Below are 64,170 nucleotides of genomic sequence, written 5' to 3'. Positions count from 1 at the left end.
TTCCATGTACGAATATTCGCTCCAACAGTTGTCTCCTTCTCACCAAGCTTCTTGCTGATGGTCTTGTAGCCCATTCCAGCCTTGTGCAGGTCTACAGTCTTGTCCCTGATGTCCTCTGACAGATCTTTAGTCTTGCATATGGTGGTAGTGGTGAGGTTTGGATGGAAAGCCCCATTCTGAGGTCAGGCGTCTTATATACACAGAACGAGTTGTCGTTAGGAGCACCTTCTTCTATTGACAGGACTGATCTGTGTACCACATGAGCATACAGCCAGTCTGTGGGAGCCAGAATCATTGTTGGTTGGTAGGGGATCAAATACTTATTGTACTCCCTGAATTGCAACTCCATTTATAACATTTGTATCGTGTTGTTTCTGGATTTTGGTTGATATTCTGTCTCTATCATCTCTATACACCTATGATACAAAATATAGACCGGGGGGGGGGGGGGTACTGGAACCACAGAGGTGACAGATGTCGGTGTTGATTTTACACCAAGCTCCACCCACCTCAAATGTTTACCCGGACCTAGGAGCGTACACTCTAAGCAGCATGTATACCCTATGAAGAGTAGGGGTCTGAGTTTCCCAAGAAGTCCTGGGACAGTACATATACGTGACATCTCTCTACCCTCGGATGGCACACAGTAAATTCTCTGGCAATAAATGCGGTTTATGGCGGTGCTGGCCCAGCTGTGTTCAGAATTAATGATTTCTACTTGATGATGGATTACATGGGCCACCTGGTGGGCGGAGCTCCTTTCATGGTGGCTTATCAGGAGATTCCGATCTATATGGCTCATAAAACTCTGCTTGTTTCAGCAGCATATGGGAGATAAAAGGGGATAAAGGAGAACTCCGCTCCTATCCTCTGCCTTCTCTGGGCCTTCTAAGATCACAACACTTGAGATTCTGACCGATTGCAAAGATCCTGAAAGCTTTTCCCATAGACGGGGTCCCAGACCTGTACTGTCCCGTCTGCTCCGACATCATCTAGTCACATGCTGGGGGTGCTGTCTGGCAGGAGTGCCTGGATCACACTGCAGGCTAGAAAGAATTAGAAGTAATACTCAACCCCCATTACTGACAAGTCTGAGTTGGCGGCCTCGGACCCTTTATTGCAGCAGTCCTAGCTCTGGTTCCCCAGGGTGGAGGCCAGTATTGGCTCGGGTCCCCCGGGTGGAGGCTGGTATGGGCTCGGACCCTGCCGGGTGGAGGCCAGTGTTGGCTCAGGTCCCCCGGGTGGAGGCTGGTGTTGGCTCGGGTCCACCGGGTGGAGGCTGGTATGGTCTTGGACCCCCCCAGGTGGAGGCCGGTATTGGCTCAGGTCCCCCGGGTGGAGGCTGGTATGGGCTCGGGCCCCCCAGGTGGAGGCCAGTATTCAGCCTCTGTAATGTGTATGACTGATATGCGGGAAGACATCGATGATAACACATCAATATGACCTTTCATCAGACAATTGTTGATTAACCCGCAGCAGCTTCTTCTCCATCGGCAGTTAATGAGTAACTTCAATAATGCAGTAAAATATTTCTGATAGTTCCCAACTTTACATCTGAGAATTCCGTAATATCGGAGTGACATTCAGACCTGATAATAAAAAAGAATTCCGCTCTGCACCCTCACAACAGCCCATCCTCTGGAATCCAACACTTTCCGATTATGTCTCCTCCCCCTCTAACAGTCAGCTACACATGGAAGAATTTACAGATTGTGGGTGCTGTGTGTGTCCGTCCCATCCCTCAGCATGTGAAGGCAGAATTCCCCATGTGTAGAAGTCCATAGTCAATGGCTTACAGTGTGGAATCCAGAGGAATAACATGGTGGTCAAACAATTAGCAGTTTCAGCAGATGACAGCCTACAAATTTCCCCCCAAACCTGGAATGTTCCAGGACTTTGACCAATAGAACTCTGTATGTGATCGGTATGGGGCTCTGGTCCCTTTACCCGGTGTCAGCGTACTGGCTGGAGGTGCAGGGTTATCCTATTCTCTATACTGACCATCCAGCAGGTATGTGACTGTACAAGCTCCTCCCTACATGGACACCATTGGTGGGCCTTCACCAGGTGGAAAGCTATCTGAGAGCCCAGCCTCCAGGGATGACTTGTATGGATTGTCTTGTTCCTCTATAATGTAGATATCACCAGGAAGATCCGAAGTCCTTGGCCAGGTGTGGACATCATTGTGGACTCCAAGAAGGAGCTATCTTGTCATCACATCCTTTCATGTTTTCTTGTGTGACAGTGCGATCCTCCGCCATGGTGCGAGGTTAGGGAAGTAAGGATGACACAGGATTCTCCAATTTGCAGTTTGAGAAGCTCCGGCGTGTTTATTGTGAGCAGAGAAAACTGTGTTGTAGGTTTTGGTCCACGTTTTGTAGTCCTGGAGCGGGGTCTGGAGTTTTCAGCTTCCAGAGAGTCTTGGGTGGGAAGGAACCTCCAATCCTGGGTTCAGGTTTTGCTGGACGCCTGCAGTCTGTGTGAATACAGGTGTGCTGGGTCCTTATAAGCCGGGTCTGAGAGGAGCTCAGGACAGTTGCTGCCAGTTGGAGAAAGAGAGAGTCTCTTTGTAAGGATAGAGGTGTGCTCCAGCCAGGAGGGGTAACCTTCTTGTGAGAGGAGAACATAGGTTGGAGGGACTTCTAGTCCACAGGACTGGGAGAGTCAGGACAGCTACATGGGTCCAGAGAGACTAATAAAGCTGAGGTGACTAGTAAGCGCACAGAGGGGGCTGGAGGGAGTCCTGAGAAGTGGGAGAGCCTGGGGTGTTGGGAGAACCCTATCTAGGGGCCAGGAGTGGGGCCCATGCAGTGAGTGACGGCAAGTATAGGCTAAATAAGCCTGAGGAGCCCATGGAGGGGGAGACCAAAGCGAGTAGCGGTGCTGCTGACTGAAGAGCCAGGTGGCTTGGGATTTTCGGTTAGTTTTTCTACAGTGAGAAACTGAAACCCCTGCATGGGCAACCCATTTTTCTTGGGTTGGAACTTTGTTCTTTCTGTTTAATAAAAGTTACCTACCAGGCCCTTAAAAACAGTTTGGAGTGAAGTGATCTCACTTCAAAAACGCACAAAAATGTCCTGCAAGAGCGAAATTATCCAATGGCTGAACCTTCAGACATAGCCCTCACATCCCATCTACAAGGCCCAACCAAAGCACTGCTCTAGGCCTCTCAGCAAATGTACAGCCAACCTTGTTATGTTTGTAAGGAATGGAATTTCTCTACAGATTTCTGGGCCTGGTCACCCAACCATGCAGACTGGGATATGTTGTATAGAACTGTTGGCGAAATATAACTCCTGTATAATAATGATGGTACACACACCCGTCTAAGGAACAGGAGGTATATCCTCTAGAACTTACATCACACTGCAATGTGTTCCATGGTTTCTTCATTCAGTATATGGGATTAGCCTTTTGAATCTCAAGTAGAGCAGAATTGTCCACACAGACCATGACACAACCATTCATGAAGGGCCAGGCTACCACCCTGAAATCTGAAGACACCACAGGGGTGTCTATGATCAGATCCCTGCAGAAAACATGTTTACTGAACTTTGAAAGTGATCTTCTTTGTGGGATCAACTCCAAATATCTGAGGATGATCTGGAACTTCTCCCTTTATTGACCAGCTAAGGAGCCTTCTAAGCCAGAACTGCGGAATATTGCACCTTGGAGATAAGTTTTATTGTTTTAGGGCCATCAAACCTACCCAAGAAAAGCAATAAAGTCAAAACTGCCGAAGGGCTGCAGGTCACCAGACGTCACGTTCTAATGTACGGAAGTGTTGTGATGTATACATGACACAGGTCCCACATCTAAACCTTGGAAGCAGTAAGTGGACCGGTCTACCTGTACAGAGCAGAAACTTTCTGCATCCCTCAGATGTTCTTCATGATATCCGGAACATTCTGTGCACACTGGAGCTGAGACAAGGACTGACCTCAGTGGTGTCCAGATGACCAGGAGAGATCAATGACGGTTACATCTGACCAGCAGAGTCCTTCCTAAACCCCTCAGAATATATCTGCTTCAAGCTGCATTTATACTTCCATTGACCTGCCCGGGAAGGGAAGCCTATGGACTCTAGACACATGCAATTCAATTTGTTATGAATCAAAATTTGGACATAATTTTCGTTATTCAGAGATTTGGATGCATCCGAATTTCCAAATCACAATAGTAACGAATTTTAACGAATCTGAAATAAATTCTATTTTAAAAAAATGATACAAATTCGAATTTGGAATGGAAACCTATTGCAATAAATACAGCAAGGTATAAAAGGGAAATAAGATGATGATTCCTACTTGGACTGCTTTATAGAACAGAATAGAAAAGAATAGAATAAAACAGAATAGAACAGAAAATAAAGGAATAGGAAAAAAATAGAATAGAAAATAAAAAATGACTATAAAAGAATAGAATAAAATAGAATAGAAAATGAATGAATAAAATAGAATAAATACAGTCGTCTTCCGAAATCAAAATTTAAAAATTTTAATCAATTTGAAAATAAAGAATATACCGTATTTGCCGGCGTATAAGACGACTTTTTGACCCTTGAAAATCTTCTCAAAAGTCGGGGGTCGTCTTATACGCCGGTACACATGTTAGGGGGGCTGCGGCATTAAGTACAGGGGTTTGCAGGGGCTGATGTCTCTTACCTGGATCCAGTCCCACGACGATCCGGTCCAGGAAGCGCGGCGTCTCCTTCAGTTCGGCCACTGGATGTTCGTGCGGCTGCTCGGCTCCGCCTCCTCACCGGTGATTGGCCGCCAGAACTGTAGCTCAGGAAAGGCACACAGGAGGCCAATCACCGGCGAGGGGGCGGAGCCGAGCGGCCCCGCGAAAATTGAGTGCCGGAGCAGCAGGTAAGTGTTCTGTGTAGAGGTGCTGCTGCAACCACATATGCTGGCTGCAGCAGCACCATACGAGAACAGGGTCAGCAAGTCTCAGTGGGAGGAATAGTGCCCCATCATTGGTGTCACTGATACCAATGATGGGGCACTATTCCTCCCACTGATACCAACGATGGGGCACTATTCCTCCCACTGACACCAACGATGGGGCACTATTCCTCCCCCCCACTGACACCAACGATGGGGCACTATTCCCCCCCCCCACTGACACCAACGATGGGGCACTATTCCACCCCCCACTGACACCAATGATGGGGCACTATTCCACCCCTCACTGACACCAATGATGGGACACCATTCCTCCCACTGACATCAATGATGGGGCACTATTCCTCCCACTGACACCAATGATGGGGCACTATTCCTCCCACTGACACCAATGATGGGGCATTATTCCTGCCACTGATACCAATGATGGGGCACCATTCCTGCCACTGATACCAATGATGGGGCACCTATTCCCCCCACTGATACCAATGATGGAGCACTATTCCTCCCACTGACACCAATGATGCGGCACTATTCCTCCACTGATACTAATGATGGGGCACTATTCCTGCCACTAATGCCAATGATGGGGCACTATTCCTGCCACTAATACCAATGATGGGGCACTATTCCTCCCACTGACACCAATGATGGGGCACTATTCCTTCCACTGATACCAATGATGGGGCACTATTCCTGCCACTAATACCAATGATGGGGCACTGTTCCTCCCACTGATACCAATGATGGGGCACTATTCCTTCCACTGATACCAATGATGGGGCACTATTCCTCCCACTGACACCAATGATGGGGCACTATTCCTCCCACTGACATCAATGATGGGGCACTATTCCTCCCACTGACACCAATGATGGGGCACTATTCCTCCCACTGACACCAATGATGGGACACTATTCCTCCCACTGATACCAATGATGGGACACTATTCCTCCCACTGGTGTGCATTGGAAGAGGGGTAGTCTTATACGGCGAGTATAGCCCAAACACTACATTTTAGCAGGAAAAGTAGGGGGGGTCGTCTTATACGCCGGCAAATACGGTACGTAACGAATTCCGAAAACGAATTATTCTAATATTATGAATCTGATGAAGTGAAATTATAACTTAGCGGACTAATCCGAAGCTAAACAAATGTTTCCGTCCTGCACATCTCTCATTGACAGCGGCCCTCCATCTTTTCCTCCTGCGGTTAGATCAGCCGCTGACAATGTTTTTGCTGCATGTAAATCAGATGTGGAATGTGGAGAACATTGGCAGTCGTTGTGTCTTCATGTGGCTCTTGTGTTCCTGGCCCCCGGCACAGATGTGCCACCACATCCCATCCTCAGCAATGCAGGTCCCAGCAGTGACAGGTCCTCCATAATACCAGTGTGGGCAGTGGAGGGGGTTATGGGGTGGTGTGAGGGATCATTTGGGGTGTCTGAGTTCTCTGCTCATAAACACATTCTATGTTGGCACGTTCTTCCAGCTGAACATACACGTCCCTATCAGGAGAACAAGCTTGTGCTCTATATTAATTGTGTCCACGGATCAGTCAACACAAAGTCCTCCTGATTAATGACAGCTGATTCATCAGTCAGTAAACTTTGTTGGTGTCACCTAGTGAAAGTAGATTGTGGCCAATGAGAAGAGGATGAGCTTCTTCCTGGTCAGGCACATTGCTTATAAAGCTGGCACCAGAGTCTTGGAGACAACAACCCGAAGACCTCAAGATGTGGACCAAACTGCTGTGTCTTCTTGTGTTCTTCTATGTGGCTGACTGCGTCATTGTGAAGGTAAGATCCAGGCCTTACACCCTGTGCGGGTCTAGACCAGCCTTTCTCAACCTTTTCAACACAGAGGAACCCTTGAAATAACTTTTCGATCTCAGGGAACCCCTGCCAAAAATTATACTATAGCTACAACTCATGAAACATTAGTGTGATGGTCAGCCGGAAGAACGACATTGCTCATTGCTCTAGAACCCCTGCAACACAAGGGTTCCATGGAATCCTGGCTGAGAAACCCTGATCTATATGCTAGAGCTTTCACCCATTGAACCCCTATCCTGGAGGACTTGGGGAAGATGGTGTCATGGCTGAACATGGGGAAGACAGGGGTCGTGGCTGAACGTGGGGAAGACAGGGGTCGTGGCTGAATGTGGGGAAGACGGGGGCGAGGCTGAACATGGGGAAGAGGGGGGCGAGGCTGAACATGGAGAAGAGGGGGGTCGTGGCTGAACGTGGGGAAGACAGGGGTCGTGGCTGAACATGGGGAAGACAGGGGTCGTGGCTGAATGTGGGGAAGAGGGGGGCGAGGCTGAACATGGGGAAGAGGGGGGCGAGGCTGAACATGAGGAAGAGGGGGGTCGTGGCTGAACATGGGGAAGACGGGGGTCGTGGCTGAATGTGGGGAAGATGGGGATCGTGGCTGAACGTGGGGAAGATGGGGGTTGCGGCTGACCGTGGGGAAGACGGGGTCGTGGATGAACGTGGGGAAAATGGGGTTTTTGGCTAAACGTGTGGACTTGGTGAAGATGGTGTCATGGCTGAACATGGGGAAGACAGGGGTCGTGGCTGAACGTGGGGAAGACGGGGGTCGTTGCTGAACGTGGGAAGACAATGGTTGTGGCTAAATGTGGGGAAGATGGGGGACGTGGCTGAACGTGTTGAAGACGGGGGTCGTAGCTAAACATGGGGAAGATGGGGGTCATGGCTGAATGTGGGGAAGACAGGGATTTATGGCTGAACGTGGGGAAAACTGGGTCGTGGCTGAACGTGGGGAAAATGGGGTTTGTGGCTGAACATGGGGAAGTAGGGGGTCAAGGCTGAACATGGGGAAGACGGGGTTCGTAGCTGAACGTGGGGAAGACGGGGGTCATAGCTGAACATGGGGAAGACGGGGGTCGTGGCTGAACGTAGGGAAAAAGGGGGTCGTGGCTGAACGTGTTGAAGACAGGGGTCGTAGCTGAACATGGGGAAGATGGGGGTCGTGGCTGAATGTGGGGAAGATGGGAGTCATGGCTGAACGTGGGGAAGATGGGAGTCATGGCTGAACGTGGGGAAAATGGGGTTTGTGGCTGAACGTGGAGAAGAAGGGAGTCATGGCTGACTGTGGGGAAGACGGGGATTGTAGCTGAACGTGGGGAAGACGGGGGTCATGGCTGACTGTGGGGAAGACGGGGATTGTAGCTGAACGTGGGGAAGACGGGGGTCATGGCTGACTGTGGGGAAGACGGGGATTTAAGCTGAACGTGGGGAAGACGGGGGTCATGGCTGAACATGGGGAAGATGGGGGTCGTGGCTGAATGTGGGGAAGATGGGGGACATAGCTGAACGTGGGGAAAACTGGGCCGTGGCTGAACGTGGGGAAAATGGGGTTTGTGGCTGAACGTGGGGAAGAAGGGGGTCGTGGGTGAACGTGGGGAAGACGGGGGTCATAGCTGAACATGGGGAAGATGGGGGTCGTGGCTGAACGTGAGGAAGACGGGGGTCGTGGCTGACTGTGGGGAAGACGGGGGTCATGGCTAAACATGGGGAAGACGGGGGTCGTTGCTGAACGTGGGGAAGACGGGGGTCGTTGCTGAACGTGGGAAGACAATGGTTGTGGCTAAATGTGGGGAAGACGGGGGACGTAGCTAAACATGGGGAAGATGGGGGTCATGGCTGAATGTGGGGAAGACAGGGATTTATGGCTGAACGTGGGGAAAACTGGGTCGTGGCTGAACGTGGGGAAAATGGGGTTTGTGGCTGAACATGGGGAAGTAGGGGGTCAAGGCTGAACATGGGGAAGACGGGGTTCGTAGCTGAACGTGAGGAAGACGGGGGTCGTGGCTGACTGTGGGTAAGACGAGGATTGTAGCTGAACGTGGGGAAGACGGGGGTCATAGCTGAACATGGGGAAGACGGGGGTCGTGGCTGAACGTAGGGAAAAAGGGGGTCGTGGCTGAACGTGTTGAAGACAGGGGTCGTAGCTGAACATGGGGAAGATGGGGGTCGTGGCTGAATGTGGGGAAGATGGGAGTCATGGCTGAACGTGGGGAAGATGGGAGTCATGGCTGAACGTGGGGAAAATGGGGTTTGTGGCTGAACGTGGGGAAGAAGGGAGTCATGGCTGACTGTGGGGAAGACGGGGATTGTAGCTGAACGTGGGGAAGACAGGGGTCATGGCTGACTGTGGGGAAGACGGGGATTGTAGCTGAACGTGGGGAAGACGGGGGTCATGGCTGAACATGGGGAAGATGGGGGTCGTGGCTGAATGTGGGGAAGATGGGGGACATAGCTGAACGTGGGGAAAACTGGGCCGTGGCTGAACGTGGGGAAAATGGGGTTTGTGGCTGAACGTGGGGAAGAAGGGGGTCGTGGGTGAACGTGGGGAAGATGGGGGTCATAGCTGAACATGGGGAAGATGGGGGTCGTGGCTGAACGTGAGGAAGACGGGGGTCATGGCTAAACATGGGGAAGACGGGGGTCGTTGCTGAACGTGGGGAAGACAGGGGTCCGGGTTGAACATGGGGAAGATGGGGGTCGTGGCTGACTGTGGGGAAGACGGGGGTCGTGGCTAAACGTGGGGAAGACGGGGGTCGTTGCTGAACATGGGGAAGACGGGGGTCGTGGCTAAAAGTGGGAAAGACGGGGGTCATGGCTAATTGTGGGGAAGACAGGGGTCGTGGCTAAACGTGGGGAAGAGGAAGGTCATAGCTGAACATGGGGAAGATGGGGGGTCTTGGCTGAACGTGGGGAAGATGGGGGGTCACGGCTGAACATTGGGAAGACTGTGTCATGGTTGAACTTAGGGAAGAAAGGGGTCGTGGCTGAACGTGGGGAAGAAGGGGGTCGAGGCTGAGCGTGGGGAAGATGGGGGTCGTGGCTGAACGTGGGGAAGAAGGGGGTCGTGGCTGAACGTGGGGAAGAAGGGGGTCGTGGCTGAATGTGGGGAAGATGGGGATCGTGACTGAACGTGGGGAAGAAGGGGATCATGGCTGAACATGGGGAAGACTGTGTCATGGCTGAGCGTGGGGAAGATGGGGGTCGCGGCTGAACGTGGGGAAGATGGGGGTCATGGCTGAACGTGGGGAAGATGGGGGTCATGGCTGAACGTGGGGAAGACGGGGTCATGACTGAACGTGGGGAAGACGGGATCATGGCTGAACATGGGGAAGACTGTGTCATGGCTGAGCGTGGGGAAGATGGGGGTCGCGGCTGAACGTGGGGAAGATGGGGGTCATGGCTGAACGTGGGGAAGACGGGGTCATGACTGAACGTGGGGAAGACGGGGTCATGACTGAACGTGGGGAAGATGGGGGTCGTGGCTGAACGTGGGGAATACGGGGTCATGACTGAACGTGGGTTCTCTGAAAGCGTGTCACAGTTCCTTCTATTATAGACGGAGATTATGCGCACAAGCACAGATTTTCATGTTAGCCCCAGGAGTCAGAGAACCCAAGTGGTCCCAGTAGGCGATGTCCATAAATGAGGAGATTGTGAAACATAAATAAGCCAATGTTCTCTGAAGGTGAAAGTCCTTCTCCCCTCTTTCGCTCGGAATGAATTTTGGATCCACAAGCCGGCTCATCCCTCATTGGAGAGACCTGGACACACCATTAGGTGTCTGCAATCACAGGGAACAGCTGGTAAACTTGATGGAACAATCGTCAGCCATTCAGATGGCGGTACATCACATACCCGGGAGAGATTAGATAAGAGGTTTAGGATCAATAATAATAATAAACGCTATAAAATGCTGCTCGGCGTTAATCATCACCCAACCGAGATTATTATGTCAGGAAAGGAGAAGCTCATGACAGAATCGTCCTCTAATCATACAATATATCATCCCCGAACCTTCGCTATCAGCTGTGGAAATGATGAGCCCAAACATTCGTTTTTGTTGGGGGATGATTGGCCCATGGGGGCCTTGCTGCTGGTTTGGAGTAATAGTAAATCTGACCCGTGACCTGCAGTACCAAATGTCTTCTTCTATTTACAATACAAACATGCCGCCCAAACTCCGATGGGTCTGCAGATGTTACACCACAAACCACCAAGCTAGGCCATAGTATGTTTGTCCCTACCTGTCAATGCAGCACCGAGCTGTGAGGGGGAGACAGATGATGAACCCAACATTTCCATGGGTACCATTATGTCATCCACAAAGACAGCACAGGGTTAATGTTCTGGGCTCACACCGTGTCCTCCTAGGAAAGCCCTCGAGTGGGAGAAGGATTGAGTTGTGTTGCATTGAATGCTGGAACCTCCATATGTACCTAGTGACCCTTTCACCATATGCATGGTTTAATACATAGGACTCGATTCACAAAGCTTCAACACAAGGATACAGAACTTTATTTTAGTCATGTGACTGGAATTTCTAAGTATTACTGAACTGAAAAGAACTTTTTTGAACATAAGAGTCCTCTTCCTAGTGTGTTAGGTTTGTGTATTGAGCCTGTAGTATATATTGGTAATCTGCGGTTGACTGGGGAGCAATTCAGGTCTGAAGAGTGGGACAAGCCACCTAAATTCAGGATATGAGCTTGGCCCCCCCTAGTCATTGAAGAGCCATACTGGGTGATAACCAGCTATGAAGGCTGATGGGACAGATGATCAGGTCTGTGGGGTGGGACAAGCCATGTGAGCTGGGCCTCCCAGTCATTGAAGAGCCAGTACCGGGTGATAACCAGTCATGGAGGTTGATGGGACAAATGATCAGGTCTGGAGGGTGGGACAAGCCACCTAAATTCAGGATGTGAGCTGGGCCCCCCTAGTCATTGAAGAGCTGTACTGGGTGATAACCAGCTATGGAGGCTGATGGGACAAATGATCAAGTCTGGGGGGTGGGACAAGCCATGTGAGCTGGGCCCCCCAGTCATTTAAGAGTTGGTACTGGGTGACAACCAGTCATGGAGGCTGATGGTCTCTATGTTGGTCAGTAACGATATCACTTCATGCCGTAGATTGGAGATTACAGCTATCCTCTGGAGTCGGTGAAGAAGTACAAAGAGATTCTACATAGGAGCCAGAATGTGAAATCTGATGATCAGAAGAGCCGCAGCATGTCAATATGTCAGAACCTGGACCTGCCCAAGGAGTTTCAGGAGCTGTGCCAGACTGGAGACAACAAACACACCATGAAGATCCTGACAGAGATCTGTAAAGTATCTTCTTCTTACTGACATTGAACTGTTAGAGCTCCCATTGTCCTCCCTACAGTCCCACCAGACTCCCCTATTGTCCACCTAATGCATGCCCTCTAAGTATGTGTGGTGCCTCCAGAGTCCTAGAAGACCAGGACACCTCTGAGCGCCATTCAAAGTAAACAGTCTGTAAGCTCCGGGCCTTCCCCCACCATAGTCTGAGGCCTTCCCCCACCATAGTCTGAGGCCTTCCCCCACCATAGTCTGAGGCCTTCTCCCACCTCACTCCACACCCTCCTTCCACCCCATTTCTGCACTCTCCTCTCTTCTTACAATCCACCCCATCCCCACAACTTCCTCTCTACTCCACCCCCCCCCCCCCCCAACCACCATCTTCCTCTATTTCCGACTCCTCCCTTTTCCCACATCCTCCTCTTTTCTCCCATCTAACTTCTGCACCCTCTTCACTATTTCCACGTCTACAACCTCCTCTGTACTGCCCCCCCCCCCATTCACACACCTTCCTCTCTTCTATCATCCCATTACTATACCCTCCACTCTTCTTCCTGCACCCTCCTCTCTACTGATCCCCATTCCTGCACCCTCCTCTCTACTGCCTCCCCATCCCTGCACCCTCCTGTCTACTGCCATCTTATCCCTGCACCCACCTTTCTATTTCCACCCCATTCTTATACCCTACTCTCTACTGATCCATCCCTGCACCCTCCCCTCTACTGATCCCCATTCCTGCACCCTCCTCTCTACTGATCCCCATTCCTGCACCCTCCCCTCTACTGATCCCCATTCCTGCACCCTCCTCTCTACTGATCCCATTCCTGCACCCTCCTCTCTACTGATCCCATTCCTGCACCCTCCTCTCTACTGCCCCATCCCTGCATTCTCCTCTCTACTGCCCCATCCCTGCACCCTCCTCTCTACTGATCCCCATTCCTGCACCCTCCTCTCTACTGATCCCCATTCCTGCACCCTCCTCTCTACTGCCATCCAATCCCTGCACCCTCCTCTCTACTGATCCTAATACCTGCAACCTTCTCTTTACTGCCGCCCCATCCCTGCACCCTCCTCTCTACTGATCCCCATCCCTGCACCCTCCTCTCTACTGCCATCCAATTTCTATACTCTCCTCTCTACTGCCATCACCCCTGCACCCTCCTCTCTACTGACCCATCCCGGCACCCTCCTCTCTACTGACATCCAATCCCTGCACCCTCCTCTCTACCACCATCATCCCTGCACCCTCCTCTCTACCGCCATCATCCCTGCACCCTCCTCTCTACCGCCATCATCCCTGAACCCTCCTCTCTACCGCCATCATTCCTGCACCCTCCTCTCTACCGCCATCATCCCTGCACCCTCCTCTCTACTGCCATCATCCCTGAACCCTGCTCTCTACTGCCATCATCCCTGCACCCTCCTCTGTACTGCCATCCAATTTCTATACCCTTCTCTCTACTGCCATCATCCCTGCACCCTCCTCTCTACTGACCCATCCCTGCACCCTCCTCTACTGCCATCCAATCCCTGCACCCTCCTCTCTACCACCATCATCCCTGCACCCTCCTCTCTACTGACCCATCCCTGCACCCTCCTCTCTACTGCCATCCAATCCCTGCACCCTCCTCTCTACCACCATCATCCCTGCACCCTCCTCTCTACTGACCCATCCCTGCACCCTCCTCTCTACTGCCATCATCCCTGCACCCTCCTCTCTACTGCCATCATCCCTGCACTCTTCTCTCTACTGACCAATCACTGCACTCTCCTCTACTGCCATCCAATCCCTGCAATCTCCTCTCTACTGCTTGCATCCCTGCACCCACCTCTCTACTGCCACCCCCATCCTTGCACCCTCCTCTCTACTGCCCCCATCTCTACACACTCCTTTCTACTGCCACCCCCATCCCTGCACCCTCCTTTCTACTCCATCCAATCCCTGCACCCTCCTCTCTACTGCCACCCCATCCCTGCCCTTCCTCTCTTCTCCCACCCCATCCCTGCACCATCCTCTCTACTGCCACCCCATCCCTGCCCTTCCTCTCTTCTCCCACCCCATCCCTGCACCCGCTTCTCTACTGCCACCCCATCCCTGCACCCTCCTCTCTACTGACCCATCCCTGCACCCTACTCTATATTGCTCCCCATTACTGCACCCTCCTCTAAACCTACCCATCCCTGCACCCTCCCCTCTACTGCCACCCCCATCCCTGCACCCTACTCTATATTGCTCCCCATTACTGCCCCCATCCCTGCACCCTCCTCGCTACTGACCCATCCCTGCACCCTCCCCTCTACTGCTACCCCCATCCCTGCACCCTCCCCTCTACTGCCACCCCATTCCTGCACGCTCCTCTCTTCTCCCACCCCGTCCCTGCACCCTCCTCTCTTCTCCCACCCCGTCCCTGCACCCTCCTCTCTTCTCCCACCCCGTCCCTGCACCCTCCTCTCTTCTCCCACCCCATCCCTGCACCCTCCGCTCTTCTCCCACCCCATGCCTGCACCCTCCTCTCTTCTCCCACCCCATGCCTGCACCCTCCTCTCTTCTCCCACTCCTGCACCCTCCTCTCTTCTCCCACCCCGTCCCTGCACCCTCCTCTCTATTGACCCATCCCGGCACCCCCCTCTCTACTGACCCATCCCTGCACCCTCCTCTCTATTGACCCATCCCAGCACCCTCCTCTCTACTCCTCCCCATTACTGCCACCTTGTTTTTGCAGTAGGTATGGGTGTATGGGTGAGCTCATTTTAAATATAGAGAATTAATCTCTGATCGAACTGTATACAGCGGGACCCAGCAACCGTTCATATCTTCTGGCCCCCTAATTGTACAGCATTGGAGCCCCTATCTGTGGCAGTCCTGACATTCTGTGCTTCCTTTTCAGCCAAAATTTGTGCCAACATGGACGAGTGTGAGTTGTGCGCCCATCCGGCCTGCCGATGTACTTAGTGCCGACCAGTCCGTCACCTCCCCTTAGAGGAATGGGTGATCGCGCTCTGAAACCTTCGTCTACTGATCATACAAATCGATGGCAATAAGGAGGAAATTCTGTTTACTAAATAAAACCATGACTCAAATTCTCTCATTATGGCTCTTCGCGTTTGTTAAGATATGAAAGTCCTGAGAAGATATTGGGGGGGATTTATTAAGGGCCAACAGACTGAGAACTCTGCAAGGGCAGCTGCTCCAGAGCTCAGCAAATGAGGGGGAGCGCTGTTGACTTCCATCATCCAATCAATTGCAAGACAAAACGCTGTTTTTTTTTTACAATATCCTTGCATGTGCATGCGATTGTATATTAGGGTGGCGGGGTTGTGCGGGGGGGGGGCAACCAATCAAGAGTGTATATGGACCATGGGCTGGCCTATGAACACAACTGACATACCAGGTATAAGCGATACATATGAGGGAACAATTAAGGGACTTTCGAGTCGCCAAAGAAAAGTCATAACGTCCACAACCACGTAATATAAATAAATAAATCATTTTTATTTGAACATTCATAAAGCTGTACAAAACACAACAAGACTCACACATAGTAAGACATCCTAAAAACCACCCACCAATGTTCCCTCCTAATACTCTGTGACGAGAAGACCAACTCCCAATATTCTACGTGACGAGAAGACCAACTTCCAATATTCTACGTGACGAGAAGACCAACTTCCAATACTCTACGTGACGAGAAGACCAACTTCCAATACGCTACGTGACGAGAAGACCAACTTCCAATACTCTACGTGACAAGAAGACCAACTCCCAATACTCTACGTGACGAGAAGACCAACTCCCAATATTCTACGTGACGAGAAGACCAACTCCCAATATTCTACGTGAGAAGACCAACTTCCAATACTCTACGTGACGAGAAGACCAACTTCCAATATTCTACGTGACGAGAAGACCAACTTCCAATATTCTACGTGACGAGAAGACCAACTTCCAATATTCTACGTGAGGAGAAGACCAACCTCCAATATTCTACGTGAGGAGAAGACCAACTCCCAATATTCTACGTGACGAGAAGACCAACTTCCAATATTCTACGTGAGGAGAAGACCAACTTCCAATATTCTACGTCACGAGAAGACCAACTTCCAATTTTCTACGTCACGAGAAGTCCAACTTCCAATACTCTACGTGACGAGAAGACCAACTCCCAATATTCTACGTGAGGAGAAGACCAACTTCCAATACTCTACGTGACGAGAAGACCAACTTCCAATATTCTACGTGAGGAGAAGACCAACTTCCAATACTCTACGTGACGAGAAGACCAACTTCCAATATTCTACGTGACAAGAAGACCAACTTCCAATATTCTACGTGAGGAGAAGACCAACCTCCAATATTCTACGTGAGGAGAAGACCAACTCCCAATATTCTACGTGACAAGAAGACCAACTTCCAATATTCTACGTGAGGAGAAGACCAACTTCCAATATTCTACGTCACGAGAAGACCAACTTACAATATTCTACGTCACGAGAAGACCAACTTCCAATACTCTACGTGACGAGAAGACCAACTTCCAATATTCTACATGAGGAGAAGACCAACTTCCAATATTCTACGTGAGGAGAAGACCAACTTCCAATATTCTACGTGACGAGAAGATCAACTTCTAATACTCTACGTGACGAGAAGACCAACTTCCAAGAGTAGCCATTGCACCGAAGATCCAGATGAAGACCCCCCCCTCCCCCCCGACACTGAGCTACAATATATTCTTCCAATTTACACCTAGCACAGATCTTCCAGCATGCTGGATTACTTTTAGATCAAGGCTGATATTAATGTTTTCCCTCCTGCAGACGATAAATGCCATGCTGACTATTTGCACTGAGCACACCTCACCGGCAGAGGATTTTTCATATGGGTGATCAGATCTTGACAAGTAAATATATGGCAACCCTAACTGGACCAAATGTCACAGAACAGGCCAAAGCCCCTGGCTGCAGGGGGTCCAAATCATTCAGAGTCTTCTTAATTTTACTGAAAGGGTTCCTGAGAGATGGAGGGGTGAGTGTGAGCTCCTGGGACAGGAGGAGAACCTGACCTTGTCTGTGTTTATAGAGGGGATCTCTGCAGGGACTGGGCATCTGATGGGAAAACAATACCAAGTGAGCATCCAAACCCATCCCAGCCCATTGGATTGTAAAGTGACTCAGATTGTGAATGTTGCGTCAGCCATGTTTAAAGTCTGCAGGAACCTTAAAAGAATTCTGTCATGAAAACGAAGCCATGTTCCAGGAGACTGCTGTCTAGTTACAGAGGACTGGGCGCCATGTTCCAGGAGACTGCTGTCTAGTTACATAGGACTGGGTGCCATGTTCCAGGAGACTGCTGTCTAGTTACATAGGACTGGGTGCCATGTTCCAGGAGTCTGCTGTCTAGTTACATAGGACTAGGACTGGGTTCCATGTTCCAGGAGACTGCTGTCTAGTTACATAGGACTGGGTGCCATGTTCCAGGAGACTGCTGTCTAGTTACATAGGACTGGGTGCCATGTTCCAGGAGACTGCTGTCTAGTTACATAGGACTGGGTGCCATGTTCCAGGAGATTGCTGTCTAGTTACATAGGACTAGGACTGGGTGCCATGTTCCAGGAGACTGCTGTCTAGTTACATAGGACTGGGTGCCATGTTCCAGGAGACTGCTGTCTAGTTACATAGGACTGGGTGCCATGTTCCAGGAGATTGCTGTCTAGTAACATAGGACTAGAACTGGGCGCCATGTTTCAGGAGACTGCTGTCTAGTAACATAGGACTAGGACTGGGTGCCACGTTCCAGGAGACTGCTGTCTAGTTACATAGGACTAGGACTGGGTGCCACGTTCCAGGAGTCTGCTGTCTAGTAACATAGGACTAGGACTGGGTGTCATGTTCCAGGAGACTGCTGTCTAGTTACATAGGACTAGGACTGGGTGTCATGTTCCAGGAGACTGTTGGAGGAGGTCACTGCCATGGTTACCATAGAGGGCTAGAAGAGACTGTTGGGGACTGCGATCAGCACTGCTTGTAGAAGGGAACACCCCTGAAACGTGTCCTGACAATGTTACTGTTACGCTGGCCATAGATGGGTAGAACAAAAGCTGAGGGAAATTCTCAGAACATTCATTTGTTGTTGAAAAGATTTTGTAGTTTTTATCATTTGACTTTGGAAAGAATTATTATTCTATAATTATAGAGGACTGCAAAGAATGGACTTTCCCGAATGAACACCACATTCACTGTTAGAAATTCCTTCAAGAAACATTTTCCATTCTGCCCCTTCGAATTTTCCCGTCACTGCAGTCAAAAACGAACGTCAGCTTGACCCACTATTGATTAGAACAACAAACTTTCTCAGAACGTTCGTTCCCCAAGTCTTCATGTGAAATTCGTCCCATCTATGGCTTTAGTGCACATAAGAGAGTATCGCGTCCAGTGAACTGTTTTGTAGCAATTGCACCAGTACGGCTCCAATCACCGTGTCCAGGTTACAACCCATATCACTTCCTCGGCCCCGTCCCAGGTCTGCTCTCTCTCCACTCTCAGCTTCTCTGACAATCCCCCCTCTCCCCTTCACAGTCCAGATGTTCCTTATAATACAAACACTCCAAAAATGGCTGCTGGAGCCCATTACTGCAGACACTTCCTTCCATACAATAGCTGTGATAATCCACCGCCCAGCGTGCGGACATCTAGACTGTGATTGGTGGAGGGGAAGGTCCGGGATTACACTCAGCAATCAATGTAGTGTGTTCTGCCTGTGTTTGCCTGAAGCTTGCCGAGAGCTGCCAATTGACAGATAGACATCCCAGCCTCCACCCCTCCTCCTGCAGAAGAAAGAGTCGGGGCTGTGCTCTGGAGTGACCTGGCCCCATGACACCAATGCGAGGCTCTGGAAGCGGTGATGCTGCCCTCGCCTCTCGCTCTCAGGGGGCCAGACTCAGGACAAGTTCCAGCCATGTCACTTCAGGCAGTGGCAGTGGTCCTGCAAGGGGTTCGGCAGTCTGGCAGTTCTTCTCCACATCACCGGAAGATGTGTCTGTTGCCGTATGCAACTTATGTGAGCAGAGGCTAAGCCGGGGCCGTCCGGGTACCCATTTGGGAACTTCGGCGCTTATACAGCACATGAGACGCCATCATACCATCCTATGGGAGATGTGCAGTGGTCAACAACGCCAAGCCCTTCCTCCTCGCCACCAGTCCAGTTTTCAATCCAAGACCCAGAAAGCATCATCATCATCGCTTGCTGCTACTGCTGTTACCCACAGTGTCCAGGCCTCTTCGGGGCAGGAAGACTCTGTCGTCTGTTGTAGCGATGATGAAGAAGGGGACACAACTGGTACTAAAAGCAAGTTGGACCACAGTGGCTCTACCGATATGCACAGTCAGCCTCACCCCCACCAGCAGCAAGAGCATAATCCTTCTCCTTCCCCTCCCTACAGTCACCAACCATCCATGGTGGAGTGTCTGGAACGGAAACACGCTGCCAATCATCCCCTAGTACGCCAACTCAATGCTCACCTGGCCAGATTGTTGGTGATGCAGTCACTGCCGTACCAGCTAGTGGATTCCAACTCTTTTCAGAAGCTCATGGAGTGCGCTCAGCCTCAGTGGAAGATTCCAAGTAGCCACTACTTCTCTAACAAGGCTATCCCTGCACTCTACGCTCACGTCACCAAGAAAATAGCGCATTCCCTCGATTCCTCCCTTTGTAGCTCCATCCACACTACTGCCGAAATCTGGAGCAGCAGCTACAGCCAGGAACAGTACTTGGCTTTCACAGCCCACTGGGTCAACTTAGTAAGTAGCAGTGAAAATGCATCGGAGGTGGAGCTGGTAACACCACCACGAATAGCCAGGTCAAGCTCTGAGACAAGACGTTCATCCCTGTCCTCCATGTCTTCCTCACAGGACCAATCCCGATCTCCAACAGCAAAGCAGCCAGCAAATACCTGTCTTCCTCCTTACCATACCTGTAAGGTGAAGCGCTGTCATGCCATATTGCACCTCATGAGCCTTGCGGACAGAAGTCACACAGCAGCCGAGTTGCTGGCATGCATCAATCAACAAATTGCCCGCTGGTTTTCCTCCCGTCTTCTCCACGTGGGCAATGTGGTCAATGACAATTCTAAGAACATCGTCGCTGCGCTGCGCATGGGGAAGCTAAAAAATTCTCCCAGCTTCACTCACGTCCTAAACTCAGCGGTGCATTCATTTCTAACAAACTATCCCGGTTTGGAAAAGGTCCTGGGCATGGCTAGGAGAGTGTGCTCCCATTTTAGCAGATCCTACACAGCTAAAAATGCTCTCTTGGACTTGCAGAGACAGAATGGCCTCCCTTTTCACAAACTGATATGCGATGTCCCCATGCAATGGAATTCCACCCTGCAGATGCTGGACCGACTCTACGAGCAACAGAAAGCAGTGGATGACTACATGGTGCACCATGGCACAAATGTAGGGAACCTATCCTTGTTTGAACCCAGCCAATGGCAGCTGATCAGGGATGTGTGTCACCTTCTAAAGCCCTTCGAAGAGGCGACCAGGTTTGTCAGTCGGGAGAACTGTGGCATGAACGACGTCATTCCACTCATCTTTATACTGGAGAAAGCACTGACATTAATGCAACAAGGTGAAGAAGAAGATGAAGTTCCGGATCTCACTTGCTGCCGTGTATCTGTTGGAGAAACATTTGGGGGGGCCTCAGCACAGGAGGAAATGGAGGAGGACGAGGAAGGTCAACATTTCATACATTTGAAAACCAAAGAGGAAGCTCGTCCTTCAATTCCTTTGAAAGAGCAGGAAGAGGAGGCAATGTCATTGCCAGTTGGGGATGAGGCTGATCACCTGTCCAGCATATGTGCCAGTGGTGGCCATGATGGTAACATGCATGAAGAATTCCACTGGGAGGTGGGGAATGAAGGGACTATGGGCTCAGAGACACTGGCCAGTATGGCGACCTACATGCTCACTTGTTTGCAGAGTGACATGCATATTACGGACATCAAGCAGAGGGATGACTATTGGGTGGCCACACTCCTGGACCCCCGCTATAAGAGCAAAATGGGGAAATTTTTTGAAGCTTCTGAAAGGGAAACAAAACTAAGGCATTACCAAGCTACACTCTGCAGCCAGCTTGCAGCGGCTTTCGCTGAGCAGACACCTATAAGTCCCTCATCGGAGGATGAGGCCCCTCTTCGCTCCCCTCTACACCATCCCTCCAACACCTTCAGCAAAGTCACCAGCACCAGCCACTACAGTTTATTCGACATGATGGAAAACTTTTTCCAGCCACCACCCCACACGGAGCCATCCAACCAAAGATATACGCAGCATTTTGAGAAGATGGTCACCTCCTACCTGGACTGCTCCCTGGTCCCAGACAACCTGAGCTATGACCCCATGAACTACTGGGTGTGCAAACTAGACCAATGGCCAGAGCTGGCTCAGTTTGCCATCCAGTTGCTCACCTGCCCACCCTCAAGTGTCCTCTCAGAAAGAGTATTCCGTGAGGCAGGTGGCATCATCAACCCGAAATGTACAAAACTGTCTGCTGCAAGAGTGGAGAGATTGACCTTTATCAAAACGAATGAAAGCTGGATAAGTGACAGTTTCCTGCCACCTCTGCCTGATACTAATGAATAGATCCACCAGCAAAGACTGGAACCCATCCACTGCCCCGATGCCTGCCTGCTGCGGGCAACAACTATACATACATACATAGAGATCCCTCTTTGCCAAAGCAGGTGGCGCTAGTCATCTCCTCCACACAAAATGATATGTAGTGAGCCCAGCACGGCCTTCCATTACATTCTCTGATGTCTTATCAGCCACCAAAGAGAATACAGAACACATTTCACAGCAGAGCGGGCGAACCTCTTCATTGTCTTCCACAGAGGTCATTGCAACCCTATAATACCCATGATAGGAATGTACACGCATGTGTTTGTTGCCACGGAACATGGCATGGGCACCGGTCATAACAGACTGGCCTGAATCATTTCTGAAGGCTCTACGTGTGCCAGCATCGCATGACCTGCCAGAAACATGGAGAGTGGAGCCATCTCAACATCATGTGCCTATTCTGGACTACAGACCCCCACACAGACTATGGACTACAGACCCCTCATAGATCATGGACTACAGACCCCCACACAGACTATGAACTACAGACCCCCAGACTATAGACTACAGACCCCCACACAGACTACAGACCCCCACACAGACTATGGACTACAGACCCCCACACAGACTATGGACTACAGACCCCTCATAGACTATAGACTACAGACCCCCACACAGACTATGGACTACAGACCCCTCATAGACTATGGACTACAGACCCCCACACAGACTATGGACTAAAGACCCCTCATAGATCATGGACTACAGACCCCCACACAGACTATGGACTACAGACCCCCACACAGATCATGGACTACAGACCCCCACACAGACTATGGACTACAGACCCCCACACAGACTATGGACTACAGACCCCCACAGACTATGGACTACAGACCCCCACATAGACTATAGACCCCACACAGACTATGGACTACAGACCCCCACACAGACTATAGACCCCCACACAGACTATGGACTACAGACCCCCACACAGACTATAGACTACAGACCCCTCATAGACTATGGACTACAGACCACTTATAGATCATGGACTACAGACCACTTATAGATCATGGACTACAGACCCCCACACAGACTATGGACTACAGACCCCCACACAGACTATAGACTACAGACCCCCACACAGACTATGGACTACAGACCCCCACATAGACTATGGACTACAGACCCCCACACAGACTATAGACTACAGACCCCCACACAGACTATGGACTACAGACCCCACACAGACTATAGACTACAGACCCCCACACAGACTATAGACTACAGACCCCCACACAGACTATAGACTACAGACCCCCACACAGACTATAGACTACAGACCCCCACACAGACTATAGACTACAGACCCCCACATAGACTATGGACTACAGACCCCCACACAGACTATAGACTACAGACCCCCACATAGACTATGGACTACAGACCCCCACACAGACTATGGACTACAGACCCCCACACAGACTATAGACTACAGACCCCCACACAGACTATGGACTACAGACCCCCACACAGACCCCCACACAGACTATAGACCCCCACACAGACTATGGACTACAGACCCCCACACAGACTATGGACTACAGACCCCCACACAGACTATGGACTACAGACCCCCACACAGACTATAGACTACAGACCCCCACACAGACTATAGACTACAGACCCCCACACAGACTATGGACTACAGACCCCCACACAGACCCCCACACAGACTATAGACCCCCACACAGACTATGGACTACAGACCCCCACACAGACTATGGACTACAGACCCCTCATAGACTATGGACTACAGACCCCCACACAGACTACAGACCCCCACACAGACTATAGACTACAGACCCCCACACAGACTATGGACTACAGACCCCCACACAGACTATAGACCCCCACACAGACTATGGACTACAGACCCCTCATAGACTATAGACTACAGACCCCTCATAGATCATGGACTATAGACCACTTATAGATCATGGACTACAGACCCCCACACAGACTATAGACTACAGACCCCCACATAGACTATGGACTACAGACCCCCACACAGACTATAGACCCCCACACAGACTATGGACTACAGACCCCTCATAGACTATAGACTACAGACCCCTCATAGATCATGGACTATAGACCACTTATAGATCATGGACTACAGACCCCCACACAGACTATAGACTACAGACCCCCACAGAGACTATAGACTACAGACCCCCACATAGACTATGGACTACAGACCCCCACAGAGACTATAGACTACAGACCCCCACATAGACTATGGACTACAGACCCCCACAGAGACTATAGACTACAGACCCCCACAGAGACTATAGACTACAGACCCCCACATAGACTACGGACTACAGACCCCCACACAGACTATAGACTACAGACCCCCACACAGACTATGGACTACAGACCCCCACACAGACTATGGACTACAGACCCCCACACAGACTATAGACTACAGACCCCCACACAGACTATAGACTACAGACCCCCACATAGACTATGGACTACAGACCCCCACACAGACTACAGACCCCCACACAGACTATAGACTACAGACCCCCACACAGACTATAGACTACAGACCCCCACACAGACTATGGACTACAGACCCCCACACAGACTATAGACTACAGACCCCCACACAGACTATAGACTACAGACCCCCACACAGACTATGGACTACAGACCCCCACATACACTATGGACTACAGACCCCCACATAGACTATGGACTACAGACCCCCACATACACTATGGACTACAGACCCCCACATAGACTATGGACTACAGACCCCCACATACACTATGGACTACAGACCCCCACACAGACTACAGACCCCCACACAGACTATGGACTACAGACCCCCACACAGACTACAGACCCCCACACAGACTATAGACTACAGACCCCCACACAGACTACAGACCCCCACACAGACTATGGACTACAGACCCCCACACAGACTACAGACCCCCACACAGACTATAGACTACAGACCCCTCATAGACTACAGACCCCCACACAGACTATAGACTACAGACCCCCACACAGACTATAGACTACAGACCCCCACACAGACTATGGACTACAGACCCCCCCATAGACTACAGATACCCACACAGACTACAGACCCCCACACAGACTACAGACCCCCACACAGACTATAGACTACAGACCCCCACACAGACTATAGACTACAGACCCCCACACAGACTATAGACTACAGACCCCCACACAGACTACAGACCCCCATACAGACTATAGACCCCACACAGACTATAGACTACAGACCCCCACAGAGACTATGGACTACAGACCCCCACACAGACTACAGACCCCCACACAGACTACAGACCCCCACACAGACTATAGACCCCACACAGACTATAGACTACAGACCCCCACACAGACTATGGACTACAGACCCCCACACAGACTATAGACTACAGACCCCCACACAGACTACAGACCCCCACACAGACTACAGACCCCCACACAGACTATGGACTATAGACCCCTCATAGACTATAGACTACAGACCCCTCATAGATCATGGACTATAGACCACTTATAGATCATGGACTACAGACCCCCACACAGACTATGGACTACAGACCCCCACATAGACTATGGACTACAGACCCCCACACAGACTACAGACCCCCACACAGACTATAGACTACAGACCCCCACACAGACTATAGACCCCCACACAGACTATAGACTACAGACCCCCACACAGACTACAGACCCCCACACAGACTATGGACTACAAACCCCCACACAGACTATAGACTACAGACCCCCACATAGACTATGGACTACAGACCCCCACATACACTATGGACTACAGACCCCCACATAGACTATGGACTACAGACCCCCACACAGACTACAGACCCCCACACAGACTATGGACTACAGACCCCCACACAGACTACAGACCCCCACACAGACTATAGACCCCACACAGACTATAGACTACAGACCCCCACACAGACTACAGACCCCCACACAGACTACAGACCCCCACACAGACTACAGACCCCCACACAGACTACAGACCCCCCCACAGACTACAGACCCCCCCACAGACTACAGATACCCACACACGGGAAGATGTTGTGATCTTTGTTCAGGAGGTTCTCCCACACAAGCGTTGTTTGATGTTGGCTCAGGTTCAGTCAATAGACAGCGATGTTGATCAAAGTCATCGGATCTGTCAGGGACAGTAAAGTTTTATGGTGATGTCCCCATGGTGCCAAGACACCCTACAGCCAGTCAGAGGAGGAGAAGCTTCTTCCTGATTCCACACAAAGTATAAATAGCTGACACCACAGTCCAGCAGAAGAACCGCTGAGGACCTCAAGATGTGGACCAGACTTCTGTGTCTTCTCGGCCTCTTCTACCTGGGTGACTGTGTCACTGTCAAGGTAAGATCCCGGCCCCCGGTTATTGGTGGAGGCCGGAACGTTATACCAACTAACGGTTTCCTCATCCCTCAGGAGACCTCAGCACTTCATTGCCCAGGTCTGAGGAGGTTGGGAGGGGGTCCCATTCTACTTGGTAAAACTTTATCCTGTTATATATTGTACAGAAACACCCAGCTGGGCATCCAGGGACTATGAAGGCAACACCCCGAGCAATCTATACCAAACCCAGAGACAACCTAAACAGCCCGTAGATCATGAAATTGTATTTCCTTCAACCACGAGTGATAGGAAAGAAGATTCCTTCAACACAGTCAATGTTGGTGGTGGAATCCCTCCCACAGCACTCTTGAGTTCTGCTGGTGGGGAGCCCTCCCTGCTGGCAGAACACAATGATCATAGCTGGTGGCTCAAGCCTCCGTCAGTGAACGCATGAAAGAATTGAAACTGGCTGGTTGTACTGAAGTCGGTTGATGGGTCAACTTCAGTACAATCAACCTGCCCATAGATGGTCCCTGCTTACCCGGCCAAGAGTCCACCCATCTATGGCTGGCTTTAGACTCTAAGGCTTCTCCTCTGATTGGTTTTCACTTTTTGGTGGATTGACCTATTGCCATTCTGTGTGATCCATGTCCTTTCCTTCGAAAATGGAACGTGGTCGATTCTGCTCCACAGATATCCAAATACTTTCTGCAGAGCGGAGATACGGTAGGTACATGGTGTGTGAGGTGACACCAGGGCGGTGGGAAGGTTGGATGAAGATGACATGTTCTGCCCAATCATTGCTTCTTCCTCTAGGATGGAATTTGTTACATAGGATCTGCAGGTAAAAAAGGTCCATGAAGACTGACACCTTCATTGTCCAATCAGATGTCACACTAGAGTGTGAGGCCCAGCCTGGCCCTGGAGCCCAATATAGGGCCCCTGGGCATTTCTGAGCAGCCCTCAGGGCCCCTGCATACAGTCATTTGTGTTTTCCTGCAATAGCAGTAATCTCACGCTGCTTCATGTTCTGTCTCCGGTCTATGATGGTCTAAAGCTTGTCTCCCAACAACTCCTACAGCATGTCCGCAGTCTCTGACCGCCTCCTGTACCGTGTCCGCAGTCTCTGGTCATCTCCTGTACTGTGTCCGCAGTCTCTGGTCATCTCCTGTACCATGTCCGCAGTCTCTGACCGCCTCCTGTACCGTGTCCGCAGTCTCTGGTCATCCCCTGTACCGTGTCCGCAGTCTCTGGTCATCCCCTGTACCGTGTCCGCAGTCTCTGGTCATCCCCTGTACCGTGTCCGCAGTCTCTGGTCATCCCCTGTACCGTGTCCGCAGTCTCTGGTCATCCCTGTACCGTGTCCGCAGTCTCTGGTCATCCCTGTACCGTGTCCGCAGTCTCTGGTCATCCCCTGTACCGTGTCCGCAGTCTCTGGTCATCCCCTGTACCGTGTCCGCAGTCTCTGGTCATCCCCTGTACCGTGTCCGCAGTCTCTGGTCATCCCCTGTACCGTGTCCGCAGTCTCTGGTCATCCCTGTACCGTGTCCGCAGTCTCTGGTCATCTCCTGTACCGTGTCCGCAGTCTCTGGTCATCCCCTGTACCGTGTCCGCAGTCTCTGGTCATCTCCTGTACTATGTCCGCAGTCTCTGGTCATCTCCTGTACTGTGTCCGCAGTCTCTGGTCATCCCCTGTACCGTGTCCGCAGTCTCTGGTCATCTCCTGTACCGTGTCCGCAGTCTCTGGTCATCCCCTGTACTATGTCCGCAGTCTCTGGTCATCTCCTGTACCATGTCTGTAGTCTCTGACTGTCTCCTGTACTGTGTCTTTGATCTCTGACCATCTCTTGTAGAATGTCCACAGTCTCTGACTGTCTAAAGAACAGAGGTATACTGCTCAGGCAAACAATCCAGATCGATCCACGACAGGTGCAGGCTCCGGCTCGCCCCCCCAGACGATGGAACAGGAAGAAGGGTGAGCCGCACACCGGAGGGTGGATGAATGTAGTGTGTAATTATTGATCCATAGGACACACAAAGCACCAGGACAGGAATACAGGACCGGTTCATGCGTTTCACATGAGAAGCACGAGATCACGTGATACACGCTAACAGGTCCTGTATTCCTGTCCTGGTGCTTTGTGTGTCCTATGGATCAATAATTACACACTACATTCATCCACCCTCCGGTGTGCGGCTCACCCTTCTTCCTGTTGCAGTCTCTGGTCATCTCCTGTACTATGTCTGCAGTCTCTGGTCATCTCCTGTACTATGTCTGCAGTCTCTGGTCATCTCCTGTACTGTGTCTGCAGTCTCTGGTCATCTCCTGTACTATGTCTGCAGTCTCTGGTCATCTCCTGTACTGTGTCCGCAGTCTCTGGTCATCTCCTGTACTGTGTCCGCAGTCTCTGGTCATCTCCTGTACTATGTCTGCAGTCTCTGGTCATCTCCTGTACTATGTCCGCAGTCTCTGGTCATCTCCTGTACTATGTCCGCAGTCTCCGGTCATCCCCTGTACTGTCCGCAGTCTCTGGTCATCTCCTGTACTGTGTCCGCAGTCTCTGGTCATCTCCTGTACTATGTCCGCAGTCTCTGGTCATCTCCTGTACTGTGTCCGCAGTCTCTGGTCATCTCCTGTACTATGTCCGCAGTCTCTGGTCATCTCCTGTACTATGTCCGCAGTCTCTGGTCATCTCCTGTACTGTGTCCGCAGTCTCTGGTCATCTCCTGTACTGTGTCCGCAGTCTCTGGTCATCTCCTGTACCGTGTCCGCAGTCTCTGGTCATCTCCTGTACTATGTCTGCAGTCTCTGGTCATCTCCTGTACTGTGTCCGCAGTCTCTGGTCATCTCCTGTACTGTGTCCGCAGTCTCTGGTCATCTCCTGTACCGTGTCCGCAGTCTCTGGTCGTCTCCTGTACCGTGTCCGCAGTCTCTGGTCATCTCCTGTACCGTGTCCGCAGTCTCTGGTCATCTCCTGTACTATGTCCGCAGTCTCTGGTCATCTCCTGTACCGTGTCCGCAGTCTCTGGTCATCTCCTGTACTGTGTCCGCAGTCTCTGGTCATCTCCTGTACTGTGTCCGCAGTCTCTGGTCATCTCCTGTACCGTGTCCGCAGTCTCTGGTCATCTCCTGTACTGTGTCCGCAGTCTCTGGTCATCTCCTGTACTGTGTCCGCAGTCTCCGGTCATCTCCTGTACTATCTCTGCGGTCTCTGGTCATCCCTGTACTATGTCCGCAGTCTCTGGTCATCTCCTGTACCATGTCTGTAGTCTCTGACTGTCTCCTGTACTGTGTCTTTGATCTCTGACCATCTCTTGTAGAATGTCCTCAGTCTCTGGTCATCTCCTGTACTATGTCCTCAGTCTCTGGTCATCCCTGTACTGTGTCCGCAGTGTCTGAATCTGTATTGTAGGTCAGAGGTCACTCAGTAATGGCGGCTCTCTCTGTATTGTAGGTGGGAGGTCACTCAGTAATGGCGGCTCTCTCCGTATTGTAGGTGGGAGGTCACTCAGTAATGGCGGCTCTCTCTGTATTGTAGGTGGGAGGTCACTCAGTAATGGCGGCTCTGTCTGTATTGTAGGTGGGAGGTCACTCAGTAATGGCGGCTCTCTCTGTATTGTAGGTCAGAGGTCACTCAGTAATGGCGGCTCTGTCTGTATTGTAGGTGGGAGGTCACTCAGTAATGGCGGCTCTCTCTGTATTGTAGGTGGGAGGTCACTCAGTAATGGCGGCTCTCTCCGTATTGTAGGTGGGAGGTCACTCAGTAATGGCGGCTCTGTCTGTATTGTAGGTGGGAGGTCACTCAGTAATGGCGGCTCTCTCTGTATTGTAGGTGGGAGGTCACTCAGTAATGGCGGCTCTGTCTGTATTGTAGGTGGGAGGTCACTCAGTAATGGCGGCTCTCTCTGTATTGTAGGTGGGAGGTCACTCAGTAATGGCGGCTCTCTCTGTATTGTAGGTGGGAGGTCACTCAGTAATGGCGGCTCTCTCTGTATTGTAGGTGGGAGGTCACTCAGTAATGGCGGCTCTCTCCGTATTGTAGGTCGGAGGTCACTCAGTAATGGCGGCTCTCTCTGTATTGTAGGTCAGAGGTCACTCAGTAATGGCGGCTCTCTCTGTATTGTAGGTCGGAGGTCACTCAGTAATGGCGGCTCTCTCTGTATTGTAGGTCAGAGGTCACTCAGTAATGGCGGCTCTCTCTGTATTGTAGGTGGGAGGTCACTCAGTAATGGCGGCTCTCTCTGTATTGTAGGTCAGAGGTCACTCAGTAATGGCGGCTCTCTCTGTATTGTAGGTGGGAGGTCACTCAGTAATGGCGGCTCTCTCTGTATTGTAGGTCAGAGGTCACTCAGTAATGGCGGCTCTCTCTGTATTGTAGGTCGGAGGTCACACCTTCTCTCTGGAGGCCGTCAAGCAGTATAAACAGGTCATGAAGAAGAGTCAGGTGGCGGCCGATCCGACTCACCAAACCGAACAGCAAATGTGCAGAAACAAGGACCTGCCGAGGGAACTGCAGGAAGTGTGCCGTGGCACCGACACCATGGAGATCAGGACAACATTCGGAGAACTGGGTAATGTGGAGCTCCGCCTCTCTAGTGAACAGGAGTGGTGTCACTCCAGACTCCTCCCACACACTGACATGTCTGACCTGAGACTGCTGGGGGGCAGGGAGGTGACATCGACTGTGTACAGGTGGCAGGGAGGGAGCACAGATTCCCCTCTATTGCCCCCAGCACCCCATCCCCGTACCCTCCTCTCTTCTCCCACCCCACCCCCGCACCCTCCTCTCTTCTCACACCCCACCCCCGCACCCTCCTCTCTTCTCACACCCCACCCCCGCACCCTCCTCTCTTCTCACACCCCACCCCCGCACCCTCCTCTCTTCTCCCACCCCACCCCCGCACCCTCCACTCTTCTCCCACCCCCTCCACTCTTCTCCCACCCCCTCCACTCTTCTCCCACCCCCGCACCCTCCTCCCACCCCTGCACCCTCCTCTCTCTGACAGTTGGGTATCCAGGACATCTTACATCACATACTCATCATACATCCCAGAGGACATCAGATGCAGAGACAACAATTTCAGGTCTCCCGTACCTCAGCCGATGCCGTTTTCTGTGTCAGGTCCAAGCGTGACGTTTGCTGTTTTTCACCTTCAGAGAGAATCTGTGGCAGCATGGACGAGTGTGAGATCTGTGCCAACGCCGCCTGCACTGGTTGTTGGTATGGGTGAAGACCGATCTGCTATGACCCCCCCCCCCCCCCCCGACAGATTCACCATCCAAGTCTGCAGCTTCCACCTATCAATGAAGAAGAGAAGATATCAAATCCAATGCAATCTGAATGCTAAATAAAATGATTTCTGATGTACTCTGTATGCGGTTGTGTCTGTTCACAGGAGGCTGTGTATGGTGTCATCCATGTAAGATCGTTCTCTCCACATTGTGTTCGGTTATTTCCTGCCTGCCCTCATTACTCGGAACCATCTTGTAGTCTGAAGATCCCACACGGTCCTGAATTCTTGGAGTCACTGTGCCCTGGGGTAGGTGTCACTGTGCCCTAGGGGGTAGGTGTCACTGTGCCCTGGGGTAGGTGTCACTGTTCCCTAGGGGGTAGGTGTCACTGTGCCCTGGGGTAGGTGTCACTGTGCCCTGGGGGTAGGTGTCACTGTGCCCTGGGGGTAGGTGTCACTGTTCCCTAGGGGGTAGGTGTCACTGTTCCCTAGGGGGTAGGTGTCACTGTGCCCTGGGGTAGGTGTCACTGTGCCCTGGGGTAGGTGTCACTGTGCCCTGGGGGTAGGCGTCACTGTGCCCTGGGGGTAGGTGTCACTGTGCCCTGGGGGTAGGCGTCACTGTGCCCTGGGGGTAGGTGCCTCTGTGCCCTGGGGGTAGGTGTCACTGTGCCCTGGGGGGTATGTGCCCTAGGGGGTAGGTGTCACTGTGCCCTAGGGGGTAGGTGTCACTGTGCCCTGGGGGTAGGTGCCTCTGTGCCCTGGGGTAGGTGCCTCTGTGCCCTGGGGGGTAGGTGTCACTGTGCCCTGGGGGTAGGTGCCTCTGTGCCCTGGGGGGTAGGTGTCACTGTGCCTGGGGGGTAGGTGCCACTGTGCCCTGGGGGGTAGGTGCCACTGTGCCCTGGGGGTAGGTGCCTCTGTGCCCTGGGGGTAGGTGCCTCTGTGCCCTGGGGGGTAGGTGTCACTGTGCCCTAGGGGGTAGGTGTCACTGTGCCCTAGGGGGTAGGTGCCTCTGTGCCCTGGGGTAGGTGTCACTGTGCCCTGGGGGTAGGTGCCTCTGTGCCCTAGGGGGTAGGTGTCACTGTGCCCTAGGGGGTAGGTGTCACTGTGCCCTAGGGGGTAGGTGTCACTGTGCCCTGGGGGTAAGTGCCTCTGTGCCCTAGGGGGTAGGCGTCACTGTGCCCTGGGGGTAGGTGCCTCTGTGCCCTAGGGGGTAGGTGTCACTGTGCCCCGGGGGTAGGTGTCACACATTTCACCAAGCATGCCCATACTATTCTACACACCGCTAATAAAGTGACCAGACAGGGATGGGACCCGGCTGTGCAGAGATCAGACAGGGATGGGACCCGGCCGTGCAGAGATCAGATAGGGATGGGACCCGGCCGTGCAGAGATCAGATAGGGATGGGACCCGGCCGTGCAGAGATCAGATAGGGATGGGACCCGGCCGTGCAGAGATCAGATAGGGATGGGACCCGGCCGTGCAGAGATCAGATAGGGATGGGACCCGGCCGTGCAGAGATCAGATAGGGATGGGACCCGGCCGTGCAGAGATCAGATAGGGATGGGACCCGGCCGTGCAGAGATCAGATAGGGATGGGACCCGGCCGTGCAGAGACCAGATAGGGATGGGACCCGGCTATGCAGAGATCAGACAGGGATGGGACCCGGCCGTGCAGAGATCAGATAGGGATGGGACCCGGCTATGCAGAGATCAGACAGGGATGGGACCCGGCCGTGCAGAGATCAGATAGGGATGGGACCCGGCCGTGCAGAGATCAGACAGGGATGGGACCCGGCCGTGCAGAGATCAGACAGGGATGGGACCCGGCCGTGCAGAGACTGGGTACAAATATCAACTGTCTCCCAGAGGGCACCAAGACATCCTTCCAACCATTACTCCACCCCCACCCTGCTACTCAGCAGACGTGGGGTAATAGCTTGCACGCACGCCACTCTGTTTCTCCATGGGGGAAGGGTGGCAATCACTTCCACAGATTGGAGACCCCTGTGTGTGATGAGGCAATGCTTACATCTCCGTGTGATCAGGCTGTATATTGGAGGATCTGGGATGTCGTTTTCTGTTGGAGGAAACTAAAGGACAAGCGAGGACACCATTCTTCTGTAATATGATACAGCGAAAGATAAACATCCCACAGAGGTGCAGACACCAGAAATAGACACGTCCATTGGCTGATCATACCATTTATTCTCAGTAGATGTACATGTGTGGGATACACTTCTTACAACATTGTCTTACACAAATGTCAGGAAAGGTTCCATGCGGCAGCCCACGCGGCAGTCCACGCGGCAGTCCATGCGTCAGCCCACGCGGCAGTCCATGCGTCAGCCCACGCGTCAGCCCACGCGGCAGTCCACGCGGCAGTCCACGCGGCAGCCCACGCGGCAGCCCACGCGGCAGCCCACGCGGCAGCCCACGCGGCAGCCCATGCGGCAGCCCACGCGGCAGTCCACGCGGCAGCCCAGCCGTACAACCGAACGATTACAGAGCAGCAATCTCTCATTTTATCGTATCTCTGAGATTAAAGAGGCTGGAAGAGTCTGTCCAACGTTCTCCATACTTTTCTTTCCATGAATTGCTCGATTCACTGATCACTCTTCTGTAATAGATCGGTCATCCATACAAGTACAGAAGTGGAAGTGCAACAGACTGATTCCTGGGTATGAAGTCACAGCCAATCAGATTTGTGCTTTTATTTCTTATTGTAATTATATGTAATCCAGTTCGCTCTCGTCTGCAGATCAGGTGACATTTAATGCTTCTTGGCTTCAGTTTTAGCATTTCCCTCCAAATTCACCTCAATAAAGCCAAAAGAAACATGGAGAAAGATGGCTGGATTTCTAGAAGAAGACGTCCCAGTCTGGACAAGGGCCTATTGGTCAGGGGTTGGAGTCCCAGCCTGGACAGGGGTTGGAGTCCCAGCCTGGACAGGGGTCCAGTGGTCAGGGGTTGGCGTCCCAGCCTTGAAAGGGATCCATTGGTCAAGGGTTGGAGTTCCAGAATGGATAGATGTCCACTAGTCAGGGGTTGGGGTCCCAGCCTGGAAAGGGGTCCATTGGTCAAGGGTTGGAGCTCCAGAATGGATAGATGTCCACTGGTCAGGGGTTGGGGTCCCAGCCTGGAAAGGGGTCCATTGGTCAAGGGTTGGAGCTCCAGAATGGATAGATGTCCACTAGTCAGGGGTTGGGGTCCCAGCCTGGAAAGGGGTCCATTGGTCAAGGGTTGGAGCTCCAGAATGGATAGATGTCCACTAGTCAGGGGTTGGGGTCCCAGCCTGGAAAGGGGTCCATTGGTCAAGGGTTGGAGCTCCAGAATGGATAGATGTCCACTAGTCAGGGGTTGGGGTCCCAGCCTGGAAAGGGGTCCATTGGTCAAGGGTTGGAGCTCCAGAATGGATAGATGTCCACTAGTCAGGGGTTGGGGTCCCAGCCTGGAAAGGGGTCCATTGGTCAAGGGTTGGAGCTCCAGAATGGATAGATGTCCACTGGTCGGGGATCAAAGCTCCAGTTTGGATAGAGATTCATTGGTTATGGATAGAACTCCAGTAAATAAAAAAAAAATAAAAAAAAAAAAAAAAAAAAAGATACATCAGTCAGAGAACAGGGCTCCAGACTGAACAGAGGTCCATTGGTCACAGTATAGAGCCCACGTCTGCACAGAAGTCCTGTCCACTGGTCAAGGATCAAAGCTCCAAATTGAACAGAGATCCATCAGTCAGGGATCGGAGCTCCGGCCCGGACATCGGCCCCATCAGTCAGGGATCGGAGCTCCGGCCCGGACATCGGCCCCATCAGTCAGGGATCGGAGCTCCGGCCCGGACATCGGCCCCATCAGTCAGGGATCGGAGCTCCGGCCCGGACATCGGCCCCATCAGTCAGGGATCGGAGCTCCGGCCCGGACATCGGCCCCATCAGTCAGGGATCGGAGCTCCGGCCCGGACATCGGCCCCATCAGTCAGGGATCGGAGCTCCGGCCCGGACATCGGCCCCATCAGTCAGGGATCGGAGCTCCGGCCCGGACATCGGCCCCATCAGTCAGGGATCGGAGCTCCGGCCCGGACATCGGCCCCATCAGTCAGGGATCGGAGCTCCGGCCCGGACATCGGCCCCATCAGTCGGGAACTGAAGCTCCAAACTGCACAGACGTTCAACGTTCAGAGATCAAAGCTCCAGTCTGAACAGAGATCAATTGGTCATGAACAGAAACTTCAGTATGGACAAGGATCTATCATTTGGCTCCAGACTGTACAGAGGTCTATGGGTTGGGGATTGGAGTTCCAAACTATACAGAGCATGCACCATGCTACCTACACCCCTATAACATCTCCCGGTACACGCCCCATGCTACCTACTCCCCTATAACATCTCCCGGTACACACCCCATGCTACCCTACACCCCTATAACATCTCCCGGTACACGCCCCATGCTACCTACACCCCTATACTATCCCATGGTACACGCCCCATGCTACCTACACCCCTATACTATCCCATGGTACACGCCCCATGCTACCTACACCCCTATAACATCTCCCGGTACACGCCCCATGCTACCTACTCCCCTATAACATCTCCCGGTACACGCCCCATGCTACCCTACACCCCTATAACATCTCCCGGTACATGCCCCATGCTACCCTACACCCCTATACTATCCCATGGTACACGCCCCATGCTACCTACACCCCTATACTATCCCATGGTACACGCCCCATGCTACCTACACCCCTATACTATCCTATGGTACACACCCCATGCTACCTACACCCCTATAACATCTCCCGGTACACACCCCATGCTACCCTACACCCCTATAACATCTCCCGGTACACGCCCCATGCTACCTACACCCCTATACTATCCCATGGTACACGCCCCATGCTACCTACACCCCTATACTATCCTATGGTACACGCCCCATGCTACCTACACCCATATACCATCTCCCAGTACACGCCCAATGCTGCACCTACCCCTATACGATCCCCCGGTATACGCACCATACTACCTACACCCCTATATCATCTCCCAGTACACGCCCCATACTGCACCTACCCCTATACGATCCCCCGGTACACGCCCCATGCTACCTACACCCCTATACCATCTCCCAGTACATGCCCCATACTGCACCTACCCCTATACGATCCCCCGGTACACGCCCCATGCTACCTACACCCCTATACCATCTCCCAGTACATGCCCCATACTGCACCTACCCCTATACGATCCCCCGGTATACGCACCATGCTACCTACACCCCTATATCATCTCCCAGTACACGCCCCATACTGCACCTACCCCTATACGATCCCCCCGTATACGCACCATATAACATTCTACCCCTCTGGCATCTCTCTGTCAGCGGAAGAGTCGGAGAAGCAGAGACAGCTCTGTGCACCTTGTCAGTGTCTGATATCAGCTATAGAACATGAAGATGAAGGAAGTCTGACGTCTGACAGATCTGCCTTCTATTCCTCAAATGTATCACTTTTCCATCTTCTATAAATGGATGACTCTGTACAGACTGGCCTTCGGGACTGGCCTCCAGGACTGGCCTTGGGAATGTGGGGACTTTGCTCTCTCGAGAAGTGAGGTTTACTCGCCGATTTCTGCCATCCCGTGAAAAAACGATGAATAATCACACACCTCTATCATTTCTGCTGAGAATCCGGGAAGTGACAGGAGGACCTCATGTCTTCTACAGGAACCTGTCCAGGATGCTCAGCTCGGTCCTCTCCGTAGGTGGAGTATGGATGTCTCTGTCCTCTCCGTAGGTGGAGTATCGGTGTCTCTGCCCTCTCCGTAGGTGGAGTATCGGTGTCTCTGCCCTCTCCGTAGGTGGAGTATGGGTGTCTCTGCCCTCTCCGTAGGTGGAGTATCGGTGTCTCGGCCCTCTCCGTAGGTGGAGTATCGGTGTCTCGGCCCTCTCCGTAGGTGGAGTATCGGTGTCTCTGCCCTCTCCGTAGGTGGAGTATCGGTGTCTCTGCCCTCTCCGTAGGTGGAGTATCGGTGTCTCTGCCCTCTCCGTAGGTGGAGTATCGGTGTCTCGGCCCTCTCCGTAGGTGGAGTATCGGTGTCTCTGTAGGTGGAGTATGGATGTCTCTGTCCTCTCCGTAGGTGGAGTATCGGTGTCTCTGCCCTCTCCGTAGGTGGAGTATCGGTGTCTCTGCCCTCTCCGTAGGTGGAGTATCGGTGTCTCTGCCCTCTCCGTAGGTGGAGTATCGGTGTCTCTGCCCTCTCCGTAGGTGGAGTATCGGTGTCTCTGCCCTCTCCGTAGGTGGAGTATCGGTGTCTCTGCCCTCTCCGTAGGTGGAGTATCGGTGTCTCTGTCCTCTCCGTAGGTGGAGTATCGGTGTCTCGGCCCTCTCCGTAGGTGGAGTATCGGTGTCTGTGCCCTCTCCGTAGGTGGAGTATCGGTGTCTGTGCCCTCTCCGTAGGTGGAGTATCGGTGTCTGTGCCCTCTCCGTAGGTGGAGTATCGGTGTCTCTGCCCTCTCCGTAGGTGGAGTATCGGTGTCTCTGCCCTCTCCGTAGGTGGAGTATCGGTGTCTCTGCCCTCTCCGTAGGTGGAGTATCGGTGTCTCTGCCCTCTCCGTAGGTGGAGTATCGGTGTCTCTGCCCTCTCCGTAGGTGGAGTATCGGTGTCTCTGTCCTCTCCGTAGGTGGAGTATCGGTGTCTCGGCCCTCTCCGTAGGTGGAGTATCGGTGTCTGTGCCCTCTCCGTAGGTGGAGTATCGGTGTCTGTGCCCTCTCCGTAGGTGGAGTATCGGTGTCTGTGCCCTCTCCGTAGGTGGAGTATCGGTGTCTCTGCCCTCTCCGTAGGTGGAGTATCGGTGTCTCTGCCCTCTCCGTAGGTGGAGTATCGGTGTCTCTGCCCTCTCCGTAGGTGGAGTATCGGTGTCTCTGTCCTCTCCGTAGGTGGAGTATCGGTGTCTCTGTCCTCTCCGTAGGTGGAGTATCATGTCTCTGCGGTTCACCTTCCTTCTTGTTTTTTCCCAACTTACAGCTTAATTATAAACTGATTTTCCCTTTCATGATTCTTGAAGATCTTCTGATATCTCCGAGGAGGAAGAGGAGATAAATCCCTCAGTCTGTGATAAGATAGGGACCAGGGCAGGGAGTGCCTGTCACCCCACAGGAGGACACAGAGATCAGAGTGGCAGATAATGCGGCTCACAGGGCACAGTCACCTTCCTCTGATGTATGAAGAAAATCAGAGCTCTTCCACAAACACTGGCTGGTGGGAATGGCTCGGAACATGACACTGAAGGACAGAGAGGAGTGTGGTGGACAAGGCGCGGAGAGGAGTGTGGGGGACAAGGCGCGGAGAGGAGTGTGGGGGACAAGGCGCGGAGAGGAGTGTGGGGGACAAGGCGCGGAGAGGAGTGTGGGGGACAAGGCGTGGAGAGGAGTGTGGTGGACAAGGCGCGGAGAGGAGTGTGGTGGACAAGGCGCGGAGAGGAGTGTGGGGGACAAGGCGCGGAGAGGAGTGTGGGGGACAAGGCGCGGAGAGGAGTGTGGGGGACAAGGCGCGGAGAGGAGTGTGGGGGACAAGGCGCGGAGAGGAGTGTGGGGGACAAGGCACGGAGAGGAGTGTGGGGGACAAGGCACGGAGAGGAGTGTGATGGACAAGGCACGGAGAGGAGTGTGATGGACAAGGCACGGAGAGGAGTGTGATGGACAAGGCACGGAGAGGAGTGTGGGGGACAAGGCACGGAGAGGAGTGTGGGGGACAAGGCCCGGAGAGGAGTGTGATGGACAAGGCGTGGAGAGGAGTGTGATGGACAAGGCGTGGAGAGGAGTGTGGGGGACAAGGCGTGGAGAGGAGTGTGGTGGACAATGGCTGGAGATGACCTGATTGTCCACTGTTGTCACCATCAGGAAATGCCATGTAGTGCTGGGCCCTGTCCCGGTGTTAAAAGGGGCCTCACTGATGCTGGGTGAGGGGCTCCAGGATGGCTACCCAGAGACCAGAAAACTGGTTATACAGTTTTTTCTGGGATTGGAGACTCCTGGATCGGGTTCTGGAGTCCAGAGGCTTTGAAGGGTCTTGTGAGGGATAATCCATGTCCTACTAGAGACAGCAGCCGGGCTGTACAGGGTGCAAAGCCTTTATAATGAAGGGGCTGGCTGTGATCTGTGGCTCCACCCAGGGGACAGGAGGTCTCCTCCCCAGAGGTCAGGGTGTGGGTCAGAGCACTTTGTATGGGAGCACCAGGTGCTGTAGGATGGTTTGAAGGAAACAAGGGCTAAGCCTGAGGCCAGAGCAGCAATACCACAAGAAGAAGCCAGGAGGCGTAATGTCAGTTTGTTCTGAAGGGGTTCCGGAGACCTCCGTGAGGGAAACATCGCAAGTCACATCTGAAATCTTTCCTCAAATAAACGTCAACCACCATTCCTGAAACAGATCTTCCTGGCTGCTCCGAACTCACTGGAAACTCCATGCCTTGAGGGAGATCCCCGAAATGTCAGATTGGGGGGGACACATCTACCGCAGCTCAGCCTAGTAGGCCGATTGGTGAGGGTTCTGACTGCAAAGATTCCAACCAATAAAATACTGGATGTGTCGCGCTCCTCAAAAGAAATGTTTTCTAGTGATGTGTGATATATATAAAATAAATGAATATTACATAAATATTAACACATTGTGATGTAATAGATATTAAAAACTCCCAGTGCTATAATTAATTGATTAAAAAAGATTTTTTTACTGTGCAGAAAATGAATTTGTATGACATAAAAAATGTGCAAAGAAACCCTCCTTGCACCGTGATATACAGTTGCAAGAAAAAGTATGTGAACCCCTTGGGATTACGTGGAGTTTTGCATGAATTGGGCATAAAATGTGCTCTGAACGTCATCTAAGTCACAACAATAGAAGAACACAGTCTGCTGAACATAATACTACACAAACATTAGATGTTGCCATGGTCTAATTGCACATAACATGTAAACATTCACAGTGCAGGGAGGAAAAAGTATGTGAGGCCCTAGCTTAATGACTTCTCCCAGAGCTAATTGGAGCCAGGAGTGAGCCAACCTTGACTCCAATCAGTGGGATGATATTGGATGTGTTGCTGACACCTGTTTTGGGTTTACTGGTCTCAAGAAGCACTGTCTGATGTGAACCATGCCTCCCAGAAAAGAGCTCTCAGAAGACCTATGATCAAGAATTGTTGACTTGCATGAAGCTGGAAAGGGTTACAAAAGTATCTCCTTGAGCCTTGATGTTCCTGTGTCCACGGTAAGACAGACTGTCTACAAATGGAGAAAGTTTAGCACTGTTGCTACTCTCCCTAGGCGTGGTCGTCCTGTAAAAATGACTGCAAGAGCACAGCGCAGAATGCTGCATGAGGTAAAGAAGAATCCCAGAGTGTCAGCTAAAGACCTACAGAAATCTCTGGCACATGCTAACATTTTTGTTGACACATCTACAATCAGGAAAACATGAAACAAGAATGGAGTACATGGGAGGACACCACGGAGGAAGCCATTGCTGGCCAAAAAGAAGATTGCAGCACGTTTGAAGTTTGCAAAAGAGCCCCTGGATGTTCCACAGCACTACTGGCAAAATATACTGTGGACAGATGACACCAAGATGGAGTTGTTTGGGAAGAACACACAACACTATGTGTGGAGAAAAAAAGGCACAACACACCAACATCAAAACTTCATCCCCACTGTGAAACATGGCGGAGGGAGCATCATGGTTTGGGGCTGCTTTGCTGCCTCAGGGCCTGGACGGATTGTTGTCATTGATGGGAAAATGAATTCCAGAGTTTATCAAGACATTTTGCAGGAAAACGTACGACCATCTGTCCGCCAACTGAAGCTCCGCAGAGGATGGGTGATGCAACAGGACAATGATGACCCAAAGCATACAAGTCATTCAACAAAACAATGGCTGCAACAGCACAGAATACGCCTTCTGGAGTGGCCCAGTCAGAGTCCTGACCTCAACCCCATTGAAATGCTGTGGCATGACCTTAAGAGAGCGATTCACACCAGACATCCCAAGAATATTGCTACACTGAAACAGTTTTGTGAAGAGGAGTGGTCCAAAATGACTCCAGATCGTTGTGCAGGTCTGATCTGCAACTACAGGAAACGTTTGGTTGGGGTTATTGCTGCCAAAGGAGGGTCAACCAGTTATTAAGTCCAAAGGTTCACATACTTTTTCCTCCCTGCACTGTGAATGTTTCCATGTTATGTGCAATTAAACCATGGCAACATCTAATGTTTGTGTAGTATTATGTTCAGCAGACTGTGTTCTTCTATTGTTGTGACTTAGATGACGTTCAGAGCACATTTTATGTCCAATTCATGCAAAACTCCACGGAATCCCAAGGGGGTCACATACTTTTTCTTGCAACTGTATATGTGCAAAAGTAGATATGTGCAAATTTGCAAATATTACCCAAAAACAATAATGTATGATAAATATATATATATAATGGAGTGTAATAATCAAATTAATATATGAAAAAATAAATAACAATAACAAATAAATAATAATAGAAAACTGTGCAAACAATACTTCACTTATTGCAACAAAGGATGGTGATGTCAGCTGTATATTTCTTCTCCTTTAGCTTTAAATGACATATAATGGTCCCAATTTGTGCAAATATATGGAAAGTATATTATTATTGAGGTAGTCTGTGGTTCTACTTTCCTTCCACTAGATGGCCTCCCAATTCCTTCTGGGTTGTAAGGGATGGATGGATGGATATAGATATCCCCCCTCGTGTTGTCCGGGGTCTATTTCCTATCACCTCTTCCTCCCCTGTATTCCTCCGGTTTAGGCCATAAAAGAAAAAGATACCCACATGGTGTTTTATCCTTTATAAAGGGGGTTTAATGCGTTTCCAGGCAAACGCGAACTCACATTCCACAAGATAATACAGAGCGTTTTTATATAGATGTGTGCCCTCACACAAAGACAGTACTCGCCGTTCCGCTGCTATTGGCGTCGTGACGTCAGAGCCCCTCCCCTACGCGTTGCGCCACAGGGTCACGTGGCTTTAACAAGACGCCATGACATTTCTGCCCTTATATAGATCTTTCCAGCGCCATTTTCCCGGAGTCCGCACACGGGCGGCCATCTCTATGGGGCCAGATGATTACTTCTATACATGCAATGTGTACACACATGGGACACATTGCTAAGGTTATATTAACAAAATTACTTAGTGAACACCCTTTTTACTCTGACTTAATGCCACAAATACTGTGATTGGGCTGGACACCATCAAATACAATGAATCTTGGGACAAAACCTTTACTTAAACATATTAGTAATTGTGGTACTTGTTGTGCTACAACATTTGTGAGAAACTTTTAATCAATACTTTTTAATTTATATGAAAATATTAAAAATTATATTAATACAAGAAGAAACTTATTTTATTTGTTACATGGAGAGAAAAGATTAAAATATAATATAAATGTAAATATAATATTAAAATACGAATGAAAATAAGATGAAAATAAAAATAATAATGTAAATAAAAATAAAAATAAATATAAAAATAAAATAAAAATGAAAATAAAAATAATAATAAAAATATAAAAATAAAAATAAAATTAAAAATAAAAATAATAAAACAAAAATGAAAATAAAAATAATAATAAAAATAAAAATATAAATATAAAAATAAAATTAAAAATAAAAATGAAAATACTAAACAATACTAAATGAAAATATGTGCTTTTAATAGCGTTTTTAAAAAGTTATTTAAAATTATGTTTTAACTTTATCCCCCTTGCTATCTAATCCTTCAATTCTCTAACCCTTCATGAATCGATATTGTACTACATGCATGTTTCTATATATTTATAGAATTTTTTACATTAGAAAAACTTATGTGATGTTGAGGATATGTATTTGTTTGTAAATTATAAAGCAATATTTTGGGAGAACATTACCATCTATACATCATCTTTAAATAAATTAATGCCGCAATAACGCTGTGCACGCATGTGCACACGCACCCTCTTAAACGCCCATGAGCGCACAGCGGTTGCAGCATGCTGTTATTATTATATATCTCAATAAATCTCATAAAATGAGATACTCTCCATTAATAATTGCTGATAAAACAGGATAAATCAAATTCCTTATTTAGGCCTTTGGGATCCAAACAGTCCATTTCATATATCCATTTTGACTCCTTCTTACTGATCTCTCTTATTATGTTATCCCCTCTCCAGTGTTTAATGTGCCTTTCTATTCCCCAGAATTGTAAACAGGAAGCATCTGAGTTGTGGAATAGGCGAAAGTGTTGTGATACATGATGATACTGATAACTTCTATTTATGTTGTACACATGTTCTTTGATCCTTTCTTTTAAAGCTCTTTTGGTTCTGCCTATATACAGTGGGGATGGAAAGTTTGGGCCCCCCAGCTAAAAATTTGTATTAATGTGCATAAAGAAGCCAAGGAAAGATGGAAAAATCTCCAAAAGGCATCAAATTACAGATTAGACATTCTTATAATATGTCAACAAAAGTTAGATTTTATTTCCATCATTTACACTTTCAAAATAACAGAAAACAAAAAATGGCGTCTGCAAAAGTTTGGGCCCCCTGCAGAATTTATAGCACGCACTGCCCCCTTTGCAAAGCTGAGACCTGCCAGTGTCATGGATTGTTCTCAATCATCGTCTGGGAAGACCAGGTGATGTCAATCTCAAAGGTTTTAAATGCCCCGACTCCTCTGACCTTGCCCCAACAATCAGCACCATGGCTTCTTCTAAGCAGTTGTCTAGAAAACTGAAACTGAAAATAGTTGATGCTCACAAAGCTGGAGAAGGCTATAAGAAGATAGCAAAGCGTTTTCAGATGTCAATATCCTCTGTTCGGAATGTCATTAAGAAATGGCAGTCATCAGGAACAGTGGAAGATAAAGCAAGATCTGGAAGACCAAGAAAAATATCAGACAGAACAGCTCGCAGGATTGTGAGAAAAACAATTCAAAACCCACGTTTGACGGCACGATCCCTCCAGAAAGATCTGGCAGACACTGGAGTTGTGGTCACTATTCCACTATAAAGAGATACTTGTACAAATATGGTCTTCATGGAAGAGTCATCAGAAGAAAACCTCTTCTACGTCCTCACCACAAAAATCATCGTTTGAACTTTGCAAATGAACATATAGACAAGCCTGATGCATTTTGGAAACAAGTTCTGTGGACCGATGAGGTTAAAATGGAACTTTTTGGCCGGAATGAGCAAAGGTACGTTTGGAGAAGAAGGGGCACAGAATTGAATGAAAAGAACCTCTGTCCAACTGTGAAGCATGGGGTTGGATCAATCATGCTTTGGGGTTGTGTTGCAGCCAGTGGCACAGGGAACATCTCACGAGTAGAAGGAAAAATGGATTCAATAAAATTTCAGCAAATTTTGGATGGTAACTTGATGACATCTGTGAAAAAGCTGAAGTTAAAGAGAGGATGGCTTCTACAAATGGATAATGATCCTAAACACACCTGGAAATCCACGGGGGATTACATCAAGAGGCGTAAACTACCTCAACGACAACAACCTCCTCGATCCCCTACAGTCCAGCTTCCGTCCCCTACACTCCACCGAAACTGCCTTACTCAAACTCTCCAACGACCTGCTAACCGCCAAAGCTAATGGCCACTATTCAGTGCTCCTACTCCTTGACCTCTCTGCGGCCTTCGACACAGTCCACCACCCCCTCCTCCTCAAAAAACTACACTCCCTCGGCCTCAGAGATTCTGCTCTCTCCTGGCTCTCATCCTACCTGTCACAACGCTCTTTCAGCGTTACCTATAATGCCACCACCTCCCTCTCACTCCCCCTCTCTGTTGGGGTCCCTCAAGGCTCTGTCCTCGGGCCCCTTCTCTTCTCCATCTACACCTCCTCCCTTGGCCAACTCATACACTCTCACGGCTTCAACTACCACCTCTATGCCGACGACACACAAATCTATCTCTCAACCCCCCACCTCACCCCCTCGGTCTCCGCCCGAATCACACACCTACTGAGCGACATATCAGACTGGATGTCGCTCCACTTCCTTAAACTGAACCTCTCCAAAACCGAGTTTCTTGTCTTCCCCCCAGCCCGGACACCACCCCCAATTGACTTCTCCATCACATCCAACAACGCCACCATCAAACCCGCCCTGCAGGCCAGAGTACTTGGTGTCATTTTGGACTCCAACCTATCCTTCCAGCCCCAAGTCCACTCTTTAACAAACTCGTGCGACTCCACCTCCGCAACATGCAGACTCCGCCTCCGCAACATCGCCAAAATCCGCACGTTCCTAACTCCAGAAACCACTAAACAGCTCATCCACTCCCTCATCATATCACGACTCGACTACTGCAACTCCCTCCTCACTGGCCTGCCTCGCCGCTGGCTATCCCCGCTTCAGTCCATCCTGAATACGGCTGCCAGACTCATTCACCTTTCCAACCGCTCCATCTCCACCACCCCCCTCTGCCAATCCCTCCTCTGGCTTCCGATTGCCCAACGGATCAAATTCAAAATCCTAACACTGACGTACAAAGCCGTCCACCATACTGCCCCGTACTACATCTCTGACCTAATATCCAAGTACCGCCCAACACGCACACTCCGCTCCTCACAAGACCTCCTTCTCTCTAGTTCCCTGGTCTCCTCCTCCCACGCCCGCCTCCAGGACTTCTCCAGGGTGTCACCCATCCTCTGGAACTCCCTGCCCCAACCCATCAGATTATCACCTACTCTCCTCTCCTTTAGGCGCACCCTGAAAACCCATCTCTTCAGGGAAGCCTACCCCACCCCCTGCTAACTTGCCGACCTCCTCCACTCTTCCTACCACTCCATCCCCCACAGCTATCTCCTCCTGTGCCACCACCCCCTCCCTCCTAGATTGTAAGCTTGAAAGAGCAGGGCCCTCGATCCCCTCATGGTTTGCATTGTATTGGTATTGTTCTGTCACATGTTCTGTCCCCTTTATAATGTACAGCGCTGAGCCAACTATTGGCGCTTTATAAATACTGTATAATAATAATAATAATAATAAACTGAAGGTTTTGCCATGGCCTTCACAATCTCCTGACCTCAACATCATTGGATATTGGATCAAATCTATGGATAGACCTTAAAAGAGCCGTGCGTGACAGACAGCCCAGAAATCTCAGAGAACTGGAAGACTTTTGTAAGGAAGAATGGGCAAAGATACCTCAAACAAGAACTGAAAGACTCTTGGCTGGCTACAAAAAGTGTTTACAAGCCGTGATACTTGCCAAAGGGGGCAGTACAAGATATTAACTCTGCAGGGGGCCCAAACTTTTGCAGACGCCATTTTTTTGTTTTCTGTTATTTTGAAAGTGTAAATGATGGAAATAAAATCTAACTTTTGTTGACATATTATAAGAATGTCTAATCTGTAATTTGATGCCTTTTGGAGATTTTTCCATCTTTTCTTGGCTTCTTTATGCACATTAATACACATTTTTAGCTGGGGGGCCCAAACTTTCCATCCCCACTGTATATAAGGTCACAAGGACATTTTAAAGCATAAATGACTCCTCTCGTGTCACATGAGATAAATTGTTTGATCTTATATTCTTTATTGTTCTGAGTATTGGTAAATGTGTGTCTGCGTCTAGGATTATTCCGAACCCTGCTACAACTATAGCAACGTCCACAAGAATAAAAGCCTGTACCCTGAAAAAAACTTGTAGTCTTGGAGTGAGGAGGTTCCAAAATATTTTTGACTAATCTATCTCTCAGATTTGGTGCTTTCTTATATATACAGTCAGGTCCATAAATATTGGGACATGGACACAATTCTAACATTTTTGGCTCTATACACCACAATGGATTTGAAATGAAACAAACAAGATGTGCTTTAACTGCAGACTGTCAGCTTTAATTTGAGGGTATTTACATCCAAATCAGGTGAACGGTGTAGGAATTACAACAGTTTGCATATGTGCCTCCCACTTGTTAAGGGACCAAAAGTAATGGGACAATTGGTTTCTCAGCTGTTCCATGGCCAGGTGTGTGTTATTCCCTCATTATCCCAATTACAATGAGCAGATAAAAGGTCCAGAGTTCATGTCAAGTGTGCTATTTGCATTTGGAATCTGTTGCTGTCAACTCTCAAGATGAGATCCAAAGAGCTGTCACTATCAGTGAAGCCATCATTAGGCTGAAAAAACAAAACAAACCCATCAGAGAGATAGCAAAAACATGAGGCGTGGCCAAAACAACTGTTTGGAACATTCTTAAAAAGAAGGAACGCACCGGAGAGCTCAGCAACACCAAAAGACCCGGAAGACCCGGAAAACAACTGTGGTGGATGAGCGAAGAATTCTTTCCCTGGTGAAGAAAACACCCTTCACAACAGTTGGCAGATCAAGAACACTCTCCAGGAGGTAGGTGTATGTGTGTCAAAGTCACCAATCAAGAGAAGACCTCACCAGAGTGAATACAGAGGGTTCACCACAAGATGGAAACCATTGGTGAGCCTCAAACACAGGAAGGCCAGATTAGAGTTTGCCAAACGACATGTAAAAAAGCCTTCACAGTTCTGGAACAACATCCTATGGAGAGATGAGACCGACATCAACTTGTACCAGAGTGATGGGAAGAGAAGAGTATGGAGAAGGAACTGCTCATGGTCCTCAGCATACCACCTCATCAGTGATCATGGTGGTGGTAGTGTCATGGCGTGGGCATGTATGGCTGCCAATGGAACTGCTTCTCTTGTATTTATTGATGATGTGACGGCTGACAGAAGCAGCCGGATGAATTGTGAAGTGTTTCGGGAATATTATCGGCTCATATTCAGCCAAATGCTTCACAACTCATTGGACGCTTCACAGTGCAGATGGACAATGACCCAAAGCAGACTGCAAAAGACACCAAAGAAGTGGAATGTTCTGCAATGGCCAATCACCTGACCTGAATCCGATTGAGCATTTCACTTGCTGAAGACAAAACTGAAGGGAAAATGCCCCAAGAACAAGCAGGAACTGAAGACAGTTGCAGTAAAGGCCTGGCAGAGCCTCACCAGGGATGAAACCCAGCGTCTGCTGATGTCTATGCGTTCCACACTTCAGGGTGTCATTGACTGCAAAGCATTTGCAACCAAGTATTAAAAAGTGAAAGTTTGATTTATGATTATTATTCTGTCCCATTACTTTTGGTCCCTTAACAAGTGGGAGGCACATATGCAAACTGTTGTCATTCCTACACCGTTCACCTGATTTGGATGTAAATACCCTCAAATTAAAGCTGACAGTCTGCAGTTAAAGCACATCTTGTTCCTTTCATTTCAAATCCATTGTGGTGTATAGAGCCAAAAATGTTTGAATTGTGTCCATGTCCCGATATTTATGGATCTGACTGTATATTTTGGTTTATCTGGTATAATGTCTTTTAGATGTTTGTCTAACTTAAGAACTTTCCAGTGTTTGGAGATGATATTTTGTACCGCTTTGTACTGTTTATTGTAACCCAAGACTACTGGTACCTCAATGTTTTTAGTGCTTATGTTGGGTTTATCCCTTAACATCATATCTCTATCCATACATCCTACTGTATTTCTTTCAATCTCAATTTTCTCAGGTGCATATCCTCTGTCTATGAGTCTTTGTTTTAATACCTCACTTTGTGCTCTATAATCACTATCTTTAGTGCAATTTCTTTTGAGCTTTATGAATTGACCTTTGGGCATATTATTGATCCAAGGACGATAGTGACAGCTTGTAGTTGGTATATAAGCATTGCGATCTGTTTGTTTGAAGGAATTTTTTGTATATATCATATTACCTTCTTTTACCATTAGTATGTCTAAGAAATTTACAGCTACTTCACTTATGTTCCAACTGAAGATTATATTATTTTCATTCCTGTTAAGGTTCTCATAAAAAAACCTCTAAATCTTTCTTGTTGCCATCCCATATAAAGCACTATATCATCAATGTACCTATTATATATTTGTATTTCATTTTTCAAACTTCTGTAGATATATTCCTCCTCCCATTTTGCCATGTACAGGTTGGCAATGCTAGGGGCGAACTTAGCGCCCATAGCAACCCCCCTTATTTGTAAATAATATTCATCACTATACCAAAAATAATTGTGGTGTAGACAGAACTTTAGGCATTAAACCCCTTTATAAAGGATAAAACACCATGTGGGTATCTTTTTCTTTTATGGCCTAAACCGGAGGAATACAGGGGAGGAAGAGGTGATAGGAAATGGACCCCGACAACACGAGGGGGGATATCTATATCCATCCATCCATCCCTTACAACCCAGAAGGAATTGGGAGGCCATCTAGTGGAAGGAAAGTAGAACCACAGACTACCTCAATAATAATATACTTTCCATATACCGTATTTGCCGGCGTATAAGACGACTTTTTTTCCCTTAAAAATCTTCTCAAAAGTCGGGGGTCGTCTTATACGCCGGTATACGGCATACTGACACTTTTTAGGGGGGCGGCGCGTTGCCGCCGCCGCCCCCCCCCTCCCCCAATGGAAGGGACACTAAGTACAGGGGTGGGCAGCGGCTGTTTCTTACCTGGTTCCGGTCCCACGACGATCCGGTCCAGGAAGCGCGGCTGCGCCTTCAGTTCGGCCACTGGATGTTCGTGCGGCTGCTCGGCTCCGCCTCCTCACCAGTGATTGGCCGCCAGAACTGTAGCTCAGGAAAGGCACACAGGCGGCCAATCACCGGCGAGGGGGTGGAGCCGAGCGGCCCCGCGAAAATCGAGTGCAGGACCAGCAGGTAAGTGGTCAGTGTAGAGGTGCTGCTGCAACCACATATGCTGGCTGCAGCAGCACCATACGAGAACAGGGTCAGCAAGTGTCAGTGGGAGGAATAGTGCCCCATCATTGGTGTCACTGATACCAATGATGGGGCACTATTCCTCCCACTGACACCAATGATGGGGCACTATTCCTCCCACTGATACCAATGATGGGGCACTATTCCTCCCACTGACACCAATGATGGGGCACTATTCCTCCCACTGACACCAACGATGGGGCACTATTCCTCCCACTGACACCAATGATGGGGCACTATTCCTCCCACTGACACCAACGATGGGGCACTATTCCTCCCCCCCACTGACACCAACGATGGGGCACTATTCCTCCCCCCCACTGACACCAACGATGGGGCACTATTCCCCCCCCCCCACTGACACCAATGATGGGGCACTATTCCACCCCCCACTGACACCAATGATGGGACACCATTCCTCCCACTGACACCAATGATGGGACACCATTCCTCCCACTGACACCAATGATGGGGCACTATTCCTCCCACTGACACCAATGATGGGGCACTATTCCTCCCACTGATACTAATGATGGGGCACTATTCCTCCCACTGACACCAATGATGGGGCACTATTCCCCCCACTGACACCAATGATGGGACACTATTCCTCCCACTAATACCAATGATGGGGCACTATTCCCCCCCACTGACACCAATGATGGGGCACTATTCCCCCCCACTGACACCAATGATGGGACACTATTCCTCCCACTGACACCAATGATGGGGCACTATTCCTCCCACTGACACCAATGATGGGGCACTATTCCTCCCACTGACACCAATGATGGGGCACTATTCCTCCCACTGACACCAATGATGGGGCACTATTCCTCCCACTGACACCAATGATGGGGCACTATTCCTCTCACTGACACCAATGATGGGACACTATTCCTCCCACTGACACCAATGATGGGGCACTATTCCTCCCACTGACACCAATGATGGGGCACTATTCCTCCCACTGACACCAATGATGGGACACTATTCCTCCCACTGACACCAATGATGGGGCACTATTCCTCCCACTGACACCAATGATGGGACACTATTCCTCCCACTGACACCAATGATGGGGCACTATTCCTCCCACTGGTGTGCATTGGAAGAGGGGTAGTCTTATACGGCGAGTATAGCTCAAACACTAAATTTTAGCAGGAAAAGTAGGGGGGTCGTCTTATACGCCGGCAAATACGGTATTTGCACAAATTGGGACCATTATATGTCATTTAAAGCTAAAGGAGAAGAAATATACAGCTGACATCACCATCCTTTGTTGCAATAAGTGAAGTATTGTTTGCACAGTTTTCTATTATTATTTATTTGTTATTTATTTTTTCATATATTAATTTGATTATTACACTCCATTATATATATATATTTATCATACATTATTGTTTTGGGGTAATATTTGCAAATTTGCACATATCTACTTTTGCACATATATATCACGGTGCAAGGAGGGTTTCTTTGCACATTTTTTATGTCATACAAATTCATTTTCTGCACAGTAAAAAAATCTTTTTTAATCAATTAATTATAGCACTGGGAGTTTTTAATATCTATTACATCACAATGTGTTAATATTTATGTAATATTCATTTATTTTATATATATCACACATCACTAGAAAACATTTCTTTTGAGGAGCGCGACACATCCAATATTTTATTTGTTCATTGTCACACAGTATTTTGAGTATGTGTTTTATGTGTTGATGCACCATTATATTTGAAGGAGTTAATTCATTTTTTACAAGTATTTCTGCCACCATAGTAGCTCACAAGTATACACTTTCACAAGAAAGATTCCCACCAATCATGTGACCAGGAGGTGAGATCCGACAATAAAAACATCAGCAGACCGAAACTTGGAGAAGGTCACCGGACACAGAGAAACCTTACTGATCCCTACTATCGGGGTCATGTGCCACCTACAGGGGGAAGACACTGGCAACATGACAGGAAGACCCTATTAACTCCTCCCATACAGGAAGTCCACTTCTATTAACTCCTCCCATACAGGAAGACCCTATTAACTCCTCCCATACAGGAAGTCCGCTCCTATTGACTGCTCCCATACAGGAAGACCCCTCTTATTAACTCCTCCCATACAGGAAGACCCCTCCTATAAACCCCTCCCATACAGGAAGACCCCTCCTATTAACTCCTCCCATACAGGAAGACCCCTCCTATTAACTCCTCCCATACAGGAAGACCCCTCCTATTAACTCCTCCCATACAGGAAGACCCCTCCTATTAACTCCTCCCATACAGGAAGACCCCTCCTATTAACCCCTCCCATACAGGAAGCCCCTTCTCTATGAACCTTCCCCTGTAGGAAAGGCTTCATTTTTGTAGCAAATCATAAACCACAATACAGGGGGTGGGATTTCGGTCCCTCCTGATGCACTCCCAGAAATGGTAAGTCAAATATCCCACTTTACCATTCATCACAGGACAGACAGCGGTTCTATTAACCATCACTAATGGAGATGTACCACAGGACTGAACCAGTATCCCACTCTGATGTGAGGGGAACTCTGCGGACTCCCACGCCGGGGGGAACTCTGCGGACTCCCACGCCGGGGGGAACTCTGCGGACTCCCACGCCGGGGGGGGGGGGGGAACTCTGCGGACTCCCACGCCGGGGGGGGGGGGGGGAACTCTGCGGACTCCCACGCCGGGGGGGGGGGGGGGGAACTCTGCGGACTCCCACGCCGGGGGGGGGGGGGGGAACTCTGCGGACTCCCACGCCGGGGAAGGGGGGAACTCTGCGGACTCCCACGCCGGGGAAGGGGGGGAACTCTGCGGACTCCCACGCCGGGGAAGGGGGGGAACTCTGCGGACTCCCACGCCGGGGAAGGGGGGGAACTCTGCGGACTCCCACGCCGGGGAAGGGGGGGAACTCTGCGGACTCCCACGCCGGGGAAGGGGGGGAACTCTGCGGACTCCCGCGCCGGGGGGGGGGAACTCTGCGGACTCCCGCGCCGGGGGGGGGGGAACTCTGCGGACTCCCGCGCCGGGGGGGGGAACTCTGCGGACTCCCGCGCCGGGGGGGGGGAACTCTGCGGACTCCCGCGCCAGGGGGGGGGAACTCTGCGGACTCCCGCGCCAGGGGGGGGGACTCTGCGGGGTCCTGTCAGCAGACGTCACTTTGGGTGGGCGGGGTCCTGTCAGCAGACGTCACCCCGGGTGGGCGGGGTCCTGTCAGCAGACATCACTCCTCGTGGGTGGGTTCCTGTAAGTAGACCTCACCCCTGGTGGGCGGGGTCCTGTCAGTGGGCGGAGTTATATACTAAACATTACATCTCTACAACTCCCCCTACTCTGGGATGTTTGGTGACCTCTGACCTCCTCAGTTGTCATGGTGACACTTCACTTACCTGTCCTGGGGGAGGAAATCATCATCCTTCCCTGGCGGGAAAGTGCCGGAGGGAACGAGACGTGAGGAGGGGCGGGGTCCTGCCAGCGCTGATTGGAGAGGGCGGGGTGTCCGTCCTGCCGGCGCTGATTGGATGCGGGAGTCAGTTCAGCCTCTGCCTGCTCTATGCGGAGCCTCAGCGGCTGAGCACGTGATTTCAGGGAGCCAATGGCAGGCGGAAGATGAATTGGCGGGAAGAGTGGGAGTGAGGAGCTCCGGGCTGAGGTAAGACCGCCATTGTGTGAGGAGAGATGGGGGAGGGGCTCCAGGACATTATGAGGGCCCAGTATTGTCCACCTACCTGAGGACGGGGGTCACTTACCTAAATATAGGGGGTAGGAGGGGCACTTACCTGATGATTGGGGGAGGGTATCACTTACCTGAGGAAAGGGGAAGGTCACTTATCTGAGGATTAAGGGAGGGGGTCACCTACCTGAGGATTGAGGGAGGGGGGTCACCTACCTGGGGATTGGGGGAAGGGATCACCTACCGGAGGATGGGGAGGTCCTTTACCTGAGGATTGAGGGAGGGGGTCACCTACCTGGGGATTGGGGGAAGGGATCACCTACCGGAGGATGGGGAGGTCCTTTACCTGAGGATTGAGGGAGGGGGTCACCTACCTGAGGCAAGGGGGGGGGGGGGTCACCTACCTGGGGATTGAGGGAGGGGGTCACCTACCTGAGGCAAGGGGGGGTCACCTACCTGGGGATTGAGGGAGGGGGGTCACCTACCTGGGGATTGAGGGAAGAAATCACCTACCTGAGGATTGAGGGAGGGGGGGGTCACCTACCTGAGGAGGGAGGGGGGTCACCTACCCGAGGATTGAGGGAGGGGGGTCACCTACCCGAGGATTGAGGGAGGGGGGTCACCTACCCGAGGATTGAGGGAGGGGGGTCACCTACCTGGGGATTGAGGGAGGGGGGTCACCTACCTGAGGATGGGGGGGATCTGAAGGCAGGTAGGTGGAGTAATGTCCCCAGGGTACCAACCTTCTCTCAGATGAGGTCACTGTGCTGTATACAGGGTATATATAGTCTACATTGGATGGAGGGCGGTCTGGGGGCGGGGCCTGCAGTGTTAGGTGATGGGAGGCGGGGATGATTACTGACCCCAGACATGTCTGTATTGTCCTACAGATCAGATCTCCATCACCTGAGCCATGCCCCTCCCTGGGCTCTTCCCATTGTCTGCGCTCACAGGACCTCCTCCAACATGGCCGCCACACCACAAGTACGTCTCCTCCAACATGGCCGCCACACCACAAGTACGTCTCCTCCAACATGGCCGCCACACCACAAGTACGTCTCCTCCAACATGGCCGCCACACCACAAGTACGTCTCCTCCAACATGGCCGCCACACCACAAGTACGTCTCCTCCAACATGGCCGCCACACCACAAGTACGTCTCCTCCAACATGGCCGCCACACCACAAGTACGTCTCCTCCAACATGGCCGCCACACCACAGTTGGGTCTCATGTGGCGCAGTAAGTACCTCATGTAATGTCAGGGGAGATATATCCGTGTTGTATGATCCCAGCACAGACCCCCCCGTGTTATATATCAGTGTATGATCCCAGCACGGTCCCCCCGTGTTATATATCAGTGTATGATCCCAGCACGGACCCCCCGTGTTATATATCAGTGTTGTGTGATCCCAGCACGGTCCCCCCGTGTTATATATCAGTGTATGATCCCAGCACGGTCCCCCCGTGTTATATATCAGTGTATGATCCCAGCACGGACCCCCCGTGTTATATATCAGTGTTGTGTGATCCCAGCACGGTCCCCCCGTGTTATATATCAGTGTATGATCCCAGCACGGTCCCCCCGTGTTATATATCAGTGTTGTGTGATCCCAGCACGGACCCCCCGTGTTATATATCAGTGTTGTGTGATCCCAGCACGGTCCCCCCGTGTTATATATCAGTGTATGATCCCAGCACGGACCCCCCGTGTTATATATCAGTGTTGTGTGATCCCAGCACGGTCCCCCCGTGTTATATATCAGTGTATGATCCCAGCACGGACCCCCCGTGTTGTATATCAGTGTATGATCCCAGCACGGACCCCCCGTGTTATATATCAGTGTTGTGTGATCCCAGCACGGACCCCCCGTGTTATATATCAGTGTTGTGTGATCCCAGCACGGACCCCCCGTGTTATATATCAGTGTTGTGTGATCCCAGCACGGACCCCCCGTGTTATATATCAGTGTTGTGTGATCCCAGCACGGACCCCCCGTGTTATATGTCAGTGTTCTGTGATCCCAGCACGGACCCCCCGTGTTATATATCAGTGTTGTGTGATCCCAGCACGGTCCCCCCGTGTTATATATCAGTGTATGATCCCAGCACGGTCCCCCCGTGTTATATATCCGTGTTGTGTGATCCCAGCACGGACCCCCCCTTGTTATATATCCGTGTTGTGTGATCCCAGCACGGACCCCCCCTTGTTATATATCCGTGTTGTGTGATCCCAGCATGGACCCCCCGTGTTATATATCTGTGTTGTGTGATCCCAGCACGGACCCCCCCTTGTTATATATCCGTGTTGTGTGATCCCAGCACGGACCCCCCGTGTTATATATCCGTGTTGTGTGATCCCAGCACGGACCCCCGTGTTATATATCCGTGTTGTGTGATCCCAGCACGGACCCCCCGTGTTATATATCCGTGTTGTGTGATCCCAGCACGGACCCCCCGTGTTATATATCCGTGTTATGTGATCCCAGCACGGACCCCCCGTGTTATATATCAGTGTTGTGTGATCCCAGCACGGACCCCCCGTGTTATATATCAGTGTTGTGTGATCCCAGCACGGACCCCCCGTGTTATATATCAGTGTTGTGTGATCCCAGCACGGACCCCCCCGTTTTATATATCAGTGTATGATCCCAGCACGGACCCCCCGTGTTATAAATCCGTGTTGTGTGATCCCAGCACGGACCCCCCGTGTTATATATCTGTGTTTGATCCCAGCACAGAGGGGTGTGTGTAGCGGAGTGTAGAGGGGTGTGTGTAGCGGGGTACAGAGGGGTGTGTGTAGCGGAGTGCAGAGGGGTGTGTGTAGCGGGGCGCAGAGGGGTGTGTAGCGGAGTGTAGAGGGGTGTGTGTAGCGGGGCACAGAGGGGTGTGTGTAGCGGGGCACAGAGGGGTGTGTGTAGCGGAGCGCAGAGGGGTGTGTGTAGCGGGGCGCAGAGGGGTATGTAGCGGGGTGCACTGAAGTGTATTCCCATGGGGGGGCGCTGCAACGTACATGTGACATGTACAGATTTGAGTGGATAGGATATAATCAGTGGCAATATGTAATCGGAGGGACATTCCATTGTCATTAGGGATGTATTCAGTCCTGGTCATTGGGGAAATGAGGTACAATTCGCATCCATTAGGCTGAAAAGGCCGACTTCTGGGATGTGACACCTTTTGTGTTAATAAGGTTGTCACCTTCTGGGAGTTTGGAGGAAATGACTGCAGCCGAGGTGTCTGCCTGACATTGGAAGCTCTGAAAGGGATATCCATCCATCTCGGGGAATGTTCCCTCCCTCATAACAGCTGGAATCTGAGTTGCAGAGAGATGAGAAGACTCCCTCCTTGTAGGGCGCTCAGTGCGTCACATCGATGTATAAAAACCATATTTGTGGCTCAGGTAGAAGGCAGGAAAATGCAGGGAATGGTTGGGTGGTGCTGGATGGGGACAGCTGAGCAGTGATTGGTAATGTCGTGATTGGGCCGATGCGCTGGTGCCAGAAATCCAATCCCCGACTTGGTGCTTCCAGCCGGTCTTGGCCCGATTGAACTTGGGCAGGTCAGCACCCAGAACATCCTGTGGGCGGGTACAGGAACACCCCCCAGAGTCAATTGGCCGAGGACTAATGTCCCGCCTACATCCATATCCCCATAATGGAGTACCCGGACATTGGGACATTGTGATTGGTACGGAGCCGTCCTATTGACTGACGGATTGCTGACGCTCTGACTGGCTCCAGTCGCAGGATAGATCTCGGGAAACGTTTTATTCCATTTTATAGTGAAGTCATTTGTGTGTCTTCTCGTATTTCTGTAACATTTTATATTTTGTACATATTTTATGCTCCGCCCACTTTTGGGAAATTAAATCTTAAAATGAATTAGTGACTTCTGTGTATTTAATCTCGGGGTCAGATCTCCGGAGAGATGGGATTGTATCGTATTTTAGTGTCTTTATACGCTCAGTCAAGCTCATTGCCAATTGCACTGTGTGTGGGCAGATTGTATACAGAATGTAAAGGTAGCAGATCGGCCAGACGGAGATCTGTGTGTGTGGGGTGTCCCAGCAGACCGTTCTGCGGATAAAGCTGCTGGGTGGTGGCAGGCTACCTTTTGTGGTGTGTTTGGTGTGGGGGTGTGTGGGGGAGGGGTGTGTTTGGTGTGGGGGTGTGTGGGGGAGGGGTGTGTTTGGTGTGGGGGTGTGTGGGGGAGGGGTGTGTCTGGTCTGGGGGGTGTGGGGGAGGGGTGTGTCTGGTGTGGGTGGTGTGTCTGGTGTGGGGGGTGTGGGGGAGGGGTGTGTCTGGTGTGGGTGGTGTGTCTGGTGTGGGGGAGGGGTGTGTCTGGTCTGGGGGGTGTGGGGGAGGGGTGTGGGTGGTGTGTCTGGTGTGGGGGGTGTGGACAGTGGAAGGGTGATAACATCGGGGTACAAGCTGTAGGTAGCTGGGGGGGCCCTAGAAGGGTGTAATTACTAAGCTGCTCCTCAACTCTAATCAGTGCACCAGATTGTATGTAAGATTTGTATCTGCCAGTGTGTGGTCAGCCCTCTGGATTGTAGTGGAGTCTCCCCCGGTGGTGGGCAGAGGTAGTGCGGGGTGTGGTCAGCCCTCTGGATTGTAGTGGAGTCTCCCCCGGTGGTGGGCGGAGGTAGTGCGGGGTGTGGTCAGCCCTCTGGATTGTAGTGGAGTCTCCCCCGGTGGTGGGCGGAGGTAGTGCGGGGTGTGGTCAGCCCTCTGGATTGTAGTGGAGTCTCCCCCCGGTGGTGGGCAGAGGTAGTGCGGGGTGTGGTCAGCCCTCTGGATTGTAGTGGAGTCTCCCCCGGTGGTGGGCGGAGGTAGTGCGGGGTGTGGTCAGCCCTCTGGATTGTAGTGGAGTCTCCCCCCGGTGGTGGGCGGAGGTAGTGCGGGGTGTGGTCAGCCCTCTGGATTGTAGTGGAGTCTCCCCCGGTGGTGGGCGGAGGTAGTGCGGGGTGTGGTCAGCCCTCTGGATTGTAGTGGAGTCTCCCCCGGTGGTGGGCAGAGGTAGTGCAGCTGTGGAAGGATATCCCGGCTGATATTATATATTCAGATTCAGTCCCCTTTATTCCCTCGTCCCCCAAGTCACGGCCCCACGTGCGTCTCGGTTAGCTAGTCACTGTGGGCGTGTGTGTGGGGGATCCGTGACAGGCGCACTGAAGTCTATTCCCACGGGGGGGCGCACTGAAGTCTATTCCCATGGGGGGGGCGCACTGAAGTCTATTCCCATGGGGGGGGCGCACTGAAGTCTATTCCCATGGGGGGGGCGCACTGAAGTCTATTCCCATGGGGGGGGCGCACTGAAGTCTATTCCCATGGGGGGGGGCGCACTGAAGTCTATTCCCATGGGGGGGGCGCACTGAAGTCTATTCCCATGGGGGGGGCGCACTGAAGTCTATTCCCATGGGGGGGGCGCACTGAAGTCTATTCCCATGGGGGGGGCGCACTGAAGTCTATTCCCATGGGGGGGGCGCACTGAAGTCTATTCCCACGGGGGGCGCACTGAAGTCTATTCCCATGGGGGGGGCACACTGAAGTCTATTCCCATGGGGGGGGCGCACTGAAGTCTATTCCCATGGGGGGGGGCGCACTGAAGTCTATTCCCATGGGGGGGGGCGCACTGAAGTCTATTCCCATGGGGGGGGGCGCACTGAAGTCTATTCCCATGGGGGGGGCGCACTGAAGTCTATTCCCATGGGGGGGACGCACTGAAGTCTATTCCCATGGGGGGGGGGCGCACTGAAGTCTATTCCCATGGGGGGGCGCACTGAAGTCTATTCCCATGGGGGGGGCGCACTGAAGTCTATTCCCATGGGGGGGGCGCACTGAAGTCTATTCCCATGGGGGGGGCGCACTGAAGTCTATTCCCATGGGGGGGCGCACTGAAGTCTATTCCCATGGGGGGGGCGCACTGAAGTCTATTCCCATGGGGGGGGGGCGCACTGAAGTCTATTCCCACGGGGGGGCGCACTGAAGTCTATTCCCATGGGGGGGGGCGCACTGAAGTCTATTCCCATGGGGGGGGCGCACTGAAGTCTATTCCCATGGGGGGGGCGCACTGAAGTCTATTCCCATGGGGGGGCGCACTGAAGTCTATTCCCATGGGGGGGGCGCACTGAAGTCTATTCCCATGGGGGGGGCGCACTGAAGTCTATTCCCATGGGGGGGGCGCACTGAAGTCTATTCCCATGGGGGGGGCGCACTGAAGTCTATTCCCATGGGGGGGGCGCACTGAAGTCTATTCCCATGGGGGGGGCGCACTGAAGTCTATTCCCATGGGGGGGGCGCACTGAAGTCTATTCCCATGGGGGGCGCACTGAAGTCTATTCCCACGGGGGGCGCACTGAAGTCTATTCCCATGGGGGGGGCACACTGAAGTCTATTCCCATGGGGGGGGCGCACTGAAGTCTATTCCCATGGGGGGGGGCGCACTGAAGTCTATTCCCATGGGGGGGGGCGCACTGAAGTCTATTCCCATGGGGGGGGGCGCACTGAAGTCTATTCCCATGGGGGGGGCGCACTGAAGTCTATTCCCATGGGGGGGACGCACTGAAGTCTATTCCCATGGGGGGGGGGCGCACTGAAGTCTATTCCCATGGGGGGGGCGCGCTGAAGTCTATTCCCATGGGGGGGGCGCGCTGAAGTCTATTCCCATGGGGGGGGCGCGCTGAAGTCTATTCCCATGGGGGGGGCGCGCTGAAGTCTATTCCCATGGGGGGCGCGCGCTGAAGTCTATTCCCATGGGGGGGCGCGCTGAAGTCTATTCCCATGGGGGGGCGCGCTGAAGTCTATTCCCATGGGGGGGGGCGCTGAAGTCTATTCCCATGGGGGGGGGGCGCTGAAGTCTATTCCCATGGGGGGGGCGCGCTGAAGTCTATTCCCATGGGGGGGGCGCGCTGAAGTCTATTCCCATGGGGGGGCGCACTGAAGTCTATTCCCATGGGGGGGGGGGCGCTGAAGTCTATTCCCATGGGGGGGCGCGCTGAAGCCTATTCCCATGGGGGGGGCGCACTGAAGTCTATTCCCATGGGGGGGGGCGCACTGAAGCGTATTCCCATCGGGGGGGGGCGCACTGAAGCGTATTCCCATGGGGGGGGGGCGCACTGAAGCGTATTCCCATGGGGGGGGGGCGCACTGAAGCGTATTCCCATGGGGGGGGGGGCGCACTGAAGCGTATTCCCATGGGGGGGGGCGCACTGAAGCGTATTCCCATGGGGGGGGGCGCACTGAAGCGTATTCCCATGGGGGGGGGCGCACTGAAGCGTATTCCCATGGGGGGGGGCGCACTGAAGCGTATTCCCATGGGGGGGAGGCGCACTGAAGCGTATTCCCATGGGGGGGGGCGCACTGAAGCGTATTCCCATGGGGGGGGGGGCGCACTGAAGCGTATTCCCATGGGGGGGGGGCGCACTGAAGCGTATTCCCATGGGGGGGCGCTGTGCTCAGACGGGGAGCCGTGTCTGACGATGTATAGTCACCCTGTCCTGATTGGCATCACTGGGACAACCATGGAGAGTACAGAACATCCCAGTGTGGGTGTATAGCGCCCCCTGCAGGTGTACTCCCTCCTTCAGTGGGATTGTATTTGGAGCCCCATCACCGAAGGGCCCAATTTACGTCTCTTGTAGTTGGTGGAGGAACCCTTGTTGGTGAGCACAGAGGTGAGACGTTTCCTGTAGTTGGTGGAGGAACCCTTGTTGGTGAGCACAGAGGTGAGACGTTCCTTGTAGTTGGTGGAGGAACCCTTGTTGGTGAGCACAGAGGTGAGACGTCTCTTGTAGTTGGTGGAGGAACCCTTGTTGGTGAGCACAGAGGTGAGACGTCTCTTGTAGTTGGTGGAGGAACCCTTGTTGGTGAGCACAGAGGTGAGACGTTTCCTGTAGTTGGTGGAGGAACCCTTGTTGGTGAGCACAGAGGTGAGATGTTCCTTGTAGTTGGTGGAGGAACCCTTGTTGGCGAGCACAGAGGTGAGACGTCTCTTGTAGTTGGTGGAGGAACCCTTGTTGGCGAGCACAGAGGTGAGACGTCTCTTGTAGTTGGTGGAGGAACCCTTGTTGGTGAGCACGGAGGTGAGATGTCTCTTGTAGTTGGTGGAGGAACCCTTGTTGGTGAGCACAGAGGTGAGACGTCTCTTGTAGTTGGTGGAGGAACCCTTGTTGGTGAGCACAGAGCTGAGACGTTTGCTGTAGTTGGTGGAGGAACCCTTGTTGGTGAGCACAGAGGTGAGACGTTTCCTGTAGTTGGTGGAAGAACCCTTGTTGGTGAGCACAGAGGTGAGACGTTTCCTGTAGTTGGTGGAGGAACCCTTGTTGGTGAGCACAGAGGTGAGACATCTCTTGTAGTTGGTGGAGGAACCCTTGTTGGTGAGCACAGAGGTGAGACGTTTCCTGTAGTTGGTGGAGGAACCCTTGTTGGTGAGCACAGAGGTGAGACGTCTCTTGTAGTTGGTGGAGGAACCCTTGTTGGCGAGCACAGAGGTGAGACGTCTCTTGTAGTTGGTGGAGGAACCCTTGTTGGTGAGCACGGAGGTGAGACGTTTCCTGTAGTTGGTGGAGGAACCCTTGTTGGCGAGTACAGAGGTGAGACGTATCCTGTAGTTGGTGGAGGAACCCTTGTTGGTGAGCACAGAGGTGAGACGTTTCCTGTAGTTGGTGGAGGAACCCTTGTTGGCGAGCACAGAGGTCAGACGTTTCCTGTAGTTGGTGGAGGAACCCTTGTTGGTGAGCACAGAGGTGAGATGTCTCTTGTAGTTGGTGGAGGAACCCTTGTTGGTGAGCACAGAGGTGAGACGTTTCCTGTAGTTGGTGGAGGAACCCTTGTTGGTGAGCACAGAGGTGAGACGTCTCTTGTAGTTGGTGGAGGAACCCTTGTTGGTGAGCACAGAGGTGAGACGTTCCTTGTAGTTGGTGGAGGAACCCTTGTTGGTGAGCACAGAGGTCAGACGTTCCTTGTAGTTGGTGGAGGAACCCTTGTTGGTGAGCACAGAGGTGAGACGTCTCTTGTAGTTGGTGGAGGAACCCTTGTTGGTGAGCACAGAGGTGAGACGTCTCTTGTAGTTGGTGGAGGAACCCTTGTTGGAAGCACAGAGGTGAGACGTTCCTTGTAGTTGGTGGAGGAACCCTTGTTGGTGAGCACAGAGGTGAGATGTCTCTTGTAGTTGGTGGAGGAACCCTTGTTGGTGAGCACAGAGGTGAGATGTCTCTTGTAGTTGGTGGAGGAACCCTTGTTGGTGAGCACAGAGGTCAGACGTCTCTTGTAGTTGGTGGAGGAACCCTTGTTGGTGAGCACAGAGGTGAGACGTTTCCTGTAGTTGGTGGAGGAACCCTTGTTGGCGAGCACAGAGGTGAGATGTTTCCTGTAGTTGGTGGAGGAACCCTTGTTGGTGAGCACAGAGGTGAGTTGTCTCTTGTAGTTGGTGGAGGAACCCTTGTTGGCGAGTACAGAGGTGAGACGTTTCCTGTAGTTGGTGGAGGAACCCTTGTTGGTGAGCACAGAGGTCAGACGTTTCCTGTAGTTGGTGGAGGAACCCTTGTTGGTGAGCACAGAGGTGAGACGTTCCTTGTAGTTGGTGGAGGAACCCTTGTTGGTGAGCACAGAGGTCAGACGTTTCCTGTAGTTGGTGGAGGAACCCTTGTTGGTGAGCACAGAGGTGAGATGTTCCTTGTAGTTGGTGAAGGAACCCTTGTTGGTGAGCACAGAGGTGAGACGTCTCTTGTAGTTGGTGGAGGAACCCTTGTTGGAAGCACAGAGGTCAGACGTTTCCTGTAGTTGGTGGAGGAACCCTTGTTGGCGAGCACAGAGGTGAGACGTCTCTTGTAGTTGGTGGAGGAACCCTTGTTGGCGAGCACAGAGGTCAGACGTCTCTTGTAGTTGGTGGAGGAACCCTTGTTGGTGAGCACAGAGGTGAGATGTCTCTTGTAGTTGGTGGAGGAACCCTTGTTGGCGAGCACAGAGGTGAGACGTCTCTTGTAGTTGGTGGAGGAACCCTTGTTGGCGAGCACAGAGGTGAGACGTCTCTTGTAGTTGGTGGAGGAACCCTTGTTGGTGAGCACGGAGGTGAGATGTCTCTTGTAGTTGGTGGAGGAACCCTTGTTGGTGAGCACAGAGGTGAGACGTCTCTTGTAGTTGGTGGAGGAACCCTTGTTGGTGAGCACAGAGGTGAGACGTTTGCTGTAGTTGGTGGAGGAACCCTTGTTGGTGAGCACAGAGGTGAGACGTTTCCTGTAGTTGGTGGAAGAACCCTTGTTGGTGAGCACAGAGGTGAGACGTTTCCTGTAG

General features: G+C 51.4%; 3 protein-coding genes across 3 annotated transcripts; all 3 read left to right on the top strand.

Moving 5' to 3' along the window:
* The first annotated feature begins 6,550 nt into the window (after positions 1-6,550).
* Positions 6,551-15,146, top strand: LOC149467797 (guanylate cyclase activator 2B-like). The gene is made up of 3 exons (XM_089671177.1): positions 6,551-6,706; positions 11,866-12,061; positions 14,946-15,146. Exons 1-3 carry the CDS (start codon positions 6,644-6,646, stop codon positions 15,008-15,010), a joined length of 324 nt encoding a protein of 107 aa, XP_089527303.1. The 5' UTR covers positions 6,551-6,643; the 3' UTR covers positions 15,011-15,146.
* Positions 15,147-18,767: 3,621 nt separating this feature from the next.
* On the top strand, positions 18,768-24,823 carry LOC149467796 (zinc finger BED domain-containing protein 6-like). The gene has a single exon (XM_089671175.1). The coding sequence runs from the start codon at positions 18,928-18,930 to the stop codon at positions 21,697-21,699; it is 2,772 nt and encodes a 923-aa protein (XP_089527301.1). The 5' UTR covers positions 18,768-18,927; the 3' UTR covers positions 21,700-24,823.
* Positions 24,824-25,856: 1,033 nt separating this feature from the next.
* LOC149467795 (guanylin-like) lies at positions 25,857-31,498 on the top strand. The gene is made up of 3 exons (XM_089671176.1): positions 25,857-26,150; positions 30,509-30,701; positions 31,288-31,498. Exons 1-3 carry the CDS (start codon positions 26,088-26,090, stop codon positions 31,359-31,361), a joined length of 330 nt encoding a protein of 109 aa, XP_089527302.1. The 5' UTR covers positions 25,857-26,087; the 3' UTR covers positions 31,362-31,498.
* The last annotated feature ends 32,672 nt before the right edge of the window (positions 31,499-64,170 follow it).

Source organism: Staurois parvus, unplaced genomic scaffold, assembly GCF_062004578.1.
Source record: "Staurois parvus isolate SC_StPar_1 unplaced genomic scaffold, SC_StPar_1.0 ptg000100l, whole genome shotgun sequence".
Lineage (NCBI taxonomy): Eukaryota > Metazoa > Chordata > Amphibia > Anura > Ranidae > Staurois > Staurois parvus.
The sequence above is the reverse complement of the archived record's forward strand: the minus strand, read 5'-3'. Positions and strand labels throughout refer to the sequence as shown.

Bases quoted from the DNA above. Each gene is read 5' to 3' on its own strand.
- LOC149467797 (XM_089671177.1), top strand. From the start codon at position 6,644: ATGTGGACCAAACTGCTGTGTCTTCTTGTGTTCTTCTATGTGGCTGAC. The intron at 6,707-11,865 runs GTAAGATCCAGG...TTCATGCCGTAG, and splicing joins CTGACTGCGTCATTGTGAAG to ATTGGAGATTACAGCTATCC. The intron at 12,062-14,945 runs GTAAAGTATCTT...CTTCCTTTTCAG, and splicing joins GAAGATCCTGACAGAGATCT to CCAAAATTTGTGCCAACATG.
- LOC149467796 (XM_089671175.1), top strand. From the start codon at position 18,928: ATGACACCAATGCGAGGCTCTGGAAGCGGTGATGCTGCCCTCGCCTCT.
- LOC149467795 (XM_089671176.1), top strand. From the start codon at position 26,088: ATGTGGACCAGACTTCTGTGTCTTCTCGGCCTCTTCTACCTGGGTGAC. The intron at 26,151-30,508 runs GTAAGATCCCGG...TCTGTATTGTAG, and splicing joins GTGACTGTGTCACTGTCAAG to GTCGGAGGTCACACCTTCTC. The intron at 30,702-31,287 runs GTAATGTGGAGC...TTTCACCTTCAG, and splicing joins GACAACATTCGGAGAACTGG to AGAGAATCTGTGGCAGCATG.